The sequence below is a fragment of the Lactuca virosa genome, chromosome 5 (assembly GCF_052849685.1).
Source record: "Lactuca virosa cultivar CGN04683 chromosome 5, Lactuca_virosa_CGN04683_v6, whole genome shotgun sequence".
Lineage (NCBI taxonomy): Eukaryota > Viridiplantae > Streptophyta > Magnoliopsida > Asterales > Asteraceae > Lactuca > Lactuca virosa.
In genome coordinates this window covers 361,482,802-361,552,386 of record NC_136430.1, presented here as the reverse complement: position 1 = coordinate 361,552,386, position 69,585 = coordinate 361,482,802, and the positions used below count along the sequence as shown (strand labels likewise).

The 69,585-nt window shown below is 37.5% G+C and overlaps 1 protein-coding gene and 1 long non-coding RNA gene across 2 annotated transcripts; both read left to right on the top strand.

The window, feature by feature from the left end:
* The first annotated feature begins 35,325 nt into the window (after positions 1 to 35,325).
* On the top strand, positions 35,326 to 39,392 carry LOC145113528 (uncharacterized). The gene is made up of 9 exons (XM_079049600.1): positions 35,326 to 35,458; positions 35,623 to 35,779; positions 36,016 to 36,115; positions 38,048 to 38,320; positions 38,434 to 38,523; positions 38,715 to 38,801; positions 38,868 to 38,930; positions 38,991 to 39,149; positions 39,221 to 39,392. The coding sequence occupies exons 1-8, from the start codon at positions 35,326 to 35,328 to the stop codon at positions 39,000 to 39,002; spliced, it is 915 nt and encodes a 304-aa protein (XP_078905726.1). The 3' UTR covers positions 39,003 to 39,149; positions 39,221 to 39,392.
* Positions 39,393 to 40,993: 1,601 nt separating this feature from the next.
* Positions 40,994 to 43,230, top strand: LOC145117177 (uncharacterized). Its single transcript, XR_013712536.1, has 3 exons — positions 40,994 to 41,248; positions 41,598 to 41,705; positions 42,484 to 43,230. It is a non-coding gene; the product is annotated as an uncharacterized LOC145117177 (long non-coding RNA).
* The last annotated feature ends 26,355 nt before the right edge of the window (positions 43,231 to 69,585 follow it).

Sequence of the window (69,585 nt, the reverse complement as noted above, 5' to 3'; positions counted from 1 at the left end):
GATAACTTTTTTGTTGGAGAGTAACCTCACTATAGCACCATGCAATGTGGAGAATGCTTCATCGATCGTCCGAGCACAAGGGAACCATGATGACTGTGAGAAAGGAAACACCAAGGGTGAGGTGTTAGGCGTGGAATAGGCTTGTGATGCGCGACTTATGATGCGCAACGATGCGCTACTTATGATGCGCGAAGATGCGTGACTTATTTTTCACGGCTTAGAAGAGTAGATTTGGCTTAGCAGTCAGCAATCATGGAGATGTCACGCGGGAGAGCATCGCGTGGAACATATCGGGCTTAACTGTCAACAATTGTAAATATGTCACGCGGGAGAGCATCGCGTGGAATGGATCGGGCTTGACTGCATGCGGTCGTAAATACATCACGTGGGAAAGCATTGCGTGGAATGGATCGGGCTTGACTGCCAGTGATCGTAGATGCATCACGCAAGAGAGCATCGTGTGGAATCATGTAGGCAAAGGTTGCAGACCTTTGAGCCTCGTTGTCGGAGCATGCCGTTAGATGGAGTCGAGCTGAGAAGCCAGGCGACTCAAGGAAGGGGTGTTGAACCTCACATGCGGAGCTTGCCGCTATAATAGAGTCGGGCTGAGAAGCCAGGCGACCCAAGGCAAGGGTATTGAACCTCGCATGCAGAGCGTGCCGCTATAATGGAGTCGGGCTGAGAAGTCAGGCGACTCAAGGCAAGGTTATTGAACCTCGCATGCGGAGCTCGCCGGTGCAATGGAGTCGGGCTGAGAAGTCAGGCGACTCAAGGCAAGAGTACTGAACCTCGCATGCGGAGCGTTCCGCTATAATGGAGTCGGGCTAAGAAGCCAGGCGACTCAAGGCAAGGGTGATGAACCTCGCATGCGGAGCGTTCCGCTATAATGGAGTGGGGCTGAGAAGTCAGGCGACTCAAGGCAAAGGTGCTGAACCTCGCATGCGGAGCTCGCCGCTGTAATGGAGTCGGGCTGAGAAGCTAGGCGACTCAAGGCAAGGGTACTGAACCTCGCATGCGGAGCGTTCCGCTATAATGGAGTCGGGCTAAGAAGTCAGGCGACTCAAGGAAAGGGTGCTGAACCTCGCATGCGGAGCGTTCCGCTATAATTGAGTCACGCTAAGAAGCCAGGCGACTCAAGGCAAGGGTGCTGAACCTCGCATGAGGAGCTCGCCGCTGTAATGGAGTCGGGCTGAGAAGCCAGGCGACTCAAGGCAAGAACCTCGCATGCGGAGCGTTCCGCTATAATGGAGTCGGGCTGAGAAGCCAGGCGACTCAAGGCAAGGGTACTGAACCTCGCATGCGGAGCGTTCCGCTATAATGGAGTCGGGCTAAGAAGCCAGGCGACTCAAGGCAAGGGTGTTGAACCTCGCATGCGGAGCGTTCCGCTATAATGGAGTCAGGCTAAGAAGCCAGGCGACTCAAGGCAAGGGTGCTGGACCTCGCATGCGGAGCTCGCCGCTATAATGGAGTCGGACTGAGAAGCCAGACGACTCAAGGCAAGGGTACTGAACCTCGCATGTGGAGCGTTCCGCTATAATGGAGTCGGACTGAGAAGCCAGGCAACTCTGCGTAAGGATGCTGGGCCTTACATGATTAGGCGTAGCATCCTACAATCTATGTGGCTGGCCCGGGTGATCAGCTCGTGTTGATGTGTAATGACACCTGATGCTTTGCTGCATCATTAGTTGTAGTGGCTATTGGTGCCTCGCTCTCTTGGCTGTCTGTCGAGGGCTATGCGGCGATGCTACTTAGATCTGGATAGTGTAGATGTTGTCAAGTGGTGTGTAGCGAGACTGTTGTCGAGAGCTGGTCAACAAGGTTGCTGAGAATTGAGCATCGAGCTGCTAGCGATAGATGAGTAGCACGACCACTGAGAGATGGACAACGAGACTACCGAGGGTTGAACCACGAGGCTGCTCTTTCGATCTGGAATATTAATGTCGCCTCAAGAATGCACTATCATTCATAACATCAGCTCTTCATGCACTTTAACTCTGCTCCTTCGGAATAAAAATCATTTCTACATAGTGTCGTACCAACCCTTCTCCCCCCCCCCTTTTTTAGAGGAGGCGAATAAAGGGGAAGATGGATGCATAGTTACTGGAAACTGGACGACACATGTAACACCCCGAATTCAGAAGACCTAGAAAGGAATGGGAAACCTCAAAAATCAGAAGGCGACTCATCGAGTAGGTAGGGTGACTCGACGAGTAGGAGCGCGTTCCGGGTCGCGGGTTAAGTGACCTACTCGACGAGTCGGAGGACCGACTCGGCGAGTTGGTCAGGGTTTGGGAAACCCTAAATTCGGGACTTGGCACCCTATTTAATCATCTTATTCTCCTACTCTTGGTTCCATTCCCAACCCCCATTGTCCAGAACTTAACCCACGAAACCCTAGATCATTTGGTGAGTGTGTGAGCCATTCTTGAGTATTTTGGTGTTCTTGGAGGCTAGAAGAAGAAAAAGGAGATTGAAGGTTCAAGGAGGAACTTGTAGATCCAGCAACACCATCTCATTTCCATCATTTTCTGGTAATCAAGTCTTCATCTTGACTTATAGCTTCTTAGATTTATTTATGTCCACTTTATGAGAGTTTTGGTCCATGGAGCTTGATCTATGGGACAAGGATGTCCCAAGCAAAGATCCTTTCAGATCTGGGGTCCCTAAGAGTGGTTAAGGCATAAAGGTGCAAGCTTTATGCCATTAGAACTCCCCATGCAAGGTTTAAGAGGTTGTTATGGCCTTTTGAGCAAAAGGGCCATACATTGATGTAAAGGCATAGGCTTTACATATTATTTCGACCCTAGAAGGTTAGATCTGGGTCCTGGATGCTTTGTGCCTGACTGAAATCGTCTGAATAGATTTGGACTTAATAGGACTCAACGAGTTACTCTTAGGACTCGGCGAGTCAAGCCGTTTTCTTGCCCAAAACCCTTTTGATAGTGGGTGTGTGTTGAGTTGTTAGAGGACTCAGCCAGTTGGGTTCATTATGGACTTGAAGATCATCGTATTCGATGAGTTCAAGGATGAACTCGGCGAGTCCAAGGCAATCTCCCAACTCATGAACACGGACTCGACGAGTTGTTCATAGAAATCGACGAGTCATAGACTGGACACATTCATATGATGAAGATGAACTCGACGAGTTCAAGGATGAACTCGGCGAGTCGGTTGAAGATGGTCCCGATGTTATGGTTGAAGGTGAACTCGTCGAGTTCTTGCTAGACTCGACGAGTAGAGTCGAGGGTTGTATCATTTTGAAAGAATAGGGAATCGACGAGTTGGTGGACCAACTCGGAGAGTCAAGTCAACTGGATGTTGACTTTGACCAAAGTTGACTTTGACCAAGTTTGACCTGGTTTTACTTTTGAGGGTTTTGTAGTCTAAGTGTTATTTTGGGTATTGATAGTTCGGGGAGCCGAATGATCAATAGTTCAGGGCTGTCGGTTAGCAGCCAGAAGTGTTCAACTAGTCTTCAGCAGTGCGAGGTGAGTCTCCTCCCAGGTTGTATGGGTCTATGACCACAATGCCGGCCCATTTAGTTTACGTATAGTAGGAAGACCCAGGGGTTAGCCCTAGGCATTATGTATGAAAGGCCAGGAGGCGGCTCCTGGCACACTTCATGATATTATGTGTAGTAGGAAGACCCGGGGGTTAGCCCTAAGCATTATGTATGAAAGACCAGGAGGCGGCTCCTGGCACACTGCATGATATTATGTATAGTAGGAAGACCCGGGGGTTAGCCCTGGGCATTATGTATGAAAGACCAGGAGGTGGATCCTGGCACACTGTATGCTATTATGAATGAAAGACCAGGAGGTGGCTCCTGGCACACCGTATGTTGATTAGCCAAGTAGAGTAGTATGTTTGCTAGTTGTCTTTGTGATGCTTGAATGGAAGACCAGGGGATGGGCCTTGGCACTTATCTGTAAGACCCATGGAGTGGCCCCAAGCTTGACAAGAAGGACCACGTGCGGCCCGTGGCATAACGGCAAGACTATGTTTGGCACATAGCATCTTACTTGATTATGGATATGTTTGTTATGTATGGCTCACAGTATGTATGGCCTGTATGGCCCATTTGATAAGTATGGTATGTGGTATTTGGGAAACTCACTAAGCTTCATGCTTACGGTTGACAGTTTTGGTCTCAGGTATCTTCAGTTTCAAGAAAAAGGAGCTCGGGACGATCGCAACGCATTCACCCATGTTATTCTGCATTATGTGATCTTTGGGATTTGACTATGATATTTGTTTTAAATGAAATGCTTTCAATGTCTGGAACAACGTTATTAAAGGTTTTCTTATATTAAAAATGAAATTTTTGGCCTTGAATTTTGGGATGTTACAAGTTGGTATCAAAGCCTTGTTTGAGGGATTCGGGCACACTCTCGGGCGTGTCTGGACTCAAACTGGGGACTTGGTATGAAAATTTTCAAAAGGGAAATCATTTTTATAAAAGAACTTTGAAAAGAGAAAGAAACTTTGAAAAGAAAGGGGTGTGATGCGTGCAATTGGCCGAGCTCAAGTAAGTTCTCCCAAATTACCCATACAAGTTTATGTTATGATATGATTATGTGATCAGCATGCTAGTTTAGGGCTAAGGATCTAGGAAGGATGCCTTGTATGCCTGTTATATGTGTTGATTGAGTTGCATGCTAGTATTGATTAGTTAGTGGTAGGATAACCTGTTTAGGTTATGCCTGATTATATGAGCTTTATGAATTGCATACTAGTACAGATTCCTGATTAGAGGATAGAACAACTTGTTTGGAGTATGTGGCTAGTTTTCCCAATGCCCGAATGCTGCTTGCTTTGTGCTATTAGGAGTTATAATTATCTCTAATTAACTAGTAAACGAATATGTTAAGTTACATATTTGCAAGGACGAAATAATTTCAGAAGGTTAGGTCTAGCCCTATTCCGCAGCTCTTGTCTGAGTCCAACCGTTATAGGGTAGGACCTCTCATTCAAAGAATTATCTAGTCTGAGTGATATGTAATGGTATTCGCGAGTTAGGTAGGGGGAGATAACAAGAATTTCTTATGCAGCTGATGGCAGATAGCGAGTTAGAGGATACCCTAGGGCAAGTCTAGGATGAGAAGTAGTGATGGGAGCATTGTTAGTAGCAGTGAAAGGGACTTGGTGTAGTCGAGGCAATTCTTGAGGAAAGTACGGATAGATGTGGAAGGTAGTAGGGGCCCATACTACTGAAAGCAGAGGATCTGTACTCGATTCAAGAAGGGCTGAGATAAAACCAGGGAACTTGTAGTGCGTGTGTGATCCCTCGGTAGTGATGTGTATTCTGATGGTTGTTATGGCATGTTTTCAGCATGGTGACGTTGTGTGAGAGACCAATGGGCGGATCAGGTACCGGAGAAGGATCAGGATCAGGTTCGGGTGCAGGTTCCGAGCCAGTGGATGAGGGACTACGCGAGTTCATCGCGTCTGATATCACGAGAGGTATCCTTGAGTCGACCCCGGTGATTTTTGGGTCGATCAAGGAAGGGATTATTGAGTTGATGGAGGATCGCCTCAGAGCATTCCGGAGTGACATGGCATCCAGCTAGTCGAGATCGCGCACACTGTCCTTCAAGGACTTCAGGGGGAGTGGTGCGCCAGATTTCCACGGGGCGAAGGACCCCATTACCGCCAGGAGATGGATTGCAGACATTGAGTCTGCACAGTTGACGAGCTTCTGTCCTGAGGGGTCGAAGGTTCGATTTGTTGCGGGATGTTTGAGGGACAGAGCTAGAGACTAGTGGGAGTCAGTTGGTGATTCCTTGGGAGCCTCAGCCATTGAGGCTACGACCTGGTCAGAATTTGTGACCAGGTTGTTGGATTAGGTGTCTAAGCCCATAACTATAATTGGTATGTACTTGAATTGATAGTAGCAATGTCCTTTTGGGTTGCCTTCAAACCTGGCAATTGAATAAGATTATTGTTGGAGAGAGAAGAATGATTTATTAATTTATTACTTGGTTAATAAATTAAATTATTACTTGGTTAATAAATTAATTTATTAATGTATTATGGATATAATATATTAATTAGAAATCATATTGTTTAATTAATATTTAATCAGAAATTAATTTGGAATTAATTTTGGGATTAAAGGAATTAATTGAAACTGTAGGGACTAAAGGTGACAATGTTCAAAAGTTGAGCATTGAGCATTCTAGAACCTCCCTTAGAGGGATGGAACGAAATCTAGAGTGTCCTAGGGTTTCCTTGGGCTCTAAGGGTGCCTTGGAAGCCTTAGGGAGGAAGTTAAGGGATTAGGGTTATCTAAGATACACCTGCCTTATCCTAAACCTTCCTTATCACCTATATAAACCCTTATAAGGTTGGATTTTGGATAAGGGAACTCTAAGAGAGGCTAGGGCCGAATTTTCCACTTCCCTTCTCTCTCCATAGTAATCCTTGGTTGCTAGGTTTGTTTGTGAGCCATTAGAGGCGCGACACTTGTGGCGCTTGCTACCAAAGTTCAAGATCTTCAAGGATTTGATTATTATTACAATATAACAATAAAGGTATGTATCCTAACCCTAATTATATGTTAATTTCTAAAACTACATGTGCCTCCTAGGGTTTCTAGTTTTTGTGTTCAATGCTTGTATGTCTAATAGTAAAAACATAGATCCTCAAATTAGGGTTGCATGCACACATAGGATTGTTTGTTTGTATAAAACCCATCAGTGGTATCAGAGCGTATGTTTTTTGTTTTCAATTAGATTTGGTACAATTGATTGAACTAGACAAAAATAGGGTTTATAGCTATTAAACCCTAAGGCCTTTAAATTTTCGCAAATTAGGGTTTAAGAACCCTGTTTTTCGAAAATCCCTAAGGGTTTTCAAACCCTTTCCTTTGGCCACCTTGGAGTCGAATTCTAGGGTTTCCTAACCCTAGGGTTTTTTATTTTTAGGCAAGGTTGAAAGCCTTACCTTTCACTCCAAACAGAAGATTTCGAAATCTAATGAATAAGTTAGTAGGTTGTTATTTTTGGTAATTATCTTGTAAATTGTTTAATTGGATAATTAAAGATGTCCCTACCTAAATTTCGAAATCCATGGATAAAGGATTAAATTAAGTTAATATGTTTAATTTAAATTGGTAATCCTTATTTGATTTAATAATTTAATTAATCGTTTAATTTTTGAATAATTATTAAATCAAAGGTTTTTTAAATTTTAAGATTTTAAATTAAATGGTTTTAATTGTTGAAAATTTTAATAAAATTAAAAAACCTTAGTATTTTAAAAGTTTAAAATACACCCTTATACTATATAAAACTAAAAGTCTAATATATTATATATGTATAAGTAAAGAGTCAGTCATACCGTTAGTACGTCTCATTCACGAAGCTGGTCTATAAGGGGTGTTTAAGGAAATTGCCTATAAAATGGCGATTGAATGGGTATCCACTCTTACCCACCGCACTCTTGACTAGTGGAGGGTCGTTAGCCGAACGGGTAGGATAGGACACAACCTTCCATTATAAGTATAATGAAAAACGAAGTAACTAAACACTTTTATAAATTCCCAAATCTTAGTTACTTTAGGAAAAATGTGGAATTGGTGCTAATCCATGAAATTGCACATTGCACCCTTATTGGTCGATTAGTGGAGCGTGTGTGGTTAACCGACACACTAATATGGGACCAATGAAGGATGGCAAAGGGTAGCTTGATGTTTATCATAGATCAAATGAGCGTGTGTGGTTAACCGACACATTGATTAGGTGATTCGTAACATTGAGAGTACCGAGCTAATTTGCATGGTTATCCACACCTTGTTAGTGATCCTCGGCATCCCAGTCACAAATGAAGGGCACAATCGAGATTTAAACATGCATTAATGAATCTCAAAGGATCTAGGAGTTTTCAATACATTTAAAACTTAATCTCTTTTTCATTTTTCATGGTGGAAAATTAGTGAATCGTCATTCACTTACCTTCAAATGTTCTGCAATTTGGATTACGGCATCCCTCTTCCAAATTGTAGAACATTGTGTTGGATTGTAGCCTTAATATCTCATTTGGGTGTTTTATTAAGGACTCAATCAACTGACTTGAATTTTCTCCCGTTTTGTAGATGTCTGATTCTAACTATGGTCTTCCCAAATCCCTTGGAACAAGCTTTCTACATGAAGATGATACTTCGCGATTCGATCGAGGAACAAGAGATCATTCTTCACTTCCTCCACCTCCTCCTATTGTTCTCCCTGACCCACAAGTTCAAAGACTTGAAAAGTTCAAGCTCACTCAAGCCCTTTTGGCAAGTAAACACAAAGAAGGAAAGTCAGTGTGTGCACACGTCTTAAAGATGAAGTCGCACATTGACAAGTTAAGAATGTTGTGAGTCGTTGTCTGTGAGAAGCTGGCTGTTGACTGGGTTCTTCAATCGCTTCCTGGCTCATATAGTGAGTTCGTAAGAGAGTACTATATGATGGAACACGACGTGACCCTCATCGATCTCACCTATTTGCTTGTTGCTGCTGAATCAAAAATGATTTGGCGCACTGGAGAAGCAAAGTTGATTGGTAGATCTGCCTTCCAAACCTCCATGGACATAGGCAAGGGCAACGAAAGGCATGCCATGGTCAAAAATTTTGATCGTAAGAGAAAGGCAAAGTCTGAGGTAGTTTCGTGTGCTGTTCCAAAAGAGTCAATTAGCTTTTATTGCCAAGAGAAGGGGCATTGGAGACTAAGCTGACCTGTCTACCTGAGAGATCTAAGAGATGGGAGAGTCAAGACGTATGGCTCTACTTCAGGTAAAATCCATTAACTAACTCTATAAGTTCCTAATTTTTTATTCTTGATACATTATGTGATAAGATTACATTTTTTATGTTTTGTAGAATCAAAGAAAAGAGAGGAAGCTTAAAGGAAGAAGTGAGCTGAGTCTGATCGCGAAGAAATGGATTTCAATCGCATGGATTCGAAGATCGGATTTTTTTTTGAGCTGCTACTTTAGAGTTAGAATAAATTGCTAAGAAATGTAATAGCATAGTTTTTCATTTAAGTTGCGTTGTAAGGACAAATTTTTCCGCAATAAAATAAATTTTGATTTTGTCTTATTTATTTATCCTTGCAATGACATGTATGAAAAAAAATTGATGATTGTGTATTTCTATTATTAGCAATGTTGAAATGGATGTGATTCTTAGTTATGTTATTTATGGTAGTGTCATAATTTTCTAAGTGGGGAAAGATTCCCATCGCCCAAGTTTCAATTGGACAGAAACTTGGAATCATACAACTTGTATTGTGTGATGTATGGAAATCTTGGTACTTAAGTAATTAAGACTAATTCCTTGTTCACATAAGTATGTGAGTCAAGTGAAGGACTAAAGGAACTAGTACATAATGTTGTGCACTAGTCAAGTCCACCATAATTAATAATAACATTATTCGTCATGATTTACTAAAGGTATAGTAAATGTGGTTATACTTACAAGATTAAGTGTAATTTTGAATCATTGAAAAATGTTTCAATGAATGGCAGAACGAATAAGAAGAATCAATAAGGCAGAAAGATAAAAGTATCTCTAATATGAAAAAGATGGGAGAGTACTTTTGTATCGGGTTTTATGATCATCTTAATGATTAAGAACCATATCACAATTGATCCTCTAAGGACATCTTAGTGCACTAGTATAGCTAAGAAGAGGAATCGGAAATTGATGAGATGGTTAAATCAAAAGGATGAGTCACACTTTGTTCCAAAAATCAAGTCTTAGAGTCATACTCCAAGATTATGAATTGAGTGACACATCTTAAGAAGGTCTAGCACACTCATCAAATGTGAAGCAGAAAATTGTTTTTCTTACTCTTGCACATTTGAAAATGGTAAGTTGTGATGTCTTGGAGAAGACAAAGACCAACTAAGACCAACTGTGTGTAGTGGTTTGTCTTGATATAGGCACACACTAATTCTTGAATATTTGTTTTATCAAGATATGTTTCTTGATAAGAGAATCTAATATGTCAAGAGGTTAGTGGGAGTCTAAATGATCTTGAAAAGTTTCAAGAACTAATCAAGAGTAAACCTATTAAACACTAGCATGCGACTTGAAGATTGTAGCCTATCGTGTTGACGTATTCTTGTTTCTGTGCCAATCCAGTTAAGTTGATTATGCATATGAGTTCTACGAGTTCTCAATAGACTGCATAAGGCAAGCACCTTGTTCAATGAAAGTACATTGACTGGCATAGGTGAGCTGCTAAATAACTTGGAAGCAATGGTGGGACCCTTGATGGCAAGAAATCAAGAATGAACAAGTTCTGTCCATAGGAGTTTGGATTTGTCACAAACATTATCTTACGATTATGGTTATGGCAAATTCACATGGATAGGAACACATACACTATAAAATCTAAGTGTCATAAGGTTTCTCTCCTTCATGAAAATGATTGTGAGGAAACGCTTTCACTAAGAGAGATTTTAAGAAGATAGAAATTATGTAGATTGCATTCTCAAATTCGATTATTATTACGGCATCCCTCTTCATAGTTCGAATTGTGAGATTTGGCGATTATTCTGAACATTTTGGGACTTAGTAATATAAGTTCTGAATTAGTTTAGACACACATGTGAGTTATCTAAGGAAAGGTGTATGAGTTTGAGATGCTCAGATAAAGGCTTATCAAAGCATATCGCATTAGGAAAATGAACTTTGGAAGTCAATAAGTATTGTTTTCTGATACGTGTCAAGGCTAGTGGGAGCATAAATGTTATGATGGAATGGATATAATCATCATGTTAGTGGGAGCATGATTATTATTTTAAATGTTGCAAGTTGGCAATATTAATTATAGAAAAACAAAAGTTTCACTTTGCAAAGTTGCAGGGGTTGAAAAAATTGTTTTTGCTATAATTAAGGGAGAGAATGTTATACTTCGTTTCCAATCTAGAAGCTTAGATCGAGAAATTTTAATTGAATTTAGTCAAGGATATATTAACTGCATTCTCAAAATTCGATTATGATTACGGCATCCCTCTTCATATTTCGAATTGTGAGAACGTGGCAAATAAAAATATTATGGCAAATGGCTGATAAAGTATCATGCTTTTATGTAAGACATTATGAATCGTGTCTCATACGTTTCTCGTATAGGATTGATTGCATATGCTGTAATATTTGACCGTTCTAAAATTTTCCAAACGTCTAGGGCATTAAGAGGGAAAAAGGGACTAGAACCGGATTTGACTAAAATAATTAAACAACTATCAAGGACAATCTAAGGTTCGCTAAGGATTGGTCGCTTGTGGGCAGTTGGAAGTATAGTAACGAATGGACCATAATGGAATTATTATGATTAGATATGATTCTATTAATAATAAGTTGTCGTATGGCAAATATGGAAATATTTCCATATTGGGAGTTGGATATCGAGAATCTATGTCTAGATTAGAAACTTTTATGCAAGAAGAATGTTCAAAGTAATGTACTTTGAACGTGAGACTTCACATCTATGGAATTGTCTTGTAACAATCTCCAATAGAGCAATTTGTAATTTCATTGGCAAAGTCTTGGTGACTTTGGCGCTGTGATATTACGAAAGGACCGTTGCATAAAATGTTAGAATCTAACATATTCTAGTAGTGGCAAGAATTTGGTATTCTTACACTAATGATAAGGATTAGGAGTTGTGAAATGAGTATCATTGGAAATGTGTTAAATTGATCTATTTCACAAAGTAAGGATCATAGGTAAACATAGTGTGCATGCTTGGTGCATGGGACAACTGTTGTTATAATTCAAGTAAGAAGTTGATTACCCGAAACAACAAATAATGAGTAATCAATATGGTGATTAAATAAAATGTTTTATTTATACTCAAAGGTTTGAGGCCATATAGTATTAGTATTATTCTTGTGTTTCACTTTGCATGTTTTGACTTCCCGAATAATAAGATTATTCAAACCCTCCACAGTCGCTCATACTTTGGAAGTAGGTATGAAAGAAGACTGTCATGAATCCGTCTGTAGATTGTCTAAAGTGTTTAGACATATCACAAGTTTGTTGTAGAGTTCATGAGTGTTGCTATAAGATTAGAGTATTGGATTAAACCCACGCTCACTTGGATCGCTTCATGGATTTTATCACGAGTGACTGGTGAGACGATAATATCTTGTATTCTTGAAACCAAGATGTGGGAGTTGTATTCTGCAAGTTGGTTGCACATTGATAATATGTAAACGCACCAGTAACTTGGTGTTATAAAACATATTGTTGTGTGTGATTTGATGAGTAGGTACAAGCGAGCATTCGAGTAGAAGTTTATCCGTTCCTTTTACCCAAAGTGGGATAAAAGCGATATCTGTGGGCCCCTCAATGATTTAGTGATGACACCCTAAGCGCTTGGCCAAGCCGGGACTAAGTTGATGTGTTCAATTATAGTCTGTTGTTAGTCGTTATAAATCAGAAATCGGGAAACAACACATAGACAGAGAGAATGATTAAAATCCATGTCTTAGTCTATACGATATCTAGAATGGAGGAATAAATGATCCCTTATCTTAAGGACACGTCACTAATAAGATCAGAGTTCGACATCGGCTTTTGGTAGCTAAAATTTGCTAGTCAATTTTGAAGTTATACTTACAACTATAGTTATTAGACTTATCCAAGTGGGAGACTGTTGGATTAGGTGTCTAAGCCCATAACTATAATTGGTATGTACTTGAATTGATAGTATCAATGTCCTTTTGGGTTGCCTTCAAACCTAGCAATTGAATAGGATTATTGTTGGATAGAGAAGAATGATTTATTAATTTATTACTTGGTTAATAAATTAACTTATTAATGTATTATGGATATAATATATTAATTAGAAATCATATTGTTTAATTAATATTTAATCAGAAATTAATTTGGAATTAATTTTGGGATTAAAGGATTTAATTGAAACTGTAGGGACTAAAGGTGACAATGTTCAAAAGTTGAGCATTGAGCATTCTAGAACCTCCCTTATAGGGATGGAACGAAATCTAGAGTGTCCTAGGGTTTCCTTAGGCTCTAAGGGTGCCTTGGAAGCCTTGGGGAGGAAGTTAAGGGATTAGGGTTATCTAAGATACACCTGCCTTATCCTAAACCTTCCTTATCACCTATATAAACCCTTATAAGGTTGGATTTTGGATAAGGGCACTCTAAGAGAGGCTAGGGCCGAATTTTCCACTTCCCTTCTCTCTCCATAGTAATCCTTGGTTGTTAGGTTTGTTTGTGAGCCATTAGAGGCGCGACACTTGTGGCGCTTGCTACCAAAGTTCAAGATCTTCAAGGATTTGATTGTTATTACAATATAACAATAAATGTATGTATCCTAACCCTAATTATATGTTAATTTCAAAAATTACATGTGCCTCCTAGGGTTTCTAGTTTTTGTGTTCAATGCTTGTATGTCTAATAGTGAAAACATAGATCCTCAAATTAGGGTTGCATGCACACATAGGATTGTTTGTTTGTATAAAACCCATCACAGGTTTAGGTTGCTACAAGTGTGGCAGTGATGGTCACGTCAGCAGGGACTGCCCACGGGGGCAAGCCCATTATGTTTTCACTGCAATCAGGTGGGCCACAAGAAGGCCAATTGCCCGACAATGAGGGGAGGAGCAGGGAGTACGTCTCCCCCGACTACCTTGAGGATTACGGATGGGCGAGAGGGTATGGCCTCACAGTGACAGACGAGGGAGATCCGGATTACAGCAGGGAATGTTGCAGGTATGTTTCAATGGCTATTTTCGATTCTATATGTATTATGATTGCTCTTACCTCGGTCTCAGGTGATAGTATGTATGAGTTATCTCTCTGCTTGTATTCAGATTGTATTTTCGGAATTGTCATATGCCAATTGCATACCAGGAATTATTAGTAGCTAGTGTAGGGTCATTTCTCACTTCTGGTTCGAAGTGTCCAGTGTTATCTCGGATACGGACGAAATCGGTTCAGGGGGATTACGTGGAGATCTGTGTTCAGGGTCCATGGAGTGGTCATCCACCATCGTCAGGATTCGGTGGTTTTAGTCTTGGTGTTTGGGATGGCTTTTGGAAGAATCATGGGAAGTGGTCTATCACTGAAGAGGTTGCTCTGAGCATTAGTTATTCGGACCTTAAGGACGTCAGTTTGAGCTCAGGGGATTATCAGTATTGGGGATGCAGAAAGTGTTCATCTAGTATTCGGTAATTGTGCGGTATTTGGAGTGGGCTAGTGATGGATCGCTAGCAAGATTAAGGCGATGGTAGTTAGCATGCCTATCGTGTAAGGGAGGAAAGAATGGAAATCCTCGGATTTTCGCATGCCGTAAGGACTTAGTCGAAGCTAAGTGGGGGAGAAACGATCTTGTACTCAGAATCAGGAGCGATTTTGAAGATGGGGTAAGTTTTGCTCTCTTGTCAGGGAGAAAGACGGCCCAGGCGGCTGTATGAATTGAGGATAGTGTGAATTGGAAGTTCGGAAAACTTGCCAATGGTGAGATCGCATTCTCGGGATGTCTGATAGCAGGTTTCAGAAGAATCGGTTGGGAGTTTCAGTCAGGACATGAGTACAGCTTGGGGAACTAGATTGTGCTTGTATGCTCGATTATGGGGGTGTTCGGGTTAGTAGCCAGCATGGAAAGTGTTGTAAGACTGTGGGATGGCCGTAACATTCACTAGTAGCCGGTCAGCGTGAGAAGTGTTGAAGACTGCGGGTTAGCCGTAGCATTCGCCAGGGGCCAGATAGCAGGAGAAGTGTGGCAAGACTGCGGGGTGGCCCGTAGCAATGGTTAGCAGAGAGTGTAGGAGTGTTGTCAGACTATGGGGTGGCCCGTAGCGTTCACTAATTGGCAGATAGCGTAAGGACGTTGTAAGACTACGGTGTGGCCCGTAGCATTCGTATATTAGTATAGTTAGAATGCGGTGTGGCCCGTAGCATTAGTATAGTTAGACTGCGGTGTGGCCCGTAGCATTAGTATAGTAAGATTGAGGTGTGGCCCGTAGATTTGGTATTGTAATACTACGGGGTGGCCCGTAGCAATCATCAGTTAGCTGTTAGTATAATGGTACAGTGAGACTGCGGGGTGGCCCGTAGCATTCATCGGTCCCGATTCAGTAGTAAGAATGTATCAGGGGTGTGTCTCGCTTGCGGGGTTTTTCAGATAGGTTAAACCAGGTCAGGGCAGGCCACACGGATGTGAGTAGGCCACAACATAATTGAGTTCGGTAACAAGGCAGGATCCGGTATTTTAAGATAGCCGACAGAGTAGTTGGGACCAGGGTAGTCTCGGTTCATCCGAAAAGTGGATAAGAGATTGTGGGTTTTTTTTCGGTCAGAGGTAGCGATAAGGGAATTCTTGTATGGAGCAGTTAGTTGACCGATTGGTGCGACGCCTCTCACATTAGGGTTAAATAATCTCAGAGGGAAGGATTTGATTCTGTTGCGCAGCTCTCGTATGAGTCTAACCGTTGCAGGAACGGATCTTTTACTCGAAGGATTATCTTATCCATCCGCTGGGTTGGGCGTTCAGCATTGAGGCGTGATAATAGAAAGCATTCAGCAGTTGACAGTGAAGGAACCAATACTGGGAGTGACTGGAGATTTAGTATAGCACAGGGTTGGTTCTACTCAGAGATAGAGAAGGTTATTAGTTATGGAAGTTTCCTTGGGAAGGCCTGTGACCGCACTGGAAAAAGGGGTGAACCCATTGGATGTCCAGCTTAAGTACTCGGAGAGTACCAGCAGGATTGTCGATTGGGTAAGGGCGATGTACTCAAGGTTTGTAGTGATTCGGTGGTTCTCATAAAGATATCTTCGAGGTATAGCATTTCGCTCAGGAAGACTGGACGGAAGGCCAACAAAAGCGTTCCTTCGAGGATTGGACCGAGCAGGCAAGGTATGCGGCGATTAGGAATGTCATGAGAGGTTGCAGAGTAGTGGGCCGTAGCGGACTTCGAGGACGAAGTCTAGTTTAAGTGGGGGAGAGTTGTAACACCCCGAATTCAGAAGAACTAGAAACGAAAGGAACACCTCAAAAATCAGAAGGTGACTCGTCGAGTAGGTGGGGTGACTCGACGAGTAGGAGCGCGTTCCAGGTCGCAGGTTAAGTGACCTACTCGACGAGTCGGAGGGCCTACTCGACGAGTCGGAGGACCGACTCGACGAGTTGGTCAGGGTGTGGGAAACCCTAAATTCGGGACTTGGCACCCTATTTATGTTGGAATAGTGTCCAAGGTCATTAACTAATGGTAATATATCTAATAATAGCAGGGTCCTTTTGGGTTGCCCTCAAGACCCAAATTGAGTTGAATAAATAAAGGAGAAATTAGTTTATTAATTATTATGGTTAATAATTAATTAGAAACTAACTGGAAATATATTTTGGGAATTAATTAACAGTTTAATTAATTAAAGGGTTGAATTTTCATTAATCGATAGTTGGTTAATCAGGAATGTTCCAGAACCGTTATGGAATTAGGTTTGGATGAAAATCACTCCATCCCACATGGGAAAGGAGTGAAATTTCGTGGTTAGGCCTCGATCCCACATGGGAAGGAGTACTAAACCCTAGGAGGCATCCAAGGCTATAATAGGGCCTTAGGGATTTCATTCCTCCTTGCACCTTGGCTTGAAGTATTCGCCAACCCTTCTTCCTCCTCCTCTTAGGGACGATTTCTAACCCCTTTGGGTTTCTCAAATTGAGTATTCTCCTAGTTATTTTTTATTCCACTTTTTGGTGTCATTGGGTGTGATACCATTAGAGGGATTTTGGTTTGGATCCTTTCATCCAAGCAACTTCATGGAGGTTCAAGATCTCAAGCATGAAGATCAAGGGCTACATAAGAGGTATGTTTTCTTACTTATGTTTTAGTTTTCTAGGGTTGATGTAATTAGCATGAAGCCATAGATCCATAGGATGCATGTACACTTAGGTATATCGTTGTTTCGATTTTTCCGCTGCCTAGTTTTAGAGTGTATTTGATGCATAGAAAACCCAACAGTGGTATCAGAGCCATTGGTTCATGGTTACATTCACCCTAGGTCCATATTTTCTGTAAAAACTTGTTTGGAATTGAATGGTAGAAGAAGAATTGAAATTTTCGTAATTGATAAAAACCCTAGTCGTAGCTCACGACGTGAACAAGGAGGTCACAACGTGAGCTCAACAGAATTAGGTTTTCGGATTTTTTTGCCATTTTTCGAATATGAAGCTTTATAAAATATGGATAAATACCTAATTTAAATTGTTTTTGAATCTGGAAAATTGATAAATATTATTTAAATGTGTTTATTTGAATTTGAATATTTATTTGATAATGATAAATATTATTTAAATATGTTTATTTGAATTTGAATATTTATTTGATAATTGATATATATTATTTAAATGTGTTTATTTGAATTTGAATATTAAATATTTAATATTTAATATTTATATAATAGAGATTTATAAATTTGAATATTACACCCTTATGATTTATTAATTGTTACATTGTGTCCTCGTAATTAATTAGAATTAATAACAGACAACTAAATTTAAAGAGTTTTAAATTTACCCCTTGTATTTATATATATTAGAATTGTGTCTACTATATGTATAAGAAAGTTACAACATGCGCCCTCGCGTGTTTAAATATTGACATGGTCAGTCTTACCGTGACTACGCTCACCCATTCTAATGTAGGGGTTTAAGGAGGTCTCTTTGATTCCTAATGAGGTCGGTTTTTAATATGCTTCGCGCTTACCACCCTCACCGCCCTATTGCATTTTGAGAATGGAGTTACCGAAAGGGTTTGATAGTGATAATGGTCAATCTAAAAGTATTCTAAATACAATTATAAAACAAAATCCCGTTTTATTAATAGAATGTGAGTTTATATTATCCATGAAAATTGCACATTCTCTTTATATTCTGTTGGTGGAGCTCGTGTGGTTAACCGGCACATCAATCTAGAATATAGTCGAGAGTGATATGGAACTCGCGAATCTCAAGCGTAACTTGAGTCGGGGACCATGCGATTTTGCAAGGTTAATTCTCAATCTATTTAATGTGAATCTTATGTTATCCATAAAAGTTGCACATTCTCTTTATAACTTGTTGATGGAGCTCGCGTGGTTAACGGGCACGTCAATTTGAGAGTATAGGTAGAGAATGATGTGGAACTCGCGAATCTCAAGCGTAACTTGAGCCGGGGACCACGCGATTTTGTATGGTCGATTCACCATCTGTTTAGTGATCCGCGACGACCCCGTCATTGAATTTGAGATTAACATAATCCGAGATTAACATGCCATTGATAGTCAATGAATCTCAAAGATCTAGGAGTTTCATAGTGATCGAAATTGGCAAAGGACTTTGCCTACCTAAATAACTTTATGGTGTGTTTACGGCATCCCTTTACACATCATGGAGCCAAATATGGATCCTAGCCTTCTAAAATAATTTAGGGTGATTATTTTCTAAGGATAAGTAAAACAAACTATAATGGAATTTGTCATTGAATGATGTATATAACCTTATCCACTAAAATCTATTTGCTATAAACCTTTGAGAGGATTAGCTATGAGGATGATCAATCTTGTCAAATTCGTAGTTTGGGAATAGTTCTCCTAAACGAAAGGAAAGATCACGCCTTTGCTCTTCCTAGGTTACTTCAAACATTGCATTCTAAATTGTTAGAAAGAGCAATTATCAAATGTACGTTGTAAATTGACATATTGAAGTAAAATGGAATTTCCTTGAGTTAGGAGTTGACTATGGTTAGTCGACTAGCTAACATGTACATATAATCAGTTCATTCTGATTTTGATATAAACAACTTGGAATGTCCATTAAGGAGTTGTGTAGCATGTTGAGGTTTCCTTTTGGAACTAGCATGGCCAATCATAGAAACTCATACTTCAAAACACTCCCATATTTGACTATCATGAATAGAAGTGTCAAGAAGAAGAAAGCCAATTGCCCATGGTTTAAAAGGTGATTGGTATACCTAATCTAGGCCCTAATACCTAGAACAAAGGAAGGCTTATTCTAAGACATGTTCTGATAGCTGCTTGTTTCCATTACAAGAAAAGGACTAAGAAATCAAACTTGCCCAAATGTATATTTGAGGTGAAAGGACTGGAACATGAAGATGTTAAATTTGATCATGGATCATGAGCCCGTGCTACTTTCCATTGGATCAAAAGATAACTAGTTCTTCCATGTTTGTTATTCAAACAAATATATGGATTTATAATGCCATCAAAACATTACTTCTAAACCTTGAGTGTATTGCTAAGGATTAGTGATGACATTTGCAAGAATGTGCAGTCACTAAAATGAAATAAGAAGACTAAAACATGGAGAAGATAATTTGATCATGAATGCCAAGCCCTTGCTACATTCATAGGATCAAAAGACAACTCTTTTGAAAATGTTTAGTCTATGGTATTATAATTGAAATTGTTTATACTATGATTCATGAGATAGTTCTGACTTATTTAAATGTGGAGCATTCTAACATGTTAAAAAAAAGTCATGAAATCTATGAAGCTAGTAAGCAATAGTTCAAAATTGATTCGAACATTTGAATAAGGTGTATTATTGTGAATATCTATTGATGTTAGTTCAACTAATGAATCGTTCAGATTGACCATAATAAGTACTTATTCAAATACATCCAAATGTTTGGGTGAAATCTATTTGTGGAATCATAGTATTGGATACATAAATGAGAAATGCATTACCAAGTATCCAGTTAGATCAAATTTTGGATATCATTTGACCTCGAGTCTTATGATACATGCAAATCTTGTTTATCAAGATAGATGATGAATGCGTCACTGGGTGATGAGAGTATCTATTGGAATTAGTTCACACTAATGGACCGTTCAGATTAACCACGATACATAGTGAGACCAACTTCGTATGAATGTGAGTCTAGAACCTCACAGGTGTTCAGAGCTCTCATATAGCGAAGTTAAGAATCAATTGGGCAATAGAATGAGACACTCATAGTGAGAATCTCAGTCCAATTGGGCAATAGGATGAGACACTCATAGTGCCTCGCTGTCTTGGCTGTCTGTCGAGGGCTATGCGACGAATGCTACTTAGATTTGGATAGTGTAGATGTTGTCAAGTGGTGCGTAGCGAGACTGTTGTCGAGAGCTGGTCAACAAGGCTGCTGAGAATTGAGCATCGAGCTGCTAGCGATAGATGAGTAGCACGACCACTGAGAGATGGACAACGAGACTACCGAGGGTTGAACCACGAGGCTGCTCTTTCGATCTGGAAATATCAATGTCGCCTCGAGAATGCACTATCATGCATAACATCAGCTCTTCATGCACTTTAACTCTGCCCCTTCGGAATAAAAATCATTTCTACATAGTGTCGTACCAACCCTTCTCCCCCCCTTTTTTTTAGAGGAGGCGAATAAATGGGAATATGGATGCATAGTTACTGGAAACTGGACGGCACATGTAACACCCCGAATTCAGAAGACCTAGAAAGGAAAGGGAATCAGAAGGCGACTCATCGAGTAGGTGGGGTGACTCGACGAGTAGGAGCGTGTTCCGGGTCGCGGGTTAAGTGACCTACTCGACGAGTCGGAGAACCGAATCGGCGAGTTGGTCAGGGTTTGGGAAACCCTAAATTCGGGACTTGGCACCCTATTTAAGCATCTTATTCTCCTCCTCTAGGTTCCATTCCCAGCCCCCATTGTCCAGAACTTAAGCCACGAAACCCTAGATCATTTGGTGAGTGTGTGAGCCATTCTTGAGTATTTTGGTGTTCTTGGAGGCTAGAAGAAGAAGAAGAAGGAGATTGAAGGTTCAAGGAGGAACTTGTAGATCCATCAACACCATCTCATTTCCATCATTTTCTGGTAATCAAGTCTTCATCTTGACTTATAGCTTCTTAGATCTATTTATGTCCACTTTATGAGAGTTTTGGTCCATGGAGCTTGATCTATGGGACAAGGATGTCCCAAGCAAAGATCCTTTCAGATCTGGGGTCCCTAAGAGTGGTTAAGGCATAAAGGTGCAAGCTTTATGCCATTAGAACTCTCCATGCAAGGTTTAAGAGGTTGTTATGGCCTTTTGAGCAAAAGGGTCATACATTGATGTAAAGGCATAGACTATACGTATTATTTCGACCCTAGAAGGTTAGATCTGGGTCCTGGATGCTTTGTGCCCGACTGAAATCGTCTGAATAGAGTTGGACTTAAGAGGACTCGACGAGTTACTCTTAGGACTCGGCGAGTCAAGCCGTTTTCTTGCCCAAAACCCTTTTGATAGCGGGTGTGTGTTGAGTTGGTAGAGGACTCAGCCAGTTGGGTTCATTATGAACTTGAAGATCATCGTATTCGACAAGTTCAACGATGAACTCGGCGGGTCCAAGGCAATCTCCCAACCCATGAAGATGGACTCGATGAGTTGTTCATAGAACTCGGCGAGTCATAGACTGGACACATTAATATGATGAAGATGAACTCGACGAGTTCAAGGATGAACTCGGCGAGTCGGTTGAAGATGGTCCCGATGTTATGGTTGAAGGTGAACTCGTCGAGTTCTTGCTAGACTCGACGAGTAGAGTCGGGGGGTTGTATCATTTTGAAAGAATAGGGACTTGACGAGTTGGTGGACCAACTCGGCGAGTCAAGTCAACTGGATGTTGACTTTGACCAATTTTGACCTAGTTTGACTTTTGAGGGTTTTGTAGTCTAAGTGTTATTTTGGGTATTGATAGTTCGGGGAGCCGAAGGATCAACAGTTCAGGGCTGCTGGTTAGCAGCCAGAAGTGTTCAGCTAGTCTTCAGCAGTGCGAGGTGAGTCTCATCCCTGGTTGTATGGGTCTACGACCATAATGGCGACCAATTTAGTTTACGTATAGTAGGAAGACCCGGGGGTTAGCCCTAGGCATTATGTATGAAAGACAAGGAGGCGGCTCCTGGTACACTTCATGATATTATGTGTAGTATGAAGACCCGAGGGTTAGCCCTAGGCATTATGTATGAAAGACCAGGAGGCGGCTCCTGGCACACTGCATGATATTATGTATAGTAGGAAGACCCGGGGGTTAGCCCTGGGCATTATGTATGAAAGACTAGGAGGTGGATCCTGGCACACTGTATGCTATTATGAATGACAGACCAGGAGGTGGCTCCTGGCACACTGTATGCTGAGTAGCCAAGTAGAGTAGTATGTTTGCTAGTTGTCTTTGTGATGCTTGCATGGAAGACCAGGGGGTGACCCTTGGCACTTGTCTGTAAGACCCATGGAGTGGCCCCAGGCTTGACAAGAAGGACCACGTGCGGCCCGTGGCATAACGACAAGACTATGTTTGGCACATAGCACCTTACTTGATTATAGATATGTTTGTTATGTATGGCTCACAATATGTATGGCATGTATGGCCCAGTTGATAAGTATGGTATGTGGTATTTGGGGAACTCACTAAGCTTCATGCTTACGGTTGACAGTTTTGGTCTCAGGTTTCTTCAGTTTCAAGAAAAAGGAGCTCGGTACGATCGCAACGCATTCACCCATGTTATTCCACATTATGTGATCTTTGGGATTTGACTCTGATATTTGTTTTAAATGAAATGTTTTCAATGTCTGGAACAACGTTATTAAAGGTTTCTTTATATTTAAAATGAAATTTTTGGCCTTGAATTTTGGGATGATACAGCACAGCTGCTGAAAAGGCTAGGCGACACAAGTGCTAATGAAACTGGGTAGTACAACTACCGAGAGCTGGGTAGCGCGATTGTTGGGAGTCAGACAACGTGGTTGCTGATGATTGGGCTTTGCGGCTGCTGATCTGGGTCACATCACTGCAGAAGGCTGAGCTGTACCACTACTGAGAGCTGGGCAGCAAGACTAGCGGAGGCCGGTCAACACGGCTGCTAATAGCCAGGCAACATGGTTGACGTTTGGTGTTGGGCCATGAAGCTTCTTCTTTATTCATAACCCCGATCTCTTCTGTCGATGATTGAGCTTTGCGACTGCTGAGCTTGGTCTCATGACTGCTGAGGGTCGGGTTGCGCAACTGCCGAGATCTAGGAAGCGCGGTTGCTGAGAGCTGAGAAGCGAGACTACCTGAAGTTGGTCAACACGACTGTTAGTAGCTATGTAGCGCGGTTACCGAGGGGTAGGCAAAGGGACTGCCAAGGGTTGATCAGCATGGTTGTTGGGATCCAGGAAGCGCAGTCGCCGAGGAGTAGGCTTTACGGCTGCTCTTTCATTCATAACACTAATATCTCCGTGGGAATGCATGACCATATACCATGTCCTCTTGTTATGTAGTTCAGCTCTTTTCTTGGAATAACACTTCTGTAGTGTCTTGGAATAACACTTCTATAGTGTCGTGCTAGCCCCTCTACTACCCTTTTTTAGAAAAGGTGAGGAGTGAGAACGAACAGATATATGACATTGGCTTGTGTTTGCACGTTCGAGCCTCATTTGTTTGTACATGTCATTGTAAACAATAATAATGAGTTATGTAATTCCATAATGCATGATAATGGCAATTAAAGCATGTAGTTTTATGAGTTGTTTACAACATGTGCCTTTGTGTAAGCTTGTAAGGCAAACTTCTTGTTTGTGTGAAATAAAATGATGTGTGGCATGTGATTAGTAGTTACGAACCAACGATGACAAAAGGGTTTGATTAAATCAAAAATTGTTTGCCAATTCAGCTATCAAAACACGGCATCTTTGCATGTGAAAATAAGATGTTGTAGCAAAATGTTTTTCTACTATGCATAGTATATTAGTATTTTTTGCATAAATACCTTATCTCACCGAAGGTACAAGCATGCCACGATTGTCATAATAAAACTTTAGTAAATATTTTAGTTTTACTAAATGGAGATAACATATAAATGGTGTTGATTTACTTGGGAGAAGAGAGAAGGTAGACCTTGAGCATTTCTAGCAATCATATTCTGAAACGCTTCATGGAGTAGCAGTAGTAGTAATACACTACTCTTCTACCTCCTCTTTTTTTTTTTTTTTTGAAAACGCTGAGTCGTCTAGACCATTAACGCATCCTTGCGATTTGAATTTTGTTGAGCGAGACCGCAACATACGAGCATCGGGCGGCCGCGTGATAAAATATTTTGTAAAAGTGACCCAATTAATTGTTGAGGTAGCCCAAGAATATGAGATAGCAGAATTGAGAGGAGCCCAAAACGAAATTGCAGTCTATTAGACCCACGTCTCCCTTTTTTTTAGCGGAGCTTGTGGCTCGCCAACGTTGAGTGGTTGATCTTTGTTTTGTAAAATTGGTACAACTTATTGTTGCTGAGATAGCCCAACGTGAAAGCCAATATAAGAGGGGGGCCCAAAATCATTTTTCTTGTGTTGGGCCTCGCGAATACCGTAGCCTGAATTCATATCCTCTTCTGTTTTTTTTTTGAAATGTCGAGTGGTCACGGTCGCAATGCGTTTTCTGAAAACGCATTTTGTTGAGCAGGGTTTACGGCACGTGAGCGTTGAGCAGTTACTCTTTGTTTTGTAAAGTTGGTGGACTATATATTTTTTGTTGCTGAAAAAGCCTATAAAATAGCCTAGGAAAAACCCAAGGCGAATTTGTTGTGGTCCATTTGGAAGAAACTCATAATTCAAATTATAATGAGTCTGATTGTGAATTATAGGCCCAATGCTAATTTTTTTGTTCTTAAAGACACATCTTCTAGACTCTGAACAGTTGAGTGGCCTGATTTGTCTTGTAAAACTGGTCCGGCTAATTGTTCTTTCAGATAACGTAGTTATTGAGAAGACCGGAATAAGAGAAGCCCATTAACCAATAAAAATACCTTCAAAATTATATAGGGTGTCTAAATGATAAAATTGAGTGTCCATTTAGCCAACCCATACGACAAAGCCAATATAATAGAAGGCCCGTGATGAAATTATTAAGCCCATGGGAAGGTTTGTCGGCGGACTTGTGAACTTTTAGCCCTAACTTTATTTCACTTCTCCTTTTTGTTGAATTCGTATGGGAAAAACAAAGCTACCAGCTTTGGAGAAAAACTGAATCTGCCCATTCTTCCCTATTCTTGCGATTCGCTGGGTGAGAACACAGAAGGAAAAAATCTTTTAATTGAAGCTCTGATAATGGACGATGAGAGATTTGGTGGTCTTCGCCAGAAATACATCGACTGGCGATGGAGGTTGGAGCAGCGACTTGTGATGACGTCGATTTGTTGGGTTGAAGGCGGCCAACGACTGGATTTGCAAGCTGATTTGCTTGAAGTTGTGAGGCAGTTGTTGGGTGTCGACAGGTGGTCCAGGGGCAACGATGCTTGAAGGGAGTCCCAAACGGGGACCGACGAGCACTGCTGGTGACGGTGGCTGCTGGGTCGCTTGTGTTGCAGGTGGGCGAGTTGCAGGTGAGATCGCCTTTATATTCTCCTTGGAATCTTCGTTCATGGAAGATGGAGGCTGTGGCAAGACATAAGTCTTGGTGAATATAGAAGAAATAGACATATAATTCTCCCTCACCACATGAGTCTCTACTATTCGTGATTTCTTCTGATGTTCTGATTCTTTTCTGTAAGATTTAGCTCTGGCCAAAAGATCCACACTTGGATAGATTTGCGTCTGGTTTAGGAGAGGAATTTATGAAATTAATTGATGATTGTTTCTGCCATTCGTACAACCGGGTCAAAGCTTTCATCCTTTCTTCCAAACCGTGATGTGGATTCCTCACTTGGTGATGATTCTGCAAATGGGTGTTCTCCTCCTCATCCCGATCTTGAATCATCTTCACGCGAGACCTAGTGGACACCGTCAATTTTTTTTTGAAACGGTGAAGATAAATGCCCTGGTTCGCGAATAAAGGAAAAGATCTAAGAGGTGGGAAGTTTTCACTCCAAAATCTGCAATATTTTGATTTGAAGTTGAAGACTAGTTTGACTTGTGATCGTTTGGAGAGTTTACAGAACAGAGCTTTGTTGGAGTGGAGGTGACCAACAACCAACGGGCAAGACAAGGCTTGGACGTGCTGGTCGGAGAACACGATCAAGCAATGAGACTTTGGCTTCATTTGCTGCCAACGCACCGAGAAAACTAGGGCTAATGCCTGCTGCGACTCCGGTGAGGGAAGTCGGGATTTGGGAAAGTCTTTGACTGCTCGATAAGATGCCTTGACCGGGTGGGTCCCAGTTCTTTTATCTTTTCTGTACATAGGGCATTGGACCAGATGGGTTCGGGATTTTGTCTTCTAGTTTAGCATACTAGTATACTCTGAATATACTATCTCTTCCTTTTTTTTTGTGTACGCAAGAATTGGACCAGATGGGTCCCACTGAAAATGCTGTTGTCTGTTTATGGTGTACATTGTGTACACCATCTTTTCATCCCCTTTTTTTCTTGAGAGTGAAGTAAATACGATTCTTGATATCTTTTTGTGTAATGTGATGTAAATATTAGCTGTAAAGATTTTCTCTGTGTATACACTAATGTTTTTTTTTCTTTTACAGATATCAGTTCTATCTATATCAGTTCTTCTTATAGATGTAACATAATTAATCTATATTTATTTATCGTTCTAATATAAATATAAAAATAATTTATACAATTTTTAATTTTTTTTAATGATTGACAATAAAGATATTTACATAATTTCGATTGCTACATTTTCTAAACAAGTATAAAAAAATATAAATTAAATAATATTGTATATCCTAAAATTGTTATATCATATTTACTTAATCATACTTTAAAATATTTGTTAAATTTTAAAATGTCATTTATATATTTTCCTTTGCCAATCATTTTTTATAAGTTTACAATTTATTCATTATTATACTTAAATATAAATTATGTTTTATGTACCACATTCGTTATTGTTTAAATACTCATGTAATCTATCTAAAACCACAAATGATTTCTTTTTTGTTAATCATCAAAATTATAAACGAATTACATTTAAATTTTGTGTTAACATATATATGTCTTTAAATAACGTATTCATGTATCTACTATTTGATTATAATTCAAATTTTGAGGATTGATGTGTATAACCAACCATCAGTAACCCTTACTTTGAAATTATTATAATTATTTTAAACTTAACTTTATTATTGGTCATTATTTACCAAACAAGAACATGGATGCTGCAGACGTTAGAGACAGAAGAAAAAAATAGAAAATTATACTTGGATAATAAAAATCTAAAAGAATGTCTACTGCTAACACATACAATGATCATAATCATGCTAACACATACAATGATCATAAAACAATAGCATACGATTCAGTCATCGGGCCTCGCCCGACATTGAGCCCTGCCCGGTATACATAGCAGCACATAACACGTGCAAGGGTCACACAGACTCCTAGCATCCTAACATAAACAATAAGGGTCGGCATTGGCGCCTTAGACCCGCTAAACCCAGTGCGGAAACTTATCTCAATCGACGATAAAAGATCCTACACTCACTGTTGATGCGAACCGACAAATCCCCGAGCTATCAATACCAAATAACATCTAATTAATAATTGGATTCCAATTCATAGCTATGAGTCCATAATTAGGGTAAAAAGACCATTTTACCCCTGACCTAGTGTAACGCCCGTGTTTATAGGCTAGACATTAATAATGATGTAATAGTCTAGGTCAACCTTTGTAATTTGTTTTGAAATAATAAATTGTATTATTTGAGTATTATGTGTTTTATGCTTAATTATTTTGATATAATGAATTAAGAATAAAAAAAGCGTCGAAAATAAATATTAGATAAACCCAATATCTATCAAGGAAGTTGTAGTAGTCGTGACAAGGATTCCGGATATATAAAGAATGCTAAAATCCGAGTTATAACGAAGAAGTTATGACCTGTCGAAGTTTCGCGACAGAACCGGTACGACACTCGTGACGTAAATAGTGAATTTACGATAGAACGATTTTTAGCCTTAGTGATCTAAACAAAAGTCGTAGAGTTCGTTAAACCGAGAGCGTGCATAAAAAGAACGCCCAAATCTGAATTCGTATGAGGAAGTTATGATTTTTCTAAGTTTCGACTTAGCAGTATGCAGCCCAAAATTTGAAATTTAGATCGAGTGATTTTTATCCAAAACAATCTAAACGAGAATCGAAGATCTCGTCGATATTAGTGCAACGGTAAAAAGACAGACGAAAACGAACGTCGGATGAAGAAGTTATGAATTTTTAACGAACTTTTCCTGTCCCGACCTGTTAAAAATATAACTTTAAAAATAAAGTCAAAATTAGCCGACGGAGTATAAATAAAAGTTGTAGAGCATAGTCTCACCTACGTGTGAATATAAAGAACGTCAAAAACGGAGCTCGTATGCGAAAGATACGAATTTTAGAAGTTTGGAAATTCGGAGTACGCCTAGCGTACAGGAGTACGCCCAGCGTACTCCTGTTCATGATCTGACTTGGGCCACGAAGCCTACTCCATCGCATGAGTGCCACGAGTCCGTAGCCTTGATGCATCCGAGCTGATCCACTTCGTACGCCCAGCGTACATGTCGAAGAGGCAGTACTCCCCGCGTACAAGGATGTTATGCCCAGCGTAACTCGAGCATTCAGCCACTATATGCTCACCAGGCTCCCAAGTTTGACTCACTCAGCTTTTTATATTACAGGTAGTGGACCCCGAGCATAGTCGGATGATGATGAGAGATTTTTGGATTATAGGCCAGTAGTTGTAAATAACTATTGTAAGACTTATAATATATTGTTTATGCTTTTGGTCTGTATCGGAGCATGGCATCCCGAGGTTTTGATATATAATTAAAATATATATTTCTTTAAGAAATGTTTTGATAAATTTTTATCATGTTTGTTTTAGGGACAAATTCCGCAACATCTTTTAAAAAGATTACTCTGATTTTATTTTAAATGCATAAATTAAATCGGTCTTTTCTGGCCGAGAAATTTGGGGATGTCACACCTAGTTTGGACCAAGACTTAGTCCCAAACCTATAACCCAAAAGGACCAAAATCCAATTAACCGTTCACAACCCAAACTTGGCCCAATTTTCCAAATTTGGCCCAAAACCTTACATGGGCCTTTCCCTAAAGCCCACCAATTCTCCTAGTCCAAAACACTTGCACTCAGATGGCCCAACAAGAACCCAATCACCTAAGCCCAAAAGAAAGGCCAAAACTCGAAGCCCAAAATGCAAAGCCCGATAGACTCAGTACGCGGGGCGTACTCAGCTGTACGTTAAGCGTACACGCTAAATGGCTTGTACGCGACACATACAGACTTGTACGCCCAACGTACTCACACATTAAGCCAAAACCCACTTTAAGCATGTAATGCTCAAGACTAAAAGTCCAAACCACAGATCTATTCCCTAATAAACGTCTAGAACCATAAAGTCGCTGACTTGGTGACTTTGCATGCCCCAAAAGGACCCAACTTCAAGATAGCCCTTTAATTTCACTAAATGGACATAATCTCATGCATGGGTGATTCTAAACCCGAAAGGTGCCAACTTTATGGACTTTGAACCTCAGAAACACCAAGAGTGGCAACTCATAGCTCCTGGAGTGGTGTCAAACCACTAGATCTCATTCATGGGGCCAAATAGGGTCCAAAACTCATATAAACTAGATACGTACGAGGGGCGTACGCATATGTACACGGGGCATATTAATTCCCTTCATTTTTGAAAGATCTCATTCAGTGTACTGATGAGTGGCTTGGTCAGGACTCCATACACGTACGATGGGCGTACGCATATGTACTGATGAAGGGAATTAATATGGGTACCCATATGTACGCCCCGCGTATTACCCAAGGACTAAATGTGAAATATTTCAAAAATGAAGGGAATTAATGAAACATACCACGATCCAAGTGTTACAACTGATCTCCTTTAATACTAAAGAACAATCATGTAACGCCCGCAGATTCGGGCTAGTCAATTTAGAGACAATAAGCATAAAAATGACTTTTTAATAGAAGATTATTTAGAATAAATAATCTTAACCAAGTTATAGTATATGTCACAAGGGTTCTGTACATATAAAGAACGCCGAAATCCGAGTTATAACAAAGAAATTATGATTCGTCGAAGTTTTACAGCAAAACCGACACGACACCGGGAATGTGCATAAAAAGAACGTCCAAATCTGACTGCGTATGAGGAAGTTATGATTTTTCTAAGATTAGGCATAACAGTGCACAGCCCGAAATTTGAATTTTAGATCGGTCGATTTTTAACCAAAAAAGTCTAAACGAGAAATGAAGATATCGTTAATAGGAGTTCAACGATAAAAAGACAGTCGAAAACGGAGCTCGTATGCGAAAGATATGGACGAAACTTAGTCCATACTCTTCGAACGCGGCGAATTCGATATAGATTTGTAAATTCGAGATAGAATGAGAATTAGCCGATGGATTCTAAATGAAAGTTGTAGTACTCATAAATACCAATGCGTGGATATAAAGAACGTCGAGAATAGAGCTCGTATGTTAAAGATATGGACGAAACTTGGTCCCTACTCTTCGAGCGCGATAAATTCGATACAGTTTTGTAAATATGAGATAGAATGAGAATTAGCTGACGACGTCTAAATGAAAGTTGTAGTACTCGTAAATACCAACGCGTGGATATAAAGAACGTCAAAAATGGAGTTCGTATGAACGAGTTATAATTTTTAATAGCACATTTACGTATTAAAATAAAGCGTAAATCATATATACGTCTACATATATATAGATATGTATATATCATTAGAAAGGTATCGACGATGCGGTCATTATAAGACTAATGTTGAGTACTTTCGACATTAGTTTTGTACAAATATCATTAAATCTATTTTAAATAGTATTATAAAGGGGTGTTTAGTCATTTAAGTAAATATAGAGGGTGATTTTTGAAAATTCAATTACTATAAATAAGAGCCTCTAGGATCTCATATTTCTTGCACCATTCTCTTGATTCAAGAGTATTTCTCTTCTTATCTCCCGAGCATTTCGGTCCCTCGTGATTCGACTTCTATTTCTGTAGTTTTAGTATAGTAAGGTAAGCGCTGAAGCGCTGCAAGAATCTTTCTTAGAAAGATTCAGCGACGAAGTTCTACCCTGCAGAGCCCGACTTCTAACTAAAACCCCATTGTAAGTAAGTTATGCTTACCATATTTTAAATATAACTTATATTTAAAATTAGTATTGTTATTATGAACTTATAATAAATATTTGGGCTACTATTATGACTTATATAAGTGTCGTTATAATATCTTTTTAACTACTCGCGGTACGGTGAATCTTGTTTAAAGGGCCGCATAGGGTTGTTGGATTTCAGAAGTGCTATATGCCAAAATGGTCCTGCCCTCCGGTGTTCTATGTTTGGCCCTGTCTGTACATAGTGGTTGGAAAATATTGTTTAAACGCTTATATAATAATAATAATAATGCTAGGACTAATAATTAGTCACGGTAAATATTAGACTAAAATCTAGTGGTAATAATACTAGGTTTCGTCGAAGGAAATTATATTGTTAAGAAGCGAAGCGCTATCCGAGTTTGGAATCATCACTTTAACAAGTGAGTGCATAGTTACTTTCATCTTACACATAGATATGAAGTATTTTATATAAATTACGTGCTATGTGTGCATATTATTTGAATGCTTGCTTTCTATGTTGGATGAACGATTTTATATATGTTTTAAATGATTTAAACTGTATATGTATTTTATATCTACGAATATGTTGGGTAAAACAAGGGTAGATGAACGATGAGAGATGAAGATGGTATGAGTAAACATTGGCAGCTATAGACTTTGTGCCTAATAAATAACATCGGTGGCTATGGACTTAGTGCCTATTAGATAAACACTGGTAGCTATGGACTTAGTACCTGTTAGAGAAATGTTTGTAGCTATGGACTTAGTACCTGTTAGATAAACGTTGGTAGCTATGGACTTAGTACCTGTTAGATAAACGTTGGTATCTATGGACTTAGTACCTGTTAAATAAACGTTGGTAGCTATGGACTTAGTACTTGTTAAATAAACGTTGGTAGCTATGGATTTAGTACCTATTAGCTGAACACTGGTAGCTATGGATTTAGTACCCGATGAATGAACTTTAGCAGCTATGGAATTAGTGCTTTACGAACAAGCATTGGCAGCTATGGACTTAGTGCCTATCATATAAACCCTGGAAGCAATGGGCTTCGAAATGAATGAATGCAATATAGATGATTCTTAGGGTAGATCCTTAAGAGTAAGGAAGATAATGGGGATGGGTAATTGAGTTGATTGTTTGATGTTTAAACATAATACTTAAATTATTATGGGTTGAAAACCCTATGTACTCACCAGGTTTCCCAACCTGACCCACTCAAGCTTATTTGTATCACAGGTGTCGATATGAAACTACTTTACACTGAGGGATTTAAAAGAGATGTAGATTACTAGTGTAAATGAATGTAAGATCTGTTTATGCTTATGTTTCTGTATTGACGATGACATCCCAAATGTTTTAAAATGGATAAAAATACATTTCTTCGGAAATGCTTTGATAACGTATTTATCATGTTTTTATGGGAACAAATTTCGCAACGTTTTTATTAAAAGAGGTACTCTGAATAAAGCATAAACAAAATCGGTCTTTTCTTGCCATGAAAATTGGGATGTCACAAATCACAAAAAAAAAAAGATGACCAATGCATTGAAAGGTTACTGTTTCTCAAAATAAAACCCTATGCCTCATTGAGGGATTTCATCAAACAAGTTAGGTGTAAGTTTGAACAACGTAATCAACTTGTGAAAAAACATACCTTTAGTAAGTATGAGGCTTCCTTTAACATTAATTTCAAACCTTTGCAAAAAAGGAAGTTTCAGTAGTTAGAAACCGAACTTGAAATTTCAAACTGGTAAATAAGTTAAAGATTCTATATATATATATATATATATATATATATATATATATATATATATATATATATATATATATATATATATAAGATTTATTCATGTAATCGATATTGGTTGATTTTAGACAAAAATATGGTATTTGAAAAATGCAAACCGGCTCTCTCAAAAAATCGAACTGTTATGCGGTGACCCCTAAATGGACATAAGCTTCAAATCGGATGGTATTGCAGGAATCGGAGAGAGGGCTAACACTACCGATGAGTAAGCGGACACCCTATGTAGTCGACGACGCAGTGCGTTGCGTCCGACCGACCATGGAGAAGACGATTCCTCCAACCGAGACGCATTACGACGATGGGTAGGGCACGAAACATATACGAATCTATGATGCGGTTGTCGACTGGTAAACATTTGATAGTTTTGGAGGATTAAGTTGGTGATCTGGATTAAGGCGGTGGTCTGGAGGAATGTATGAAGCGGTGGAAGGAACAGGACTCGAGACAGGCAAAAGAGAGAAGCAAGCGGAAAAAAAGGCTGAGAGGGGTCAAGGTTCCACTAGGTTACGACCATATTAAATAAATCAAAAGAAAAAAAAAAAGAAAAATGGACCAATATGAGTGGAACATTGTTCATAAGAGAACAAAAAATTTATATATATATATATATATATATATATATATATATATATATATATATATATATATATATATATATATATATATATATATATATATATATATATATAGGGTTGAGATCCGTTGAGAACTCATAGTTTCTCGAGAACCCGAGAACTAAAGGTGGAGCGTTGGATCAAGATTAACTCATTAAGGGCATGATCGTCATCATACCAATCTCATGTAATTTTTTGTATTATTGGAAATATTAATAAAAAGCTCTTAAATTAACATTATAAATCAAATTTTCGGATTTTTTTTATAAAAAAATAATTTTTGTTTTTTTTAAATTGCAGATTTTTTTTTTCTTTTTTAGAAAGCATAAAATTTTCAAAAAAAGTTAAAAAAATATATTTTTTTTAAAACTGCATTTTTTTAAAAAAACAGGAAAATTTTAAAACATAGTAAATTAAAAAAAAAACCTGGAATATTTTTAAAAAAAAAAATATAGCTTATTTAACCACAAAAATCAATGTTTTAGGAGCATATCTACATATTTTTTCAAGTGCATGTATATATATTTCTTATACTATAATACTCGTAAATAAATCATAAAAAACCAATTTTTACTTACTAATCTATAAACACAATAGTACAAGTATTTTATTCCATACAAAATAAAATATAAAAAATAAAAAATGCTACAAAATTTCAAAGCGTTTTCACGTATTTGTGTCAAGATTTTTATATTTTCTTTAATTTATCATTTTCACCTCTTCAATTTTTTTCCAATATTCTTCCAAATCTACAAGAAAATTAAAAAAAATTTGATTAATGCAAGAACATTCACAAAAAACATATGTATAAATCATGTAAGATTCACTTATGATTATTTCATGTAAGATTCACATGTGATTATATCTTTTAAGATTCACTTGTGATTTACATTTGAATCACTTGTAATTCATATGTGATTCACTTGTGATTTACATGTGAATTACATGTTATTCATATGTGAATTACATGTGAATCATGTAATTCATATGTGATTCACTTGTGATTTACATGTGAATCACATGTGATTTACATGTGAATCATGTAATTCATATGTGATTCACTTGTGATTTACATGTGATTTATATGTGAATCTCATGTGATTTACATGTGAATCATGTAATTCATATGTGATTCACTTGTGATTTACATGTGAATCACATGAGATTTACATGTGAATCACATGTTATTTACATGTTAATCACTATAATAAACAACTTATATATACAAAAATAAAATTACTTATATAATCTTTAATAATATTTTAATGTTTTTAAATAATTTCAAACTTCAATTAGATTCTTCTTTTTATTTTCCAAAAATAACAAAAATATTAGTTACACTAATTGAAATACATAAATGTAGTCATGTATCTTTATTTGACTAAAAGTTTAGTTTCAAAAATAACTTTTTTATGTTTTCTAATTACCTTCCTCATTCCATTCCTTTGTGATTCCATTCCATCATATATACCAAACACTAATAAGTAAGTTTTATTAAAAAAAAGATACCTTTGACGATCATAATCCCGAGCACGTTCCCTTGAGCGTGATCTGGGTCATTCTCATTCTACTGTATGTAAAGACTAAATCATAATCTCATTCTATACAGATTAGAGATAACACTTGAATTGAAAACTGAATGGAAAGAAAAACTTACGAAAGATGAGAGATGTCTAAAGGGTGAATTGAGCGCATCCTGAGTTGTTCATTGTTGCATGTGTAATCATAGAAAGGAGAAAATGCAAAGTAATCAAAGACAAGATTGCGGTCAAGTGGGTATGTGTTTAACCATAATTGATCCCTGAAGCATATCCCGGTCATGTCTGTCTCTGGTGGAAGCGGAGCTGTTGGAGCATTTCCATCTCCAGGTCCTAAGTTTGGTGGCAACATGGGTGTAGCCGTCATTTCAACTCCAAGCTTTATTAATGGACTTACACTCTACTCTACTGCAAGTATAACATAAAGAATATCAACACATATATGATAATTATTAACTTGAAAACCATTACACCCTAGAGTAAGAGCTTCAGACATATATGTTCAGTAAGATCATTTCAAGGAGGTAAACAAACATGTGAGAGAAGATATGACTATTAATCCTACCTTGATCAAACAGAACTACATATGGACAAAACATCAAACACCTTCTGGCCATTCCAGAAAAAACAAATTGAATTCGTCACCAACAGTTCAACATCAGCAAATCCTGAGGAAAACGATGATAACCACCATATCAGTTACTTCAGTTGGATTCATCAACAAGAATTTGAATTGTTTATGAAATGAGTTGAGGTGGATATAAGTGATTAATTAGATAGCCTTCACATCTCACTCTCACCCTCACCCTCGTATGGTAACCAAAACATACTAAATTAAAGCAGATGTTGGAATAACCGAGATCAAAATATAAAAGCAACATGAAACATTAGAATCTAACCGTACACCGATGATTGATCTCGACGATTACAAGGTCACAGGAGCTGATAAAAAATTTGATTTCAAATTTCAGGCATACAGGGACATCAGAGATAACTGTTTCTGAGAAAACATCTCGTCGGAACCCTAGAACAACTTTCACCTCCATCTCCTTTCGATCTTCAACACATCAAGTGAAATTTGATATTGAATCCATAAGGTGACAGACTCATGACCGATGTCAAGCACTGGAAGGGTGGAGGCAATGATAAATTAAGGATCTAGAGAATCAGGAGAGCAGATGAGATGGGTCCAGATATGGAAGTGGTGAGGAAACATCGTATAAGAACATAAACGATGAGGTGAGGCGACGATGTAAGGAGATCTCTCACCGCAAGCAACATCGGGGTCATCAATTCTATCGGAATTTGGTCGTGATTAGAAGGCAGGGTAGAGGGAGAAAGGGAGAGATCGTTGAAGATCTACAAGTGTGACATTGGTTTTTAAGAGAGAGAAAGAGTTTGGATGTATTTCAATGCCGATAACACCCCGGTCTCTTTTTTTTCACAGTTATTTACAAAGCTGCCATTAGAAATCACATCCTTCCATTTTTTTAATCTAATGGTCTAAAATTAGTTCTCGGGTTCTCGGGAAACTATAGGTTCTCAAATGATCCTTCCTATATATATATATATATATATATATATATATATATATATATATATATATATATATATATATATAAAGAATAGTTTTTATATTTTGATCCATAGTTTAGATACTTCTTCAACATCATCATCACCATGTCTCACAACAACACAACTCGTTTTTTTAAGCTATCAGATTTCGATTAAAAACCGAATTGGCTTTTACAATATATGTTTACGGGTGGTGCTAAAAAAACTCATATACTCTAATAAATGAAAGTTTCTTTGCCAAATGTCACACTCTTATTTAATTTGCCAAATGTCATTTTATGGTTATTTTGAATTAATTTTTTTTCTACCTGTCATTTTATGAGTTTTTCTATTTTATTAAATTTCATATAATATTTTAATGTAATATTTACAATAAATATAATAATAAATGGATATCAATTTCATTAATGAATTTACCTTTTAATTTCAAAATTCACAAATTAAAGTTCATTAATTTCTTTTGTTTATTTATTTAAATTTAAAAGATAAAAAAATTTCAATAATAATAATTCATTATTTTTCTTATTTTCTTATAAATTCAAAGTTCTCAAATATTTTGATTTTTATATTTAAACTTTTTTTCTTTTAAATTAACTGATGTACTACATAGGTCTCACAATTAGTTGATATAAAAATAAAGATATAAGTAATTCTTTTTGTTTAAAAAAAATACACAAATTGGATTATACTATAAACGATTATTGGATTTAATAACTTATGTTTTTTCAAATTTTTAACAATTTTCGAATTACATAACTTATGATTTTTCACATTTCGGATGAATCTATAACCGTTTTCAAATTAAATAGCCTAAATTGTAAAAAGAAAGTTACGGATTTGGATGATCCGATTTTTTAAAAACTGGTTTCAGATAAACGAAAAAGACGTTAAAAAGTTATGACTAACTAATATAAATAAACAAAACATAAAAAAATTAAAAATTAATAATAATTAACAAACAAAAAGTCAAAAGAAAAAACAAATAAAAAAACAAAAATAAATATATATTTGAATAAGCCCTAAAAAAACAAAAGATTTTTAAATTAGAAAAATAAAAGATTTGTTAAGCATTGACATGAGCATATACTCATCCTAATTTTTTAGAACCGAAACTGCAACAGAGGGTTCTTGGTATATTGGAATCGGAATCGTGTCTGAATCAAAAATAAAAATGAAAAAATCGGAAAAATATCTAATTTAATAGGAAATGCAATCTAAATAAAAAAATAAATTTAAAGTAAATTAAATGATAAGTTGAATTTAAATACTTTAAATAAGTGATTTAATAAAAAATATTAATAATTATAAGCCAAATTACAACAAAAATAATAAAAAACGAAACATTAGATAGATTTGAGAAGGGTTTGGTTTTTATAAAAAATGAGGGTTTTTTCTTTAAAAAAACTTTTTTTTTCTTCACGTAACTAGCAACACCGTTTAACGACGGCGTTTAAACGCGATTTACAACTTTTCCCTCCCTACCCTCCCCTTCCCCCTATATTTGAAACTAATTTCCCAGAAACCGCCATTGAAAGGTCAGATAACCGCCATCAGATCCAGAGAACAATGAAAATTACCGACGCCAATAACAAGGCCGATGAAACCGTCGATGAACAGAAACAAGCTGAAGTTGCTGTGGACGGTGAATCCAATCAGCAGAAGAAAATGCAGCAGAAATCCACAGAGAAGGAGATGTTTAGGGTACAAAACTCAAATCATTATTCAAATCATCTTCATACTTTTATTTAACATCGATTTTGTTGCTGTGAATCTTATATTCATTATTCTGATTCGAGTTATCATGTTATATTTAGAAAAATGAGGACAAATCAAATGTTGTGATGAAAATCTGGAATCAACTGAGTAAAGGATCTCAGAAACCAAAGGACGATGACTTGTCTAAGGTAACGATCCAACTTGAAAATTATCTCTCCATTTGAACTTTACTGATTGTATTTTCATGTTAATGTCAAACAATGAAGAAGGAGAGCCCTGAGGAGATTTACAGAAGAAGAATAGATGTAGAAACAACTTCGCTATACCTTATAACTTATTATATTTGATATTGAGTTCTCATTTTGAATTATGTTAACAGGATGAAGAAGAAGCAAATCCTCTGCAGAAGATGCTTCATGAAATGAGTAAATCCTGGAAGAAGGACCAGAACAAGGACCAGAACAAGGTACCGAACTTCCGCTAATTTTGTGTATTTAAACAGAGTCTAAATTTTGTTTGATTGTTATGTCAGAATCCACTGGAGATCTTCATAGATGGCTTCTCGAGGAAGATTTTTCCACCGAAAGCAGAGAAGGTAAGTAGATTCTGATTGATTTTGTAATTTACAGATCTAATTTCAACACCTATGTCACAGAAAGAGAAATAAGTGGAAGAAGAAGAGAAACAAGTGGAAGAAGAAGAGGTGGAGGAGAAAAATGAGAAGAATCGTGTGGATGCCTCCTTAGAAAGTCGCCAAAGGCTTGAGCAACTGTCTAAAACCTTACGTCAACCTCTGAATGTTCCCAAGCTAGAGGTGATTGGTGAAAACTAGCTATCATTTAGATATGTATTCTGCTGGATTTTAATGTAAATTCATACTTGCAGGCTCAGCATAAGGAACCTATTGCCGCCATTGTCAAGAAACAGAAAAAGAAGGATGGAGAAGAAAACCAGGGTGATGAAGAAGAGAATCCAGATGATGAAGAGTGATTTACTGAAGTTGGTGAGGATGATTTGATTGATTGATTGTTTTACCTTTTTGTTTAGAATAAAAAACTTATAGTACATTCATAAAATAGATGTCATTTGAAACATAGATATCATTTGAAACACAAATATTAAATGGAACTCTCGTTTTAACACTTTCAATTTTAAAAAAACAAAATATTATGTTTCATACCTTTATGATAGGTTTGTTAATTTTTAGGCAAAAATATCGATTTTTTAGAAAAAATGAGAGGAGATTGCATGCCACATTGGACCACCTCTGATTTCATGCATAAATGTGTTGTACCTTTGATTTTACATGTGCAGTAGTGATATGGTTTGCTCATACAAGTCATGCATTAGTGACTTATATCCTAATAATACATTTTTTTTTGCCTTTTTTCTAATAAATTTAAGAACCAAAATCATTATTAAATCACAATATAAGGGCCAAAACGGCAAACAGAGTACTTTTGAGACCAAAACTGGAAAAGGTGCTAATCTCGGAGACCAAAAATTGTAATTTACTCTAAAATCATTTCTTTGCAAAGATGTTATTTATGGAGATGTTTTTGCATGAGAAGAATTGCAAGATGATGGATTACAAACTTTATTTTTACTAAAAGGAATATTCCTATTGTAAAGAACAAGGATAATATACTATATACATTATAAAACAACTAATAATTACGATAATTTGATTAATTTTGTTAAATTCAATAAGTGTTACCATGAGTGCAACTTAGGCACATACAAGCCAATGAATTGGAACATAACATATTAACTGCTTCTAAATGTCATAAATTCACAACAAAAGGACGAAGGGCATTAAAAAAATCAAACATCTTCCTTAGAAAATCAACATTGTTTTCCTTTTAAGCACTAATGGGTGAGAAAATACTTGTTTTGGAAGCCTTAAAGTTTTAGATTTCATACCAACATACAACCTTTGGCTACGTTTGGCTAGTCTTCTGCAAGCATAACAAATTATAAAATAAGTTATATCCTGTTTTGGAAACCAATATATAACCTTTACATACTTTCTATTTTCATACCTCATCAAAAAAAAAAAAAAAAAAATCAAACCATATACTTGTACTATCACAGTCACAGAGGAGCGTGATAAACATGTCTAGTGCCTTTTGTCGATAGCAAGTTGCTACTCATGAACACTTATTTTTTAGTTTGCATGCTCTATATAGAAAACGAAAAGCCAATGTAACATTCCGTTTAAAATCAATTAAATAAATAGTAAACTCAAAAGCCCCGAGATGTAATCTTTGTTATTATTTTATATAATGGTAGCCAAAATCAATAATATTTAGCGGGGTGTTGGTTTCGGGGGAACCAAATGATATAATTTTGGATTTTGGGGGTTAAAAGCGTAAGTATTGGATTTAATTTGAAAAGGATTTCAGAAGTCAGGGTGTGTTTGGTAATTAATGGACTTAAATTGAAAGGATTTGAAGGCTTAGGGGGCTGATTGGTAATTTCGGGACCTATTATGAAAGGACTTTTGGAGACAGGGGCTAAAGGGGTAAATTCCAGGCCTAAATTGAAAAAGATCTTGGGAGGAGGGACTGAAGTTGGCAAATGGCACACATGTTTGAAATGAGACACAGGATTAACTCCCGTATCCCTTCCCCCTCGTTTCCCTTGCACGAACCCTAACCCTACGTCGCTATACCACTAGCCGCCATCACCATGTGTAGCATTTTCAGCCGCCACCATGAGAAGCTCCAAGACCGCCGCATGCCACCTCGCTGTGGAACACCACCACCCTAGCTCTGCTGCCGGAGACGTCGTGGCAGTTAGATGAACCATCGAGAACCGTCGGAGTCATCGTAAACACCTGGAGAGACCGCCGAGACGAAGGAGGAAGCTGTGAACGTCGGGATATGGACCGTGCACGACGGAAGGCTCTCGGTAAGGACAATCGCCACCCCTCTATCCTTTTTCTTCGTTTTTCTGTGAACCGGCATCGTGAACGCCGACTGTGGCCGCCGGTGGCCTTAGGTCGCTTCTGGTCGTCGTCTGCTACCCAAGGTGGCTGAGTTGGAGGTGTTCACGTGTTTAGTTTGTATGTGTGAGGGTGTGCGTGGGTTTGCTCGACTGGAAACCAAGGAAGGCCCGCCACCACTACCGTGAGGTGGTGGCTGCCACCCACTGCCGTATTCTACCACCTTTTGCTGCCACCAACCACCATGGGGAGGGTGGTTGGGTGTTTATGAACTTATTTCTTGGGTTAATGTTATATAGATCTTTGCTTGGCCAGGAAAAAACGAAGAGAACTCGTCACCGCCACCTACTGCCGCCGTTCCGCCACCTGTTGTCGTCGTTCCGTTACTGCTAGCCACCATCTCGGGTGGCTGTAGACTTTCGGGTGCGTTTAGATTGATGTTTGGAGTGCTTTTGGTGTTGTGTTGGCCCAAGAACATGACCACCACCACCGTGAGGTGGTGGCTGCCGCCGTGAACCACCGCCAACCACCACTGCCCGAGGTGGTAGTGGGTGGTACCCGACTAGATTAGACTTTAACTAATGTAAAAATTAAACTATTAGATTAATTGGGTTTTGATTTGGTTGAAAACTCTAATTAGGGTTTAGAAACCCTAATTTTGGGAATATATATTTTGGATTTGTCGGGACCCGCGTAGGACCATTGGTTTGGAACTTTGAACTATGCCCGATTAAGTTGGTCTAGTGGAGTAATGGACTTAATTGACTAAGTCCTTAATGGATTAAGTCCTTAATGGATTAAGTCCTTAATGGGTTAAGTAGGAACACTTAACCCTAATCGTCATTTTATGTGAAAAACCCTAATTGGGTTTTGGGTTCTTATTGGGCCATTTATTAGACTAAGCTAATGTGGGCCTTTGTGGGCCAATTGGGAACATATTTATGGACTAAGGAAATTATTAGGCTTTAGGGTAAGACCCATTGGAAAGGCTTGGGCCCAATTTGGAAAATTGGGCCATAAGTGGGCCATACGTTGGGCCTTGGTTGATTATTGGGCTTTTGGGCCTTCAGAGTGTGACTTTGGGCCTTGGTTGTGAACCAAGCTAGGTTAGGGGTAAAATGGCCCATTTACCCCAAGTGTAGACTTATGGTTATGTATTGGAACCCAATTATTAATTGGGTGTCGTTTTGATGATTGACAGTTCGGGAAACTGTCAACCAGCAGTTAGAGTTTTATCCGCGGGACTTCAGCAGTGCCAGGTGAGTCTCCTCAACATACCAATGGGTCTAAGGCACCAAGGCCGGCCGATTCAGTTCGTTGCAGTGTTTATTGTAGATTCACTACTGATATGTCTGGTATGCATGTATATGTGGTATGCTAGTGATTATGTGGTATGCTATTGACTATGTGATATGTGGTATGCTAGTTGTCTTTGTGATACTTGCATGGAAGACCATGGGGGAGCCCATGGCACCCAAATGTAAGACCATGTGGAGAGCCCATGGATTTCCTATTAAAGACCATGGGGGGAGCCCATGGCACTTGGATGTATGACCATGTGGAGAGCCCATGGTTTTCCTATTGAAGACCATGGGGGAGCCCATGGCACTTAGGTGTAAGACCATGTGGGGAGCCCATGACATCCTAGAGTAAGACCCTGGGGGGAGCCAACGACATCCATATATGTTTATATGCATGGTTATGTGATTGATATGGATATGTGATTGATATGGTTTATGTAGCTGCTATAGCTGATGTGGATTATGTGGATTGTGGGGGGTATGCTCTGGGGAACTCACTAAGCTTCGTGCTTACAATTTTGTTTATTGTTTCATTTATCATCGGTTTGGAAAGGAAGGTCCCAGATTGATCGCAGTGCACACACCCATGTTTTCCGCATTGAATGATTTTGGAATGAACTCTGATAAATGTTTTAATTAACGATGTGTTGGATGTTTGGAATAAATGATATCTATGTTTTGACTATATTAAAAATGAAATTTTTACCCTTGATTTTTAGGTCGTTACAGCCAATATGTTCCAAAATTTTAAAATGCAAGAACAATATTTGATAAGAAATAAGCCAAACAGTTGATGTTCCAAATCGTGAAAAAATACCATACTTATGTCTTCTACTAAAAGAATGCAAGATAAAAACCTAAAATACGCATTAACATGGATCACATGTAATTACATAAAAGATGGATTGAGATACTTATAGCACCTTATAGATTCAGACACGTAAGCGATAGATACAATTAATATTCGAGACAACAAATTGGGTGTGTATTCAAATAAAATCATTGATTATTACCTTCTTGCTGGTAAAGAAAAAACATCTATTGTGCAAAACAGTTGATCAAACAATTCATCAACCACATGGTAATCACAAATTGAAGCAATTCATGGAACACTTGATAAGAACAAAAATTCTCATGGTAATTTTATCAAACACCTAGAGTGCAATATGCAGTATGTAAGGTAAAAAGGAGAAGCGTCATGTTATTTTTAAAGGTTATCTAATACAAAACTCAAGATTTTGCATATAACCCTAATTTCAATAAACAAAACAAATAAAGCATCATCGTATTAAAAAAAAGCCGCATATCAATATGAACAGTTAAACAGTAAGATAAAAATTGAAATCGAATATGTAAAATACACTTATAGGATGGAGTTATCGATAACCCTTTTACACTCATGTATCAGATTTTTAGTAGTCAGCTTGTAAGCTTGAAATCAGATTTTGAAAGAAGAGGAGCATTCAAGTCTCATATTTTTAGAAGAGAACAAAAAGCTATGGTAGGGTTTGAATTTTCAGTTTGATTATATGGAGACCGGAGAGTACGGAATTATATTTTGGAGAGGGTTTAAATTTTCAATTTGGTTTTACGGAAAGGATTAGAATCCCTGATTTCTTGATGTCTTGTTTAATTTAATTAGTAGAGTTCAAAGCGTAGCTAAAATGAAGGAGCGTAAAAGAGCAGGAAATGAAAAAGGTAGGGGAATATGGGCCTGCCACGTGGCAAATAGGTGTAGAAAATTTGACATTTGGGATCTTAATGATTCTTTTATTAGAAGAGAATATTGAACTTCCATGAAGATAAGAATATGTTATAAATTTAATAGTTCTATTTTTCCCGTTCGATTCCTCATAACTCTATTCCACGAAAATATATTAATTCAAAATTATCGGTTATTAATATCAACATTTGTATCCCTAAACATGAGCAATTAAACTTTAAATTAGCAGCCGAATTTTGTACATTTCAGTTTTAATTGTCTTTATTCCTAAACATCATCAATTAAATTTTAAATATATGCTTTCATACCAAAAATACCTCCAATCGGATATAACTATAATTTTAATTTTGCCTTCGATTTTGAATTTTCTATGATGTAGAAATATCTTCAAACTATATCATGTCCCTGAAAATAAGAAAAGAAAATTGTCTATTATACCATCATACTTTGCTTTCTTCATATTACAACACATTAGAGTAATTCACACTTTAACAGGGACCAAAAATTCCACTTTTCTATTATTGTTTAACAAATTCTTACTACATATTATTATAGTTAAATGTGAATATGTTTTTTTTTCCAATTTCTAATATATTTTAGTTTATATTGTTAATTGTATTGTCTTTTTATGTTCCTTTTATTGAATGCAAGAAACAACAATGTACTTGTGTCAATGTGTCTATTATAGCATGATTCGTAGGATTCAATTAGTAATGTACTTTTCAAACTCAAGAACCATTTGTTCACTTTTTAAACTACCTTCTTATGATTTTTGTGTTTCCGTGATAAAATACCAAAAAATAGTTTATTACCTTCTCACAAAATTGTTTGCTTTGTTGGTTAGCTCCATTTTTCTTTATCTGTTTTTTCATACTTTCACCATAACATGTACCTCAATAAGAAATTAAAAAAAAACATTATTTACATATTTTTGTATCATTTGCTTCGTTCCATTCCATAAAAATACAATTTCTTATGTAATTTTGTTAATGTGTTATGTCATGTTATATGTGTATCTTTATTTGTATTTATGTAGTTGTTTCCGTAGAAAATAAATAAATAAATAAGTATAGCAATGTACTTTCAAAAAGAATCAATATCCATACTATCTGTTTAAATTAATATTGTTCTTGTAATTATGCATGTTTGTATGTGAGATTATGTTATTGGAAATTTTGAAGTTAAAAAAACAATAACATTCATATTTATAGCAATAAACTTTATAACATGGACCAATAATGTAAATTATTTTCTACATGGGATTGTTTCTGTGTAACTACTATATATGTGGTTTTTTTAGTGGGAAAATGTAACACAAGTGTGTGTATCTTGTGTTGACATTTTTATGATATCAATGTGACTTATTTTACTATTTAGGGACAAAAAATGCACCAAAGTAAGAAAAAATTACTTTATCCGAAAAAATGATATAACACGAGAATAAATTTGTAATTTGTAACAACCCAAAATTTGGAAAGATTTGAGTTTTAGTCAAATATTGACCAAAAGGGCAATATGGTCATTTATGATAAAAAGATGAGATCATGAAGTTGTGACTTAATGAAAATGTCCAAAAAGAGCTTAAGTCACTAAGAAAGGGTTATATGAGTAAGTTCAAGAGAAAGAATGAATGAGAATATGTATTTTGGTCAAAAGGGTAAAAGGGAACTTTTATGATTTTTGGGCCTATGTTGTGACTTAATAGATTAAGACTTGTATTAATTCAGTGAAAAGTGACTTAAAAGATTTGTAGAATATGTTCCCACCTTCGCGTGGATATAAAGATCACTAAAAACGGGTAAGAAACAAAGAAGTTATGCACGTTTGAAGTTGGAAGAAAAATTATCTCGAGTTGGAATGGAATCAGCAATGTACTTTGTTGATATGCAGCCACCACGACATGTTGGAAAGCTACCACGATGTGGTTACGCATAGAAAACCCATTATAATTTGTTTTAAGAGCTAATTTCGATCATTCTTCATGGGGGATCGATTGGGAGCTGAGATGGGGCGATTATGATGCAAAAATGGAGACAAAATGAGTTAAAGATGATGGATTGCAAGGATTAAGACCCCCCTTGGGGCGCCCTGAGTTATATATATATATATATATATATATATATATATATATATATATATATATATATATATATATATATATATATATATGCGATATTCATATAGACATGTAACAGAGCATGTAATGAGTATATTTCCTTGGGGAATGAGATTGAGATTCCTTCGGGAACATGAGTATATTTTCTTCTGGAACATAAGTATATTTCCTTCGGGAATGAGATTGACATTCCTTCGGGAACATGAGTATATTTCCTTCGTGAATTAGATTAAGATTCCTTCGGGAACATGAGTATATATCCTTCGGTAATAAGATTGAAATTTCTTCGGGAACATGAGTATATTTCCTTCGGGACTAGAGTATATGAGACTGAGAAGAGATAAGATATACAGAGTATACGAGACTGAGTGTAACATCCCGTTTAAAATATAATGATTAAATAATAAACCCGGAACCCTGAGAAGTAATTTTATTATTATTTTATATTATTATAGCCCAAAATTGAATAATAATTAATAGAGTGTTGGTTTCGGGAAGTCAAATGACAAGATTTGAACCCCAGGGGTTAAAGTGTAATTGTGGGACTTAATTTGTAAAGATTTTTATAAGTCAAGGGGGGTGTATGATATTATTTGGACTTAATATGTAAGAATTTATGGAAATGGGGGTTAAAAAGTAAATTATGGACCTAAAATGAAAGGATTTTGGAAAGGCGGGGTCTAATTGGTAAATTTGGGATTTGTTTTGAAAAGAATATTGCAAAGAGGGACCATTTGTGTTATTATGGGAAAAGCTGGTGGGAACCGGGTATATATGCCTCATTACCGTCAAACCCTAACCCTAAGACCATCTCCAACCCATCTCCATTTTTCCCCCCATAAATGGAGTAGAAAATGGAGGAAATAGTGATTCATCTCCAACCCTACTCCATTTTCTACCCCATTTTTTACCCCAAAAAGTATATTCCTAGAATATTCTATTTTTATAACTTATATATATATTGTCAAATACACCCCTCTACTAATTAAACTCTATATTTATGATTAATTAATATAAATTAGTATATAACATGATATTATAAATATTAAATATTGCATTTAAATTATAATTAGTAGATAAAATAAACTAGAAATGTATAAAATAAAAATGAGAGGGACTAAAATTGGCAACCAAACTTCACCTCCATTTTTGGAGATATGAATAGTATTCCCCCATATATGGGGGAATACTATTCATATCTCCAAAAATGGAGGTGACATTGGGGTAGGGTTGGAGAAGAATGGGGGAAGAAATGGGGGAAGAAATAGAGTATGGGGGTGGGTTGGAGATGCCCTAAGGCTCCTCTCATCAGCCGCAAACACCTTATGCCTCCCTCTTCACCCTCCAGCCGCCTCCCTCCCTCATCTTGTTGATCCGATCACCCAAGGTCACCGGTGGACCGTTGCTGCCGGCGGAGACGTCCCTTGCCGCTATCTCTCTACCGACGACGACAGTCGTGGCAGAAGCTGCTGCCGTTCGTGGCTGGGAAGACCGGACCTCCTTCTCAGGTTGTATGCTGGTGCTACGTCGCCGCCACCAAAGCTGCTGCCAAAACGCGACAACCGCCGCTGCTGTCGCCGCCTTTCACATTGCTGTCGCCGCCTTTCACGTTGCTGTTTCCGCTCCTGCCACCGTTGACGCTGACCCAAGCGCCACCGTTGTCGGCTGTTGCTCTATTGCCGTTGTCACCCACCACAGGTGGGTGTTGGGATCGTTTTCCGAGCAGGGGTTGTTAGTTGTGTGACAGTGTAACCGAGAACCAAAGGAAATCACCGCCACCACCGTGAGGTGGTGGCTGCCATCCCGAATCCGTTGCTGCCGCCGCCGTGAGCCACCGGGTGGATGGCTGGAGTGCATCTCGCAAGTTGTAGCGTGTGTTTGTTTATCTTATGGCGTGTTTTGTCCAGCCAGGAAAACCTAGGGGCCACCACCACCACCGTGAGGTGGTGGCTGCCACCCTCTACCACCACCCGCCGCACAGTGCGGCTGTGTGTGTGTATTTTTATGTGAGAGTGTGTGTTGAGTATTGTTGTAATTTGTAATAGCGTGTGAATAGTGAAAGAAAAGTCTAAACCACCACCGTAGGGTGGTGGCTGCCGCCACCGGCCGCCGTGTCGGGTGGCGGTGTGCTTTGATTGCGTTTGGACCTCGTTTGGGATGATGGGACAAGAATGGGCCCAATGAAATCCTAGTGGGCCCAATGAAACCCTAATAGGCTCAATGAAACCCTAATGGGCCCAATAAGGCCCAATATGACCTAAAAGCCCAACCAATGGACTAATGGGCTAGTATTGGGTTGGAAATAACCCTAAGGGCATAAAACCCCTTATTGTGGGAATTGTTTGGGACACACAGGAGAATTAATTATTAAACCTAAAATAATAATTAATAATCATTGGCAAACTAACTTAAGGCAATAATTGACTTAATGGATTAAGTCCTTAATGGATTAAGTCCTTAATGGGTTAAGTAAGAAACACTTAACCCTAATCAGCATTTCATGTGAAAGCCCTAATCTCACTCGGGCCTTGAGTTGGGCCTTCCTATTGGGCTTAGGTGGTTGGACTACTAATGGGCTATCCAAGAGCAAGTTAATGGACCAAAATAATTAGATGGGCTTTAGGATAAGGCCCATGTGAAGGACTCGGGCCTAATTGGGAAAATTGGGCCATAGATGGGCCATAAATGGGCCTTAATGATTATGTGATATTGGGCCATGGGAATTAGATTGGAATAATTGGATAGGCCTTAAGGAAAGACCATGTAGAGGTCTGGGCCCAATTTGGAAGATTGGGCCACATGTTGGGCTTTGGCCCATTACTTGACTTTTGGGCCTTTGGAGTGTGAGTTGGACCTTGGGCTTGGAACCCAATTATTACTTGGGTGTTGTTTGATGTTGGCAGTTCGGGAATCTGTCAACCAGCAGCTGGAGTTTCATCTGCGGGACTTCAGCAGTGCCAGGTGAGTTATCCTCACTATACCAATGGGTCTAAGGCACCAAGGCCGGCCCTTTATATATTTGTATCTGGATTATGGCATGATATGTTTATTGATTTCATCCTGGTAGTTAGGATGGTGGTATGATTATGCTTAGTGACCTGGTTAGGTCAGTGTCTTGGTTATAGGATGATGCTATGTTGGTGACCGGTTAGGTCTGTATCCCGGTTATTGGGATGTTGCTATGGTTAGTGATCTGATAGATCGGTTTGACTGTTATATGATATGAGCTAGCGTATGATATTTATGTTCACATGTTTGTTTGAATGGGGGGTTGGGTTGAGGCGGTCCTGCTTTGTGCTGTAGGCCAACATACCCGATGAGCGGTCCGGATAGGCTGTAGGCCCTACGAGGCGGTCCAGTCATGCCGACGGCTCGGGAGCGGTCCAGATAGGCTGTAGGCCCTGCAAGGCGGTCCAGCCAGGCTGAAGGCTCATTATGCATGTTGTTCTGTATTTGTTACTCCCTCCGTCCCAAAATTATTGTCCACATTTGATTTTTGAAGTCTTTCCATCTCAACTTTGACCATAAATAATTTTATTTGTGTTATATAATTTTTAATGAAACTTATAACAATGAAAATACATTGAAAAAACAATCTATTCATATATCTTGCATACAAAATTATATAACAAAAAGTAAATTATTTAAGGTCAAAGTTGAATAAAAGAGACTTAAAAAGTCAAACGCGGACAATAATTATGGGACGGAGGGAGTATATGATATGGTTATATTTGTATGGCATTGGTATTCTGGGGGAACTCACTAAGCTTTCGGGCTTACAGTTTCAGTTTATTGTTTCATGTAAATCAGGGGATGGTGGCAAGGCAAAGGCGTGATCGTACAACTCCTAACTTTTTATGACTTTATTTCTGGGATACTCTGATATGATACATTTTGAAAACAAGTTTGTAATAGTTAATGGATTTGAAATGTTTTTAAAAGTTTAAATTGACTTGAATTTTACGGGTGTTACACTGAGTAGAGATGAGATATACAAGATGATGAGACCGAGTAGAGATGAGGTATATAGAGTATATGAGACTAGGAAGAGATGAGATATATAGAGTGTACGAGACTAAGTAGATATGAGACATACAGAGAGTATGAGATTGAGCTGATATGGGATATAATAAAGTATAGGAGACTGAGTAGAGATAAGATATACAAAGAGTATGAGATTGAGTAAAGATGGGATATAACAAAGTATACAAGGCTGAGTAGAGATGAGATATACCGAAAGTATGAGATTGAGTAGAGATAGGATATAATAAAGTATACGAGACTGAGTAGAGATGAGATATACATACAGTATGAGATTGAATAAAGATGGGATATAACAAAGTATATGAGACTAAGTAGAGATGAGATATACTAAGTATATGAAACTGAGTAGAGATAAGATATAACAGGGTACATGAGACAGAGCAGAGATGAGACATACCAGAGCATATGAGAGAGAGTAGAGACGAGATTTAATAGAGTATTAAAAAAAAGAAAATATTATATATGTCAAAGCATGAGGGACTGAGTAAAAATGATATAGATTCGAGTATACGAAACAGAGTAATGATGAGATAGAATATAGTATAACAAATAGAGTATAGAAGAGATAAAGTTAGAGACAGGGTTATGATATGTGCAAAGCATGAGATGAGTTGGAGAAGTAACTATAAGGACAACAAGTATGAAAGAGAAAGATAAGAAAATAGAGAAATAATAACTCAACAGACACGTGAGTGATACTGCAGATACATTTATTTTTTGCAGGTTCAGGTTCATATGTCGGCAGTCGTGGTACCAGAGGAGATGAGAAGACAGGAGCACAAGAGCAATATTTAAATAGTAGGATACTATTATTGTATTCTTCATTTTTATATAAACAAATATGTTTTTATTGTTCTTAATTGATTTACCCTGCGATGTAAAAGTTTTGAATTTGAGTATATTTTCGTATTTGTAAATAAAACTTTAATATTTCTTATAGATTAGATGTATGAGTTTGAGGGTGTTACATAATTTACGATTCTTTTTTTGTAGAACTACATCGGTACATGAATTTGGATACTAACATTCTATTGGAATACAATTTTTGATGTATGTGTTATGTTTTTGTGGAAAAAAATCATTTTTTATAAATTATAACAATGTACTTTCAAATGAAATTGCTATAATTTGTACAACTTCATATTCATAATTTATACAATGCTATTATATGGAAAGTTTAACTTAAATCTCAAATGGTTAGCCCAATCAAAATTGATAAAACTTAACATCTGTTAGGGGCTGTGTTTCTGGCTAATAAAGATCTTATCGTGAAATCTCATCCATTTGCCATGTTATATACACGTCATGTAGTTCTTATGTGATGCAAACCATCAAAGTTATTGTAAGTTATCTTCATTCTCCCGTGTATGATTATGTCTACAAAGAAAATAACAAATCTGATTACTTTTCATTCAAGATAATCAATTGAATCCAATTTGGAATGAAGATTTCGAGTTTGTAGTTGAACATACTTCCAACCACCACTTTACAATATAAACACACAATGAAAATAAGCTTCAAATTCAAAATTCATTGGATGTGGTCAAGTGAAGTTGAGTGAAATTGACATGGTAAAGTGAGGGATGTGTGGTTAAAATTGGTAAAGCGTTTGGAGGGTCATGGAGACAATGAAGACTAAAGGAAGGTGCATTTGGATTTATTTTATTGCCCAACTGTTGTTGTTAATCAATTTATTCCAACTTATCAATTACATTTTTGGATAAAGTTGTGAAACAGATTCGGGGGTCTAAAATTATGATCTAAACTATGATATATATATATATATATATATATATATATATATATATATAGGGAAAAGTTCAATAGAGAACCATAATTATTGGTTCTTCAAGGAACCAAATCTTTTTTTCAATTTCTAGAGCTTATTCTTTATCGAAAAAAAAATCTAAAAATATCTAAATTCATATATTAACATTGTGAATGTGAAAAATATTTTTCGGATTCACCGTGTGAATCTGGATTCACATTGTGAATTTTCAAAGATTCACATTGTGAATTTGACGTAAAAAAAAATCGAATTTGATATCATTGGAAAAATGATAAAATGTTATGAATTTCTGTATTTTTAGTTTTTTTTTATAAAAATTAAGTTCTAAAAGTTGAAAAAAAAGATTGGTTCCTTGGTTAATTATGGTTCTCTATTGAACCTAACCCTATATATATATATATATATATATATATATATATATATATATATATATATATATATATATATATATACTACTTTATAATGGATACATAATGAGAAGTTTAAAAGCTTTAAGACCAAAGTCTTAAACTAAGGAGCTTAAATCTCAACCATTAATTTCACATCTAATACATCTGATGGTATAAAATGTTAATCCTTGTGAGTTAAAATTAACCAATCACAAAAAAGTCTTAAAGAAAATACAAATTTTAACTAATTATAAAGATGGGATGCCAACTACTGTTTACAAAACCTTATTTTCTTATAAAAGGAAGATAAAACAACAATATGTGCCTTCAAAACCATCTAACAACCCACTATGGTGATTGCTAGATTTGCCGGCCCAATGCATTGAACAACCACTGATATACTTCCAACAACACCTCAACACAACTAAACCATAGATCTAAATAACAACCTAGATCGAAAATGCCACAACACCAAAGCTTCTGTTCCTCCTTCGTCAAAAGAAGTCGGTTCTCCGTCTTCGCAAAAAAAAATCCACGTTTTTCTTCATTCTCAGCAAAAAAACCCATCTCTGGTGTCCTGCTTCACTCTTCGTTCCCTCATCACCACCATTAAACATTAATTTGCTAGTATTTTTCAGATTTGTGTATGTGTTGGAGATATGAGTATTTGTGTGCACGAATAGATCTCTAGGAGTATATGTCTTTCAAGAAAACGTAGGAATACATCTTCATGTTTAGAACGATTATACTTTTTTTTTCATTTGTTCGTATATTACTTTATGAAAGGTTTATGAAGATTGTTGTGTTAGTGCTTGCTGAGGTTTAGGAGGTCAAAGGTAATGGAAAGCGCTTGTAAAATGTTATACATAAGTTCCTATAGATCGAAGTGTGATCAAGTGTAAAGGTTAGTCCATCTTTTATTTCTTTGAATCGAATATTAATGTTACAAAAAAAAAAGATGTAATAACCGAGGGATTGGTCTTTTTTTTGTTCTTTAGGAAAAATGAATGTCTATCATTCTGTTTATTTTATTCTTAACAAAAATTATTCTTCAACGTGGTATGCTGCATTATTAACAATCAAAAAATATCAAACAATTTTACAATATCAACTACCTAATAAACAACTAAACTGTCACACCCCCGAACCGAAGAAACGGCGGAAACGCCCGGGGATTGGGTGACTTCATCTTGTAATACAATCGCAGTGTATATAATTGAATCAAGAGAACATCATCATCACACATACAATAATACAACCGTAATTGTTTACATTAGTGTTTTGGTTTACAAAATTACATTCCCAAAATATAAGTGTACGATGATAGCAAAATACATCAAAATCCATGAGTTCTTGAAGGCCAACCTGCTTAACGATTTCCTGAGAATACAAATTATTTTGACAATGGTCAACATATATAATGTTGGTGAGTTCATAAGCATATTTGTATGAAAAGTTTGTATCACTTTGTAAACACTAGAAAATACGATACTTTCTGTAAAAGAAATATATGGTTAGAACGCTTTGTATCAAATCTTGTGTTAAAGCATGTGTGTTTCTGTTTTGAAATATATAAAAAGAGTATTCCAGAAAATCCTATATTTTCTGCTGTAAATAGAAGGTACTGTATAATTGTATGTTTTTGTATCATCAAAACTGTATATGTATTCCGTAAATTTTACAATGGAGTTAATTTCTCTGTGAGTCATTATAACCATACTTGATATGACTGATCTGTCTGTCATGACGTTTTTCAGGCGTCGCTTGTTTAAGGTAAGACGTTTGTCACCCTAGACTGGCCTAGTCTAGCTGTAGCGAACAACTCGTGTGCGGGGTTGTCAACCCCGTATAGATCTATACACAAATTCTCGATCTCCCTCCAGGAGACTCTGGTTATAACTACATGACTTAATTGTGTACACTAGGTAGGTACGAATGAAAGAACGTCTCACAAGAACCTTAACTAAATTTTACGTGAACAGTGTATCACATTGTTTACCGTTTCAAAATAATGTTTTCGTGTATGTATTTAGGTTATAAGGTCCAATGACTAGTGGTGAAAGTATCAGGCCCAATAAGCATGTAACTGGATCACTGAGGCACAATAAACATGTAATGTATATTCCAGGCCCAATAAGCATGTAAATGGACCACTAAGGCCCAATAAACATGTAATGTATATTCCAGGCCCAAAAAACATGTAAATGGACCACTAAGGCCCAATAAACATGTAATGTATATTCCAGGCCCAATAAGCATGTAAATGGACCACTAAGGCCCAATAAACATGTAATATATATTCCAGGCCCAATAAAAGTGAAAATGACGTATTTAGTCCGTTGGTTATTATGTTGTTTGTTTTAGCTCAATTGTTTACCAAAATGACATAAAAGGCCCACTTTTTGTAATGATGACATTTTTGGCCCATTAAGCCGAAAATTTACAATTAAGGCACATTTTTGGTAAAAATGACACTTTAGGTCCCTTGCGACCAAAAATTTACATTTAAGGGCTTATTTTAAATAAAATAACATGTTTAGCCCACTTTTGTTAGAAATAACATTTTCGGCCCAATTTTGATGAAAATTGGTATTTGCGGCCCAAATGTATAGAAATTTAACCTTTTCGGCCCAAGTTTAATAAAACTTACATTTTCAGCCCATTTAACCGAAATTTTACATTTTTGGCTCAAATTTGTTTAAAATGAAAATTTAACCCACAAAAGTCAAAAGTTTACAAATTTAGCCCATGAAACCGTAAATGCCCAACTTTAGGCCCATTTTGTGAAAATTAACACTTTTGGCCCTTTTTAAAACCATAAATATCTTTAAGACCCATTTTTATATAAAAATGACTCTTTTGGTCCTTGAAAAACCGTGAATGTCCTAAAGGCTTCACGTTTTTGTTTATTTGTCAAAAATGGGCCCTTAAACGGTTTTGGATTGTTTTCTAGTATATCAAAACATGTTTTAAACTTTCCATTTTCATAGTAAGTTGCATGTAATGATTTAGTTTGCAAATATCACCAAGTTTTCTTAGCAATTTCGAGTTTCATGAGGTTTTAGCACATAATCACAACATATAACATGGAGAAACACACATATACATACATAAACACATAGATCTAACAAAAAGCAACTTGTATCCTCCCCCAAAACAATATAAACCCAAAAACAAGGGGTATGAACTCACTTTGGTTGATGGATTCGGTTTTGGTGAGAAGTTTGAAGGAGTTTTCGGCCTTAGCAAGCCCTTTTGAGAAGATCTTCGAACTTATGAAGTTCTAAGAAGCTTGGATCAAAAAATGGTGTGTTTATGAGTGAAAGACTTAACATAAAATGAAGTTAAACACTTGAATAGAAAGTATCTAACAAAGAATGAACTTTGATGAAGTATCCTTGAGCACACACACAAGCACACACAAAATTTGGAGAGGAAGGAGGGGATTTTTCTTGGTGTTCTAGAGATGATTTTTAGTGAGTTTGAGAGTAAAATGAAGGTGGCGGTGGGGATCCTTATGGCCGAGAGTTATAAAGAGAAGAGAGATAGGTAATTAGGTTTGGTTAATACATGGTGGTTTAGAGTGTAGGTGCTTAGATACGTGTGAGATATATTACATAGATTACCACTAAGTAAAGATGAGGTGTCAAGGTTTTAATTCAGTTAATTTTTTTTATTAAAACTGGGAATGGAGGGTAGAAAGAAAAACATGGCTTTTGGGCTTGATATTGCATTGGCACATTACAATTAATTATGTGGTTTTTAGCCCAATAAGGCCCATGAAAACGAAGTGAGACATTTAGGCCCAATAAGGCCCGTAAAAAGTCTTGTGGCCCAAAATGCTATAACTTAATGAATGTTGGTCCAATTAGGGCCCAAATGAGGATTCTTATCCCAAAAGAATCAAGTTGTGAGTATATTGGCCCATTAGGCCCAATAAATGATTTTTGGCCCCATAATATGTTTGAACCGGGAAGTTTGGGTTACAACCCAAAGTTGAGTGTATGAAATGCATCGAATTAGGTTTTGGGCTTCACGAGTGAGTTTTGATATGAACAATTGTTTTTGAATTGAATAACATGTGTAACATCAATCTTAAAGTTACAAGATACATCAAGAGTTGATTATACATAGATAGAATTTCCTAGCCAAAAATGTTAGTTGTGATATCATCCCCCCGTTAGAGGGAATTTCGTCCCGAAATTCTTTTGAAAGTTGTTCTTAGGAACTAGAGAAAAGGTGAGGGTACTTTTGCATTATTTGGTCTTCGCGTTCCCATGTGAATTCTAGTCCGCGCTTTGCGTTCCATCAAATCTTCACAATCGGAATGCGACTTTGTTTTGTACGCTTCACTTCACTATCCATTATCTCAATCGGCTCTTCGACGAACAAGAGATTCTCGTTTACTTCGATCTGATCTAGAGGAATGACGAGGGTTTCATCTAATAAGCACTTTTTCAGATTCGACACGTGGAACACGGGGTGTACGTTGCTGAGCTCCGCAGGTAGCTGCAGCTTATAAGCCACCGGACCAATCCGGGCAAGAATCTCGAACGGTCCGATGTATCGCGGGTTTAGATTTCCTTGCCTCCCAAAATGGATCATCCCTTTCCCTGGAGAACTTCAAGAGCACCTGGTCTCCATCTTGAAACTCCATAGGCTCTCGTCGTTTATCATCATAGCTCTTTTGTCGGTATCACGATGCTTGGAGTCGTGCCTTGATTTGAACTATTTTCTCCATCGTTTCCCGAATGATCTCGGGTCCTGTAAGAGTACTGTTTGGTGTTTGTCTTCTTGCTAACTGAGTGTCTCCCACCTCAGCCCAGCAAAGAGGTGATCTACATTTTCTGCCATACAAGGCCTCGAAAGGAGCCACCTTAATGTTCGTATGATAGCTTTTGTCGTACGAGAATTCGATTAAGGGCAAGTGGGTATCCCATGCCTTTCCAAAATCGATCACACAGGCTCGGAGCATATCTTCAAGCGTTTGAATGGTTCGCTCGCTTTGGCCGTCGGTTTGAGGGTGGTAAGCAGTGCTCATGTCTAGTTGTGTTCCCATTGCTTTCTGGAGCGACTGCCAAAATCGTGAAGTAAATCTACTATCTCGATCCTAGATAATAGATATCGGCACTCCATGGAGTCTCACAATTTCTTTAATATAGATTCGTGTTAACCTCTCCATTTTGTACGTCTCTTTTATTGGTAGGAAATGGGCGGATTTAGTTAGCCTATCGACAATTACCCAGATAGCATCCAATTTGTCCACTGTCTTAGGTAATTTGGTTATGAAATCCATGGTAATCCTTTCCCATTTTCACTCAGGTATTACTGGCTGTTGTAACAATCCCGAGGGCTTCTGATATTCCACTTTAACCTTGGCACAAGTGAGACACTTGCCCACGTAAGTGGCAATCTCTGCTTTCATGTTTGGCCACCAATAATTTTGTTTAATGTCCAGGTACATTTTATCGGAACCTGGATGGACGGAATATCGCGTCTTATGCGCTTCGTTCATGACTACATCCTTGAATCCTCCAAATTTTGGGATCCAGATACGTTCCATGAAGTAATAAGCTCTGTCTCCTTTGACTTCCAGATTCTTATCCATTCTACGCAGTGCTTCATTTGTGACATTCTTCGGCTTCAATGCCTCTAATTGAGCTTCCTTGATTTGTGAAGTTAGGTGAGAGTGGATGGTTATCGATAAGGTTTCACCCGGCGACCCGAGTATTCTTTCCTGCTCAGGGAATCGGCTACCACGTTAGCCTTGCTTGGGTGGTACCTGATCTCGCATTCATAATCATTTAGCAGCTAAACCCACCTTCGCTGCCTCATGTTCAACTCTTTTTGATTTAGAATGTGCTGGAGGCTTTTGTGGTCCGTGAAGATGGTACACTTTGTACCATAGAGGTAGTGCCTCCAAATCTTTAGGGTGAAGACCACGGCTCCCAGCTCGAGATCATGGGTGGTGTAATTTACTTCATGTGTCTTCAATTGCTTGGACGCGTAATCTATCACTTTTTCGCGCTGCATAAGAACACAGCCTAACCCTTGATTCGAAGCGTCACAATATACTACGAAGTCTTCGGTTCCCTCTGGTAAGGATAGCACTGGAGCACTACAGAGGGCTCGCTTCAAGGTTTGGAAAGCAACTTATTGTTTGCCCGTCCAGTTGAAGGGTATGCCTTTTTATGTTAGAGTGACGAGGGGCTTGGCTATCTTGGAGAAGTTCTGAATAAACCTTCGGTAGTAGCCTACAAGACCCAAGAATTGCCGGATTTCTGTTGGTGTTTTCGGAATCGTCCAGCCTTCAATAGCCTTGATCTTGTAAGGATCCACATGAATTCCTTCCTCACTAAAAACATGGCCCAAGAAGTTTACATTGAGAATCCAGAACTCGTATTTGGAGAGTTTTGCATATAGCTTTTCAGCTCTTAGAGTTTCCAAGATTAGACGAAGGTGCTGACCGTGCTCCTCCTTACTTCGAGAGTGTATGAGTATATCATCAATGAAGACGATTACAAAATTATCGAGCAATGGGCAGCAGACTCGATTTATGAGGTCCATAAATGCTGCGGGGGCGTTTGTCAGACCGAAGGGCATAACAACGAATCGTAATGGTCGTATCGAGTTCGGAAAGCAGTTTTTGGAATATCCTCTTCCCGGACTCGGAGCTGATGATAATCGAATCTTAGATCTATTTTATAGACATAACTAGCTCCTTGAAGCTGGTCAAATAGATCATCAATCTGAGGGAGTGGGTATCGGTTTTTGATGTTGAGTTTATTCAACTCCCGATAGTCGATGCACATTCTGAAGGATCCGTCCTTCTTCTTGACAAACAAGACAGGAGCTCCCCAGGGTGAGAAGCTTGTCCTGATGAATCCTTTGTTTAGAAGCTCGCTTAATTGACTGGATAGCTCCTGCATTTCGGCGGGAGCTAACCTGTAGGGTGATTTGGCAATTCATGTGGCTCCCAATACTAGGTCAATTCGAAATTCGACCTGTCTTTCTGGGGGTATTCCCGGAAGGTCTTCAGGAAATACGTCCGGAAAGTCACACGCCACTGGGATGTCTTTAATGTTTATTTCCTCTTTTTCTTTATCCATAACGTGAGCGAGGAAGGCATAATTTTTCTTGTGCAGGCATTTTTGTGCCTTGATGCACGAGATAAGACGGAGATTGGCGCCAGGTTTATCATCGTAGATTATTAGGGTTTCGTGGTTGGGGAGGTGAAGGCGAACGACCTTCTCGTGGAACATAATGTCGGCATGGTGGGGGCTTAACCAATCCATGCATATAATCACATCAAAGCTCCTAATATCTACTGGCATCAAGTTGATTGGGAATGAATGATTATTTAATGTGAGAGTGCACCCTATGTATATATCTTTTGTTGTTTCGGTTTTCCCATTAGCCATCTCCACCATGAAGGCTTCGCTTAGCTTCTGGGGTTGTTGGTTTAGTAAGTGTTTGAATTTATTACTCAAGAAACTCCGCTCAGCCCCACTATCAAATAAAATGCATGCGTAAGTGTTGTTGAGGGGAAACGTACCAGTAACAACTGTCGGGTCTTGAACTTCCTCTCCTTGACCAAAAGTCATGACCCTGCCTGATCCTCCTGCTCCTTGGTTGTTGGCTTTGGGGCAGTTTCGTCTAAAATGGCCAGTTACCCCACACCCATAACAAGTATGACTGGCCCCGACGTTATTGTTGTTGTTGTTATTGTTGTTTGACTGTTGGTTTGTTGGGGTTGAGATCTGCAGTACTGGGCGGTGTGCCCCTTGCGGTTGCAGTTGGTACACTGCATTTCTCTACACTTGCCATTGTGGTGGTAGTTGCATTTGTTACACTTTGGTAAGGTTCCAGAGTAAGGCTTGGTAGTTGTTTAAGCAGATGAGGCTGGAGCAGCTGGTGCTGGCGCAACTTGTGCGGTAGCAGTGTGGACTACTACTATTTGTTGCTTCTTGGAGGATTCCTGGTTCTGTCGCCCCTTTCGTTTGTTGTCCCTATTTTTCATGCTATTCCCTTCCTTCTTGGACTCAGTCTCAGCAGTTTTGGTTCCATTCTTGTTGCCATGGTCGTAAAGCTTTTGAGCTAGCCTTTTTGCACTGTCAAAGGTCTCTGGGTTTGTTGCAATCACATTTCCTTGGATTGGAGAAGTTAATCCCCAAATGAACTGCTCGATCTTCTTCCCTTCTGATGTGATCATACCCGGGCACAGAAGGGCTAGTTCACTGAACCTTGATGTAAGGGTCAAAATGTTGTAATTAGTAGAAATGTATTTTGCACTCTTCGAATGTTTTGTAATCTATTTTACTAAGGCGCTTTTATTCGAAGCTTAAGTGTCTATGCCTTAGTCTATTTTTGTACGCTTTCTGTTCCCTATAAATAGGGATATTTACTAGAGTTAGAAAAGAGTTTTTACAGACCTGTCTTTGTACTCTGTAAACATTCGAAAGCGTAATAGAGCTGAAACAAGATCATATTTACATCCAGTGTTCAATTTCGCATTCTTACTTGATTTTATACTCTGATTCATTTTATACTCGATTATTTGATTCATCAATTGGTATCAGAGCAGGAATCACATCTGTGATCTGATTTTCATCTATTCAAAAAGTTTTTGAATCAAATTTTTGGTTCAAAAGTTTCCGCACTTTTTGATAGTGAAAAATTTGTCTAGATTTTAGTTTGTGATTTGATTCTGCATTTGAATTGTTGAGTCGAGTGTTCTTCTTGTAATTCTGATTTGAATCTACTAGTTTGTTTTCAAATTTCCAAATCTTCTTAAAAAATTTCAAAATCATCTTCCGTACACCAATGGTGAGCTTCAATCTCAATTTGATGACCTCGTTTTCTCATTTGTTAGGATCATCAACCAAAATTCCAATGCTAATCCCTGAATATTATGATCAGTGGGCTGATCGTATGCAGGATTATCTGAATGGTCTTGATGAAGAATTATGGTCATGTATCACTGGAAATGTCAATGTTCCAGTGAATGTTCAGGCAATTGGATCATCTTCTACAAGTTCTGGTGTTGATAATCAAACTGATCGTCTGAAGAAACTGGAGAAGAGGTGTATGAGGGAATTGCGAGGAGCTTTACCTCCAGTTGTGTACAATTATGTAAGGAGTTGTACAACTGCAAAGGAGATCTGGAACAATCTGAAAGATAAGTTTCAAGGAAGTGAGAAGACAAAAATCAATTCAGTCAAACAGTGTTTGGTCGAGCTGAAAGATTTCAGACAAAAAGAAGGTGAAACAATTGAAGTCTACTATGATCGACTGAACGAGTTAATCTATCGTTGTAATCGCTATGGAATTACCAGGACTTCAATGGAATTCAATCTCATCTTTGTGATGGGTCTTCGAAAAGAATGGAGAAGCGTGAGTATGATGGCGAAGAATCAGCAAAGTTTTGATACATCAACTCTTAATGATTTGTACAATCAGTTGAAGACACACGAAACTGAGGTAAATGAAATTGCTGAGGAAACGAAGCTGAATTTGGGAGGTCCATTGGCACTTGTGTCAAAGATATCTGAGAAAGAAGCTGAAAATGGTGATTCTGAGGAAGAAGAGGGATTCATCATGAATTCGGATGATGAGGCAATAGCATTTTACTCGAATAATTGTGTTAAGAAGTTTTTCAAAAAGCTGTTCAATCCGAAGGCTAAGCTTGCTGAGTTAAAAGGAAGTACTGTGAGTAAAACTGTTGTTGAGGAGAAAAAGAAGGTTGAGAAGAAAGATTCGAAAATGTCTGAAGGAAAGAGTGAGAAGAAGCTGAAAGGTGATGCTGGTATTGATTGTCATTATTGTAATGGAGCCAATCATCTTACGAATGATTGTATGCTTCGGAAGAAGGATGAGAGAAAGAATAAAGTAAAAGATGAGGCTTATTATGCAGAGAGGCTTGAGGAGGTTCGTGCGAAAGCTAATAATTTATCACTGGTCACAAGGGGTGAACAGGAGGAGGATGGAACTTATCAAATCTGGTCATCCGGATCAGACGATGAAGAAATGAGGAATCCAACACATGGAGCAATGTATGCGAAGATGGAGGAGGACTCAGATGAAGAGGAATTCGAAGTGAAAGGAAGATGCTTCGTATCCAAGACAGCAGACAAATCTCCAATGACACACAAAGGTACGTAATATTCTCGAATCTTTTAATATTCCTACACATGCTTATGACTCTGAACTAATATATTTTGATGAGACAGTTACTTATTTTGATTCAGTTGTTGTGTCTGCTAGCAATAAGGCCAACAAGTTGTCCATGGAGGTATTAGAGACCAAAAAGCGATTAGACATGAAAATAAGTAAAATTGATTGTTTGGAATTACAGATAACAAATATTATGTGTGATAGGGATACTTTATCAAATGAAGTCAAACTTTTGCTAGCACAAAGAAATATATACTGTAATTCTGCTAAGAGACTTTATGGCAAATTAACTGATTTACATCATTCATGTGAAATAAGTAAAGAGCAACATAGAAAATTACTACCTTTTCTAGCATACGAAAGAGCTAAGGTAGATAATATTTCGTATGATTGTGAGAAAATAATAGCTGATTTTGACAAAGTTCCTGATGATAGATATAAATATGGAATTGTCAAAATTGATGAATGTCTTGATGCGAATGAATTAGTTAACATAGTGAATGATACTTTGACTAAATCTGAACAAATTCAAATTTTGAAAAAGACTGAGAATTCAACATCTGATTCTCAATCTAATTTTGTTGATATTGAAGATAATTTTGACAATATTAGTGAAATTAGTGATCTTGAGGATGTTGATTGTTCCCAGTTGTCTGTTGTTAATGTTGCATCAACATTTAAAGGGAAAGAAAAAGTTAAGGACTTGATGGTTAAGAAAGAAATTGATATACCCTCAACTTCGAAAGTTTGTGATATAGACTTCGTGGATCTCAGAGACAGTCAAACTGATGATAGCGATGATGAAAAAGAAGAGAAAATTTCGATGGAAAAGAAATCTTCAAAGGAAGAAGAAATTCCTCGAATAGTGTTTGATCAAGTGTATGGTGATACACAAAAGTTCGAAAAAGTAATGAATGAAAAAGGTGATCACTATCTTGAAACGAATACTGTGGTTTATCCAAATTTCAAGTGTACAGATGATGTCATTTTTCCAAATCAAGTAATCGTAACTACTGGAAATGTTGAGAATATCAAACCAGAATTAAAGAAGTTAGTTGAAGAAGATAATTTGAAAACAACTGATGAATGTTTCTTTGCAAATCAAAGCACAGTTGAAAACAACCTAACAAAGAATTCGTATGTTTTTCACCGTCAAAAACCACAAAGAAAATGGGTTGAAAAATCAAAAATTGAAAAAGAGAATTCAAAACAAGTTGTAAAGGAACATGAAAAAGTTGTCAAACTAAACTCCAAGGGATTCAAAGATCAAATTGACAAATTTTCGAAGGAAAATAACATTTCAAAAAGACAGGCTAGGAAGAAAATATTTTGGCAGATTATTGAGTCTCAAAAGATGTCTGAATCACAATCACCGAAAAATGTTTTTAAAGCTAAAAATTCCTATTTTTCAACAAATAATCAACATTCATCACAATCAAATCATTCAAGGTCTGAAGTGAATAAACAACCAAAGTTTTCGGAAGTCTCAAAAACTAATATTCCAAATACATCAAATCCAAATCAAAAATTCTTTCAACGTCAATATTTTAAATCCAATGTTGATACATCTTATGGTGAATCTTTTCTAACCAATCCAAAAGTTGATTTTGTTCCTCAAAAGCCAAATTTTCCTAATCATACGAAGAAAGAAACTATGAAAATTTCACATGAAAAAGGGATAACTTCATGGAAGAACATTGATCATTGGCTTGAAGGCAAAGGAAAGATGTATCAGTCGAATACATTTTCAAAGGAGCAAATTCACGAAGCCTATGAAAAGTATGTAAATACTTCATCAAATGGAAGTTTATCTTCTAAGGATTCGAACATATCCGTCAAAGCATGGAAACCAGTAATCAAAACAAAGAATGTACATTCACAAACTCAGAATACGAAGGGTAATGTCAGTGAACATTCGAAACCATCAAAATCTTATGTTTCGGTTCCTTTAAATGAAGATGTGAACTTAATTGATAGTCTCAAAACCAAAGTTTGTGATTGGGTTAAACGTTCTTCATTACATTTGAAATTGAAATCTAATTTCCAAGGACCCAAAAAGCCTTGGGTACCTAAAATTTTCCACTGATTGTAGGTACTATGTGACGAGCAATATGATAATAAATGGTACATTGATAGTGGTTTCTCTCGTCACATGACTGGGAAGAAGGAGAATTTACATGATTTTCGAAGCCTAAAGAATGCTGGAGTTGTGAAGTTTGGGAACAATAAAAAATGTCAAGTCAAAGGATATGGGAAGATCACAAACGGACAATTCACAGTGAATCGTGTTGCGTATGTTGAAGGTCTTCAACATAACTTGATAAGTGTTTCCCAACTTGTTGTGGGCACTGGCAATCAAGTTCTTTTTAATGAAGAAGGAAGTATTATTTCGAATGTCAACACTAACGAAGTTTTACTTAAATCCAAAAGGAAAGGTGACATGTTCACTTTGGACATCAATCCGATAGTAGGGAAACCTGCTATATGTCTTCTTTCGAAGGCAACATCAGACTTAAGTTGGCTTTGGCATCGAAGACTTTCTCATCTCAACTTTCAAAATATCAATAAACTTGTGGTACAAGATCTGGTAAGAGGTTTACGTGTACTTAAATTTGATAATGATTCTTTATGTGCAGCTTGTGAAGTTGGAAAGCAACATAAACAAGGTCATCCAATTACGATAGATTCAAAAATTATCGCACCTCTGGAGCTCTTACATGTAGGTATGTGTGGTCCATCAACAGTTTCAACACTCAACAAGAAACGATACATATTAGTCATTGTTGATGACTTTTCCAGATTTACGTGAGTTTATATTCTCAGGCTTAAATCCGAAGTTGCACAAATCATGATTGACTTTATCAAAAAGATGGAAACAACATTGAAGAGATTGTTCGAAAAATTAAGAGTGATCATGGAACTGAATTTAAGAACAATGTTCTTGATTCATTTTTGGTGGACAAAGGGATTTCGCATAATTTTTCATCTCCATACACACCACAACAAAATGGTGTTCTTGAACGAAGAAATATGTCTTTATGCGAAGCGGAAAGGACTATGCTGGCATATGCGAATCTTCCACAATACCTTTGGGCTGAAGCAGTATCCACCGCATGTTTTACTTAAAACAGATCTTTCATTCATCGTCGTTTTAACATCACTCCATATGAAATTCTCAACAATCGAAAACCTAACGTCAAATTTTCCATGTTTTCGGATGCAGGTGCTTTATTATGAATCTCAAGGATAATCTTACAAAATTTCAAGCTAAAGCAGATGAAGGGATTTTCTTGGGATATTCACATAATTCAGTCGCATATCGTGTATTGAACAAAAGAACCCGAAAAGTTGAAGAAACTTTTAATCTTACATTTGATGATTACTATATTAAACAAACTGAAACGCAGTATGAAAATCATCCTATTCTAAAAGAAATACAAGATGAATCTGAATCTTCACAAACCTTAGATATTGATTATGATTTAATTTTTGGTATTTCAGATCATGCTGTTGATGCTGAAATTAATGCAAATGATAATCATCTCTCTGAATTAACGAAGTTTTCTGATGATTCAACATCCACTTCTCAAGAGAAAGGCGAAAGTATGCAAAATAATCCAGCGGAGGGGGAGCACTTGGATTCGAACACTCTAGTTGAGGGGGATTATTCTTTTGAGGGGGAGAATGAGAGATTGAATACTGATGTTGAGGGGGAGCATAATGTTGAGGGGGAGCATTTAGAAAACGTTGAGAATAATAATGATTTTGATGATGTTTGTTCGATTTCAGGTTCAGAGAATGATGATTTATACGAAGATGCACCTTTGGAATTTGATCCAGCTTATCCACCAATGGAAAAATGGACAAGAGATCATCCGAAGGATCATGTAATTGGAAATCCACAAGAAGGTGTTTTAACAAGAGCTCAAATTCGTGCAAAGAATGAGGTTTTGAATACTCATCAAGAATTTTGCATGTTCAATGTTTTCATCTCTAAAATTGAACCAAAAACAGTTAAGGTTGCAATGGAACACTCAGATTGGGTTGTTGCTATGCAATCTGAATTGTCTGAATTTGAACGAAACAAGGTTTGGAGATTAATTCCTAAACCTAAAAATGTTTCGATTGTCGGGTTAAAATGGATTTTTAAAAACAAAACCGACAAAGATGGAAATATCGTTCGAAACAAAGCCAGACTTGTTGTTAAAGGATATTCACAACAAGAAGGAATCGATTATGAAGAAACTTTTGCCCCTGTCGCAAGCCTCGAGGCTGTTCGTATATTTTTGGCTTATGCGGCTCACAAAGACTTTGATGTTTATCAAATGGACGTGAAGTGTGCATTTTTAAATGGAGAGCTTGAAGAAACAGTTTACGTGGAATAACCTCCAGGTTTTATTAATGAAGAATATCCTGATCATGTTTATATTTTAGATAAGACAGTTTATGGTTTAAAACAAGCACCACGAGCATGGTATGCAACTCTTACTTCATTTTTGAAACAATCTAAATTTAAACAAAGATCTGTTGACCCCGCATTATTTCGAAAGAAAGTTGGGAATCATCTAATGCTTGTTCAAATTTATGTTGATGATATTATTTTTGGCTCAACTGATCCTGCCTTGTCTAGAGAATTCGAAGATCTGATGAAAAGTAAATTCGAAATGAGCATGATGGGAAAAATCAATAATTTTCTTGGACTAAATATTCGTCAAAGCAGAGAAGGAATTTTTATTAATCAAGAAAAATATACGAAGAATCTGCTAGAGAAGTTTAGATTGACGAATAGCACAAAGTTACGAGTTCCTATGGCAACTGGCATAAAGTTGACACCTTCGTTAGATAAACCTGCAGTTGATATAACTCTTTACAGGAGCATGATTGGTTCATTACTTTATCTTACAACAAGTAGACCTGATATCATGTTCTCTGTGTATAATTGTGCTAGGTATCAGTCAAATCCACGAGAACCACATCTCACTGCTGTGAAGAATATATTTCGTTATCTTAAAGGAACAATTTCGTTAGGATTGTGGTATCCTTCGAAAACTGGGTTCTTTGTACAAGCTTATTCAGATGCAGACTTGGGTGGTTGTAATCTTGATAGAAAAAGCACAAGTGGCGGATGTCAATTTCTCGATGGCAAATTGGTGAGCTGGCAGTCGAAAAAGCAAACATGTGTATCAATTTCAACAGCTGAAGCAGAATATGTGGCTGTTGCTGCTTGCACATCACAAATTATATGGATTCAAAGTCAATTGCGAGATTATGCAATCAATATGAAAAAGATTCCATTATATTGTGATTCTCAAAGTGCAATAAGAATTTGTCATAATCCTGTGCAGCATTCGAAGACTAAACATATATCTCTTCGTTATCATTTCATCAAGGATCACGTGGAGGATGGAAATATTGAAGTACATTTCGTGAAAACAACTGATCAGTTAGCTGATATTTTCACGAAACCTTTAGATGAAAAATCCTTTTGTGAAAATTTTAGAAGGACTTGGAATGATAGATGGAAATTCTGTTCCATGTGAAAAAGGAGAATGATGGTTGATCAGGAATGATTCAGAGGCGCTGAATGAAAGACAAAGCAATAACAGTCAACGTTCAGAGGTTACTGTTCATAGTCAACGCTTCGACCACCTTCGAATTCGTAAATTTATCATATATTTTAAGGGTTGATTCAGAGGTTACTGTTCATAGCCAACGCTTCGAATCCCTTCGAATTCGTAAATTTGTCACTTATCAGGGGATGATAAAATTTCGTGTATTTGCAACAAGTACATTTAGTTCTAATTTTCGAAAATTTGAAAATCCAAAAAGATTTTTGTTTGTTTTGTCATTTTATTTTCGAAAAATTAAAAATCCAAAAAGATTTTTGTTCGTTTTGTCATTTAATTTTCGAAAAATTAAAAATCCAAAAAGATTTTCGTTTGTTTTGTCATTTAATTTTCGGAAAAAATTAAAAATTGTTGAGTCCATTTGTGTTGCGTCTTGGGCCATATGTTTTGTAACCGGATTGGGCCTGTCCATCCGTGTTTATCTAGATGTTTATCTAGATTTGCTGTTAGGGTTATAGTATATATATATATGCATGCATGTATGCGTATAAATACATATAGATAGAATAGTTGTGAATTACATTGATTCTAGTAACCCAAAACACCTCTACAGATTGAAGTTCTTTATCGAGCTCTTCTGAGGTGTTATTGCATTAATCATACGACATATTCAGTGCCATACTTGTGTTCTTTATTACGTTCTTTTTAATATCCTGCTTAGAATCATGCGATCCTAAAAGAACTTTGTTCTAACAATTGGTATCAGAGCAGGAGACTGTGTGATCAATACACATTCCTTCTGTATTCAGAATACTTTAGGGTTTCCGCTTTTATCGTATAAATAGAAGCCGTCGTCTTAATATCGACGCCAACTCTGTTACTGATAAAAACCCTAATCTCAAGTTTACAGGTTTGATTCTAGCAGCTCACCATGTCTCACGACGATTCGCATACAAACCCCATCAACATCTCAAATAGCATTGGATCAACAACCAGAGTACCCATACTCTATACTCAAGACTACGAAGTATGGGCTCATCACTTTGAAGATTACGTAGTTGGATCTGAAGACAATGGCTATCTTATCTGGGAAGCAATCACTCTTGGACCGTTTGTACATTCGGGAACAAACACGACTGTTAAGTCGCAAACGGATTACAACAAGTTGGTAACAGATGTCGAGAAAATGCCACAGGATGAG

Excerpts from the sequence above, each read along its gene's own strand:
- LOC145113528 (XM_079049600.1), top strand. The coding sequence starts at position 35,326 with ATGTCTGTCTCTGGTGGAAGCGGAGCTGTTGGAGCATTTCCATCTCCA. Across the intron at positions 38,524-38,714 it reads AGGACGATGACTTGTCTAAG|GATGAAGAAGAAGCAAATCC; the intron begins GTAACGATCCAA and ends TTATGTTAACAG. Across the intron at positions 38,802-38,867 it reads AGAACAAGGACCAGAACAAG|AATCCACTGGAGATCTTCAT; the intron begins GTACCGAACTTC and ends TTGTTATGTCAG.